This window comes from Amblyomma americanum, chromosome 2 (assembly GCF_052857255.1).
Source record: "Amblyomma americanum isolate KBUSLIRL-KWMA chromosome 2, ASM5285725v1, whole genome shotgun sequence".
Classification (NCBI taxonomy): domain Eukaryota; kingdom Metazoa; phylum Arthropoda; class Arachnida; order Ixodida; family Ixodidae; genus Amblyomma; species Amblyomma americanum.
Window position 1 is genome coordinate 135710673 of NC_135498.1, and position 69748 is coordinate 135780420.

Here is a 69748-nt window from a genome sequence, read left to right on the forward strand (position 1 = left end):
TGCTGCTGCTGCTGCTGCTGCTGCTGCTGCTGCTGCTGCTGCTGCTGCTGCTGCTGCTGCTGCTGCTGCTGCTGCTGCTGCTGCTGCTGCTGCTGCTGCTGCTGCTGCTGCTGCTGCTGCTGCTGCTGCTGCTGCTGCTGCTGCTGCTGCTGCTGCTGCTGCTGCTGCTGCTGCTGCTGCTGCTGCTGCTGCTGCTGCTGCTGCTGCTGCTGCTGCTGCTGCTGCTGCTGCTGCTGCTGCTGCTGCTGCTGCTGCTGCTGCTGCTGCTGCTGCTGCTGCTGCTGCTGCTGCTGCTGCTGCTGCTGCTGCTGCTGCTGCTGCTGCTGCTGCTGCTGCTGCTGCTGCTGCTGCTGCTGCTGCTGCTGCTGCTGCTGCTGCTGCTGCTGCTGCTGCTGCTGCTGCTGCTGCTGCTGCTGCTGCTGCTGCTGCTGCTGCTGCTGCTGCTGCTGCTGCTGCTGCTGCTGCTGCTGCTGCTGCTGCTGCTGCTGCTGCTGCTGCTGCTGCTGCTGCTGCTGCTGCTGCTGCTGCTGCTGCTGCTGCTGCTGCTGCTGCTGCTGCTGCTGCTGCTGCTGCTGCTGCTGCTGCTGCTGCTGCTGCTGCTGCTGCTGCTGCTGCTGCTGCTGCTGCTGCTGCTGCTGCTGCTGCTGCTGCTGCTGCTGCTGCTGCTGCTGCTGCTGCTGCTGCTGCTGCTGCTGCTGCTGCTGCTGCTGCTGCTGCTGCTGCTGCTGCTGCTGCTGCTGCTGCTGCTGCTGCTGCTGCTGCTGCTGCTGCTGCTGCTGCTGCTGCTGCTGCTGCTGCTGCTGCTGCTGCTGCTGCTGCTGCTGCTGCTGCTGCTGCTGCTGCTGCTGCTGCTGCTGCTGCTGCTGCTGCTGCTGCTGCTGCTGCTGCTGCTGCTGCTGCTGCTGCTGCTGCTGCTGCTGCTGCTGCTGCTGCTGCTGCTGCTGCTGCTGCTGCTGCTGCTGCTGCTGCTGCTGCTGCTGCTGCTGCTGCTGCTGCTGCTGCTGCTGCTGCTGCTGCTGCTGCTGCTGCTGCTGCTGCTGCTGCTGCTGCTGCTGCTGCTGCTGCTGCTGCTGCTGCTGCTGCTGCTGCTGCTGCTGCTGCTGCTGCTGCTGCTGCTGCTGCTGCTGCTGCTGCTGCTGCTGCTGCTGCTGCTGCTGCTGCTGCTGCTGCTGCTGCTGCTGCTGCTGCTGCTGCTGCTGCTGCTGCTGCTGCTGCTGCTGCTGCTGCTGCTGCTGCTGCTGCTGCTGCTGCTGCTGCTGCTGCTGCTGCTGCTGCTGCTGCTGCTGCTGCTGCTGCTGCTGCTGCTGCTGCTGCTGCTGCTGCTGCTGCTGCTGCTGCTGCTGCTGCTGCTGCTGCTGCTGCTGCTGCTGCTGCTGCTGCTGCTGCTGCTGCTGCTGCTGCTGCTGCTGCTGCTGCTGCTGCTGCTGCTGCTGCTGCTGCTGCTGCTGCTGCTGCTGCTGCTGCTGCTGCTGCTGCTGCTGCTGCTGCTGCTGCTGCTGCTGCTGCTGCTGCTGCTGCTGCTGCTGCTGCTGCTGCTGCTGCTGCTGCTGCTGCTGCTGCTGCTGCTGCTGCTGCTGCTGCTGCTGCTGCTGCTGCTGCTGCTGCTGCTGCTGCTGCTGCTGCTGCTGCTGCTGCTGCTGCTGCTGCTGCTGCTGCTGCTGCTGCTGCTGCTGCTGCTGCTGCTGCTGCTGCTGCTGCTGCTGCTGCTGCTGCTGCTGCTGCTGCTGCTGCTGCTGCTGCTGCTGCTGCTGCTGCTGCTGCTGCTGCTGCTGCTGCTGCTGCTGCTGCTGCTGCTGCTGCTGCTGCTGCTGCTGCTGCTGCTGCTGCTGCTGCTGCTGCTGCTGCTGCTGCTGCTGCTGCTGCTGCTGCTGCTGCTGCTGCTGCTGCTGCTGCTGCTGCTGCTGCTGCTGCTGCTGCTGCTGCTGCTGCTGCTGCTGCTGCTGCTGCTGCTGCTGCTGCTGCTGCTGCTGCTGCTGCTGCTGCTGCTGCTGCTGCTGCTGCTGCTGCTGCTGCTGCTGCTGCTGCTGCTGCTGCTGCTGCTGCTGCTGCTGCTGCTGCTGCTGCTGCTGCTGCTGCTGCTGCTGCTGCTGCTGCTGCTGCTGCTGCTGCTGCTGCTGCTGCTGCTGCTGCTGCTGCTGCTGCTGCTGCTGCTGCTGCTGCTGCTGCTGCTGCTGCTGCTGCTGCTGCTGCTGCTGCTGCTGCTGCTGCTGCTGCTGCTGCTGCTGCTGCTGCTGCTGCTGCTGCTGCTGCTGCTGCTGCTGCTGCTGCTGCTGCTGCTGCTGCTGCTGCTGCTGCTGCTGCTGCTGCTGCTGCTGCTGCTGCTGCTGCTGCTGCTGCTGCTGCTGCTGCTGCTGCTGCTGCTGCTGCTGCTGCTGCTGCTGCTGCTGCTGCTGCTGCTGCTGCTGCTGCTGCTGCTGCTGCTGCTGCTGCTGCTGCTGCTGCTGCTGCTGCTGCTGCTGCTGCTGCTGCTGCTGCTGCTGCTGCTGCTGCTGCTGCTGCTGCTGCTGCTGCTGCTGCTGCTGCTGCTGCTGCTGCTGCTGCTGCTGCTGCTGCTGCTGCTGCTGCTGCTGCTGCTGCTGCTGCTGCTGCTGCTGCTGCTGCTGCTGCTGCTGCTGCTGCTGCTGCTGCTGCTGCTGCTGCTGCTGCTGCTGCTGCTGCTGCTGCTGCTGCTGCTGCTGCTGCTGCTGCTGCTGCTGCTGCTGCTGCTGCTGCTGCTGCTGCTGCTGCTGCTGCTGCTGCTGCTGCTGCTGCTGCTGCTGCTGCTGCTGCTGCTGCTGCTGCTGCTGCTGCTGCTGCTGCTGCTGCTGCTGCTGCTGCTGCTGCTGCTGCTGCTGCTGCTGCTGCTGCTGCTGCTGCTGCTGCTGCTGCTGCTGCTGCTGCTGCTGCTGCTGCTGCTGCTGCTGCTGCTGCTGCTGCTGCTGCTGCTGCTGCTGCTGCTGCTGCTGCTGCTGCTGCTGCTGCTGCTGCTGCTGCTGCTGCTGCTGCTGCTGCTGCTGCTGCTGCTGCTGCTGCTGCTGCTGCTGCTGCTGCTGCTGCTGCTGCTGCTGCTGCTGCTGCTGCTGCTGCTGCTGCTGCTGCTGCTGCTGCTGCTGCTGCTGCTGCTGCTGCTGCTGCTGCTGCTGCTGCTGCTGCTGCTGCTGCTGCTGCTGCTGCTGCTGCTGCTGCTGCTGCTGCTGCTGCTGCTGCTGCTGCTGCTGCTGCTGCTGCTGCTGCTGCTGCTGCTGCTGCTGCTGCTGCTGCTGCTGCTGCTGCTGCTGCTGCTGCTGCTGCTGCTGCTGCTGCTGCTGCTGCTGCTGCTGCTGCTGCTGCTGCTGCTGCTGCTGCTGCTGCTGCTGCTGCTGCTGCTGCTGCTGCTGCTGCTGCTGCTGCTGCTGCTGCTGCTGCTGCTGCTGCTGCTGCTGCTGCTGCTGCTGCTGCTGCTGCTGCTGCTGCTGCTGCTGCTGCTGCTGCTGCTGCTGCTGCTGCTGCTGCTGCTGCTGCTGCTGCTGCTGCTGCTGCTGCTGCTGCTGCTGCTGCTGCTGCTGCTGCTGCTGCTGCTGCTGCTGCTGCTGCTGCTGCTGCTGCTGCTGCTGCTGCTGCTGCTGCTGCTGCTGCTGCTGCTGCTGCTGCTGCTGCTGCTGCTGCTGCTGCTGCTGCTGCTGCTGCTGCTGCTGCTGCTGCTGCTGCTGCTGCTGCTGCTGCTGCTGCTGCTGCTGCTGCTGCTGCTGCTGCTGCTGCTGCTGCTGCTGCTGCTGCTGCTGCTGCTGCTGCTGCTGCTGCTGCTGCTGCTGCTGCTGCTGCTGCTGCTGCTGCTGCTGCTGCTGCTGCTGCTGCTGCTGCTGCTGCTGCTGCTGCTGCTGCTGCTGCTGCTGCTGCTGCTGCTGCTGCTGCTGCTGCTGCTGCTGCTGCTGCTGCTGCTGCTGCTGCTGCTGCTGCTGCTGCTGCTGCTGCTGCTGCTGCTGCTGCTGCTGCTGCTGCTGCTGCTGCTGCTGCTGCTGCTGCTGCTGCTGCTGCTGCTGCTGCTGCTGCTGCTGCTGCTGCTGCTGCTGCTGCTGCTGCTGCTGCTGCTGCTGCTGCTGCTGCTGCTGCTGCTGCTGCTGCTGCTGCTGCTGCTGCTGCTGCTGCTGCTGCTGCTGCTGCTGCTGCTGCTGCTGCTGCTGCTGCTGCTGCTGCTGCTGCTGCTGCTGCTGCTGCTGCTGCTGCTGCTGCTGCTGCTGCTGCTGCTGCTGCTGCTGCTGCTGCTGCTGCTGCTGCTGCTGCTGCTGCTGCTGCTGCTGCTGCTGCTGCTGCTGCTGCTGCTGCTGCTGCTGCTGCTGCTGCTGCTGCTGCTGCTGCTGCTGCTGCTGCTGCTGCTGCTGCTGCTGCTGCTGCTGCTGCTGCTGCTGCTGCTGCTGCTGCTGCTGCTGCTGCTGCTGCTGCTGCTGCTGCTGCTGCTGCTGCTGCTGCTGCTGCTGCTGCTGCTGCTGCTGCTGCTGCTGCTGCTGCTGCTGCTGCTGCTGCTGCTGCTGCTGCTGCTGCTGCTGCTGCTGCTGCTGCTGCTGCTGCTGCTGCTGCTGCTGCTGCTGCTGCTGCTGCTGCTGCTGCTGCTGCTGCTGCTGCTGCTGCTGCTGCTGCTGCTGCTGCTGCTGCTGCTGCTGCTGCTGCTGCTGCTGCTGCTGCTGCTGCTGCTGCTGCTGCTGCTGCTGCTGCTGCTGCTGCTGCTGCTGCTGCTGCTGCTGCTGCTGCTGCTGCTGCTGCTGCTGCTGCTGCTGCTGCTGCTGCTGCTGCTGCTGCTGCTGCTGCTGCTGCTGCTGCTGCTGCTGCTGCTGCTGCTGCTGCTGCTGCTGCTGCTGCTGCTGCTGCTGCTGCTGCTGCTGCTGCTGCTGCTGCTGCTGCTGCTGCTGCTGCTGCTGCTGCTGCTGCTGCTGCTGCTGCTGCTGCTGCTGCTGCTGCTGCTGCTGCTGCTGCTGCTGCTGCTGCTGCTGCTGCTGCTGCTGCTGCTGCTGCTGCTGCTGCTGCTGCTGCTGCTGCTGCTGCTGCTGCTGCTGCTGCTGCTGCTGCTGCTGCTGCTGCTGCTGCTGCTGCTGCTGCTGCTGCTGCTGCTGCTGCTGCTGCTGCTGCTGCTGCTGCTGCTGCTGCTGCTGCTGCTGCTGCTGCTGCTGCTGCTGCTGCTGCTGCTGCTGCTGCTGCTGCTGCTGCTGCTGCTGCTGCTGCTGCTGCTGCTGCTGCTGCTGCTGCTGCTGCTGCTGCTGCTGCTGCTGCTGCTGCTGCTGCTGCTGCTGCTGCTGCTGCTGCTGCTGCTGCTGCTGCTGCTGCTGCTGCTGCTGCTGCTGCTGCTGCTGCTGCTGCTGCTGCTGCTGCTGCTGCTGCTGCTGCTGCTGCTGCTGCTGCTGCTGCTGCTGCTGCTGCTGCTGCTGCTGCTGCTGCTGCTGCTGCTGCTGCTGCTGCTGCTGCTGCTGCTGCTGCTGCTGCTGCTGCTGCTGCTGCTGCTGCTGCTGCTGCTGCTGCTGCTGCTGCTGCTGCTGCTGCTGCTGCTGCTGCTGCTGCTGCTGCTGCTGCTGCTGCTGCTGCTGCTGCTGCTGCTGCTGCTGCTGCTGCTGCTGCTGCTGCTGCTGCTGCTGCTGCTGCTGCTGCTGCTGCTGCTGCTGCTGCTGCTGCTGCTGCTGCTGCTGCTGCTGCTGCTGCTGCTGCTGCTGCTGCTGCTGCTGCTGCTGCTGCTGCTGCTGCTGCTGCTGCTGCTGCTGCTGCTGCTGCTGCTGCTGCTGCTGCTGCTGCTGCTGCTGCTGCTGCTGCTGCTGCTGCTGCTGCTGCTGCTGCTGCTGCTGCTGCTGCTGCTGCTGCTGCTGCTGCTGCTGCTGCTGCTGCTGCTGCTGCTGCTGCTGCTGCTGCTGCTGCTGCTGCTGCTGCTGCTGCTGCTGCTGCTGCTGCTGCTGCTGCTGCTGCTGCTGCTGCTGCTGCTGCTGCTGCTGCTGCTGCTGCTGCTGCTGCTGCTGCTGCTGCTGCTGCTGCTGCTGCTGCTGCTGCTGCTGCTGCTGCTGCTGCTGCTGCTGCTGCTGCTGCTGCTGCTGCTGCTGCTGCTGCTGCTGCTGCTGCTGCTGCTGCTGCTGCTGCTGCTGCTGCTGCTGCTGCTGCTGCTGCTGCTGCTGCTGCTGCTGCTGCTGCTGCTGCTGCTGCTGCTGCTGCTGCTGCTGCTGCTGCTGCTGCTGCTGCTGCTGCTGCTGCTGCTGCTGCTGCTGCTGCTGCTGCTGCTGCTGCTGCTGCTGCTGCTGCTGCTGCTGCTGCTGCTGCTGCTGCTGCTGCTGCTGCTGCTGCTGCTGCTGCTGCTGCTGCTGCTGCTGCTGCTGCTGCTGCTGCTGCTGCTGCTGCTGCTGCTGCTGCTGCTGCTGCTGCTGCTGCTGCTGCTGCTGCTGCTGCTGCTGCTGCTGCTGCTGCTGCTGCTGCTGCTGCTGCTGCTGCTGCTGCTGCTGCTGCTGCTGCTGCTGCTGCTGCTGCTGCTGCTGCTGCTGCTGCTGCTGCTGCTGCTGCTGCTGCTGCTGCTGCTGCTGCTGCTGCTGCTGCTGCTGCTGCTGCTGCTGCTGCTGCTGCTGCTGCTGCTGCTGCTGCTGCTGCTGCTGCTGCTGCTGCTGCTGCTGCTGCTGCTGCTGCTGCTGCTGCTGCTGCTGCTGCTGCTGCTGCTGCTGCTGCTGCTGCTGCTGCTGCTGCTGCTGCTGCTGCTGCTGCTGCTGCTGCTGCTGCTGCTGCTGCTGCTGCTGCTGCTGCTGCTGCTGCTGCTGCTGCTGCTGCTGCTGCTGCTGCTGCTGCTGCTGCTGCTGCTGCTGCTGCTGCTGCTGCTGCTGCTGCTGCTGCTGCTGCTGCTGCTGCTGCTGCTGCTGCTGCTGCTGCTGCTGCTGCTGCTGCTGCTGCTGCTGCTGCTGCTGCTGCTGCTGCTGCTGCTGCTGCTGCTGCTGCTGCTGCTGCTGCTGCTGCTGCTGCTGCTGCTGCTGCTGCTGCTGCTGCTGCTGCTGCTGCTGCTGCTGCTGCTGCTGCTGCTGCTGCTGCTGCTGCTGCTGCTGCTGCTGCTGCTGCTGCTGCTGCTGCTGCTGCTGCTGCTGCTGCTGCTGCTGCTGCTGCTGCTGCTGCTGCTGCTGCTGCTGCTGCTGCTGCTGCTGCTGCTGCTGCTGCTGCTGCTGCTGCTGCTGCTGCTGCTGCTGCTGCTGCTGCTGCTGCTGCTGCTGCTGCTGCTGCTGCTGCTGCTGCTGCTGCTGCTGCTGCTGCTGCTGCTGCTGCTGCTGCTGCTGCTGCTGCTGCTGCTGCTGCTGCTGCTGCTGCTGCTGCTGCTGCTGCTGCTGCTGCTGCTGCTGCTGCTGCTGCTGCTGCTGCTGCTGCTGCTGCTGCTGCTGCTGCTGCTGCTGCTGCTGCTGCTGCTGCTGCTGCTGCTGCTGCTGCTGCTGCTGCTGCTGCTGCTGCTGCTGCTGCTGCTGCTGCTGCTGCTGCTGCTGCTGCTGCTGCTGCTGCTGCTGCTGCTGCTGCTGCTGCTGCTGCTGCTGCTGCTGCTGCTGCTGCTGCTGCTGCTGCTGCTGCTGCTGCTGCTGCTGCTGCTGCTGCTGCTGCTGCTGCTGCTGCTGCTGCTGCTGCTGGCTGCTGCTGCTGCTGCTGCTGCTGCTGCTGCTGCTGCTGCTGCTGCTGCTGCTGCTGCTGCTGCTGCTGCTGCTGCTGCTGCTGCTGCTGCTGCTGCTGCTGCTGCTGCTGCTGCTGCTGCTGCTGGTGGTGGTGGTGGTGGTGGTGGTGGTGGTGGTGGTGGTGGTGGTGGTGGTGGTGGTGGTGGTGGTGGTGGTGGTGGTGGTGGTGGTGGTGGTGGTGGGCTGCTGGTGGTGGTGGTGGTGGTGGTGGTGGTGGTGGTGGGGTGTTCCCCTGACGGCCTGCGCATAAGAAAGCGCGCGCAGCGTCTGATGATGTTGCTGGGCTGGGGCCGCTGTTTCAGCCTGGACGACGGCTCGGACAACCTGCCTGGACATCGGTGTCATGGATGTGGCCATTAAAGTGGCCACGTGACGCTCTCGCTGCCAGTGCGGGCACGCTGGGTCAATGGCTGCGTGCCGCCCCCCGCAGTTAATGCAGGGGGGCTTGCTCGCACAGGTACCAGGCTCGTGCGGCCCGCCGCAGTGCGTGCATCGGGCAAGAACACGACACACCTCAGTGGCATGCTCCAGACTGGCGCACTTCGCACACTGGAGCGGCCGGGGACGGCAGGGGCGGACCGCGTGCCTGCGCTTGAATGTGGTGATGAACGCCGGTGGTGTCAGCGCCGAAAAAAGGAAAGGGAGTGTGCTGCGCGACAGAGACGCCGATATCATCTCCACCGTTGACTCCACCATCGCTAGCAGCTCCTCCGCCGTCCTGCATGCGCTCGTCCACACCGAAGACCAGGCCGGAGCTTTGGTTCCGAGGAGGAGGCTGCTCGGCGCAGACCGGCACGCCGAGGATGACGGCTGTGGCTAGCAGGGCCTGGAGAGCATCGCTGCTCCCCGCGTCCACTGCCACCACATTCCGCCGCATGTTAACCCGGACGGCGAGGACGCCCGGACGGGATCTGATCTCCTCGGCCAAATCCCAGCCCTGTTCCCTGGTGAAGGCGGTGCCTCGGTTCGCCAGCCGGAACAGCACTGTCCCCACCAGGCTGGACGAGACTTCCACGGGAGCCGCGGGCTCGCTCCAGGGAAGCTCTCCGACGCCGCTGCGCCTTGGTAGTGATGGTGCGCCACGCGATCAGGCAGGCCCCCAGCATCAGCGTCGCCGCTGTCTGCGGCGCATTCCTGCGGCGCGCCGCGGAGTTGGGAGCACTCGCTGCCAGCAGACGAAGCCCCAGTCGCAACCTGGTCTCGTGCGGCGGGATTTGACGAGGTCACATCCGGCTTTCTTACGGACGCCATCGCCCGAGCAGTAACAGCAGCCGCATCAGCAGCAGGCTGGAGGTGGGCTCCATGGGGCTCGGGCTGGGCAGGGCATCACAGCCGGTTCCCCAGGAGTAGCAATGGCGGCAGAAAGCACAGGAGTGGCCAGGAATGGCGGGGAGGGAGCCGCCATGTAGTCCTGCGTCTGGTGAGCAAGCGCCATGGCGTCTCTCAAGGCTAGAATGCTTGGGTCTGCCGGTGACACGTCGAAGGTCCCGATGATGGACTCGAGGTTCTCCGAGGTGGTGATGAGCGCTGCCTTCAGGCACCTCACTGTGTCCCGCAGATCAGCGATCTCGGCCTGCATTCGCCGAATGGTGCTGGACGACCTTGCTGTGGATGGCGTTCATCTCCATGATCGTGAGCGTGAGCGGCCTGCCCTGCGTTGCTCATCGTCACCGCCGAACACATGCCGTCGCTCGTTCACGGTGTCTGTGGCCTCCATGTGGAGACCCCGCAGCGCCGCGAAGCCTTAGGCACAGCGTCCGAAGGAGCGGAGAGCTAAAAAACACGTTCGCTCGCTTCGAGCGCCCGCGGAAGAATCCAAGGGTAGATAGAGGCAGGACACAACGCAAAGCCCAGAGTTAACAAAGTGGGCCAAAGCTCTGGAGCGTTTATTGAATTCTCTTAGTCTTCTTCTTTTGTTTTTTCTTTTCGTAAATTTGAGAATGCGTAGTTAGCTCGATTCCCTGAACTTAAACTTCGGCAAATATATTTGATCTCTAAACTGTAGACGAGAATAAATATGCTGAACGTGCATACTAAAATGACGAGTAGGTGGTTGATTAAAAATTGCACTAGTTAAATTTGAAAGCAGAGTTCTGACTTCAACTTCAAATTGTAGATGTTCAGTCGCGTTGGGGAAGGCTAATTTCACCTGGCTGTACCTGGACTTGGCGGGTGCATTAGATTACTTGTGGTTGTGGCGATTATTAAGAGATCTTACATTTATCAATGGTTTTCAGGCTATCCTTCGTACTTAGTTGTTCGTTTCATCTATGGAGCCTATTGTTTCATGCGCTGTCACCTTGATTTCTGCCATGTGGCGAATCTTGACATGTTTGTTTATGTTATGTGTATCAATTTATTTTTGCATAGGATTTGACCCATTGGAACCCTTTGTGCCTACTGTGTCTAAGCCACGGAGCTTGCTTCGGAGGAAAAAGCTCTGTTCGCAGGTCCCGGCAAGGAAGAAGCGATAAGAATTAAGGATGCGTAGACCTTTATTGGGCGACAGCTCGGGTGCTTTCTGGCTGCGCTCATGCAGGCGCTCGCTCTGTCTAGAGCCACTGCTGACGTCACTTGGCGCGTCACTTATCACGGCGGTAACACTGCGGCGGCACGCATCACTTCCTACACCGCAATTTGGAGAGCCACGATGGCTGGTATCGGTCAGGCGGATTCCTGACGCGTTGAGGGTATCGCCTCGTAGGGATGTTGCATTTGAACACGAGTGCAGGGCTGGTTGCGGAGACAGTGGTTGATGGTGGCAGACATTCTCAAAGTTCTGGATAACAGATGTCGGTCTCCCCCCTCCTCCCCCGCCCACCGCAAATGGGGACGCCGTCGTCGCAGCCGAGGCTCGCAGCAAATGGTCATTGTGTCGCCTCCACGTGCAGGATCCGTTGGGTGCCTGCACCCTGACCTCGTACGACACTGGCTCGGTGCGCTGCAAGATAGTTGCGTAGAGCGATCTTGGTCCGCTCCTGAAATTGCGCGCCAAAACCTGTTCATCCACTTGAGACACAGTATAATCAGCACTTCGCAACGCCGTTTGCTGGAACTGGCTTGCGCTGACAGTACGCGACAGGGCGGGCTTTAAAGCGTTATAACGAGTGCGCAGCTACCGACAAAGGAAAAGATAAGACGGTGTCTCAAGTGCCATCGCATGCGGGCGTGTTCCGATATGCCATCAAGAATTTGGATATTGTTTCTTCAAGGCTTTCAGTTGGGCCCTTGCTTAAGGCGCTCTTTACCGTCTGCACAAACCTTTCAGCCAGTCCATTGCTGCTCGTGTGATATGCAGAAGTGAAAACTTGCCGAACGGCGTGCTCTGTTATGAACGCTTTGAGCTCTGACGATGTCAGCTGTGCGCCGTTATCACTTACAACTGTCTCCGGCGCACCGTATCGAGCGAACAAATCGCGTAATATTGCTGTGGTCGCTCGCGCGGACGCACATGTCATGAGGCACACCTCTGGCCATTTCGAATGCGCGTCTACAGCCACTAGCAGCATACGATTACGGAATGGTCCCGCAAAGTCTGGACACGTGACCATGGACGCGTAGGCCACGACCACGGGTGCAATGGCGCCTTTTGTGGCATGTTGCGCTGCTGCAGGCATGGCATGCAGTATCTCACTTGATTTTCGAGGTCTTTGTCTATGGATGGCCACCATATGTAGCTTCGGGCGAGTTCCTTGCTTCGTACGATACCTGGATGTCCGTAGTGTAGCTCCTTCAAATTTTGATGTTGTAGGTTTGACAGCACGCCCACTCGCATTCCATGCATTAGATATCCTTCGTGGACAGTCAGTTCAGTGCCTTTATCAAAGTACGGTTACAGCACTTTATTGAATATATGAAGGCCACCCTTTCTTGGTGAAGTTCAAGGCTAGGCTCAGAACAGGATCACGAGCTGTGTGGCGCGCGATCTCTTTGCTTGTCTCAGGACCAGACGCCAAGCGAAGCGCATAAAATGACTCAATTGTGTTGTCCTCACCACCCGTTGTTCCTATTGGAAATCGCGAAAAACAATCCGCGTCCACGTTGTCGGCTGACTTTAGGTAGACAAAGTTATTCTTGTAAGCTGAAAGCATTATTTCCCACCATTGTAGTCTTGCGGCAGCTATAGCTGGGCTGCCGCTCTTCGGGCCAATAATTGTTTGTACCGGCTTATGGTCAGTGATTAACCTAAACTGCCGACCATAAATATAGAAATAAAATTTCTTGACGCCAAAATTAGGCCAAACGCCTCTTTTTCAATATGGCTATAATTCTCTTCTACCTTTCTTGGAGTCCGGGAAGCGTGAGCAATTGGTCTCTCCATGTTGTCTTTCATAATGTGCGATAACATGGTGCTGAGACCGTACGCAAACGCATCGCACGACAGCTGCAATGATAGTGCCGGGTCGTAATGCGCAAGCACTTCGGCTGACGACAACACTGCTTTGATGGCTTGAAATGAGTATTCATGTTTTCGGTCCCAGGACAAGGAGACGTCCTTCTGTAACAATCTGTAGAAGGGTTTTGCAAACGTTGCCAGCTGCGGCGTAAACTTGCCATAGTAATTAATGAGACCAAGTAGGGAGCGCAGCTGTGCCACGTTAGTAGGCTACGGGGCTTTCAGGAAAGCTTCAACTTTTTCGTTTGTTGGTTTTACGCCAGTCTTACTGATAGCATGTCCAAGATACAGAAGGCTTTCCTTAAAAAACTCGCAGTTTTGTCTCTTGAATTGGACACCTTTTCACGCTAGTGTTTTTGCCACAGCTTCAAGATTTCTTAGGTGCTCTTCGGTAGTAGCTCCTGTCACAAGAACGTCGTCTAGATAACATATTACTCCTGGCAGTCCCTTCGATATGTTATCCATATTACGCTGAAACAACTGCAGCTAGTATCTCATCAAGCCTAGGGAGAGGGTACTGCTCTGTGTCTAGAACAGCGTTCAGATTCGTCTTGTAATCTCCGCGCACACATATTGTCCCGCCCTTTTTAACAACCGGCACGATAGGTGTGGCAAACTCGCTAGTAGAAACTTGCGTAATGACGCCCATCTCTTCTAGCTTTCGCGCTCTTCCTCCACTGCTGAACGTAGTGCAAAAGGCGCGTTTCTAGCTTTGAGAAACTTTGGACGATTCGCATTAAGAAATAAGGAAGCTTACCTTATATTTTGCCAAGGGTGTCGTCAAAAATAGGGATATATTTGTCTAGGAATGCTTTCAGTCGCGTGCCGTACTTCTCTTGGTTTGCCTCAAGGTGCGAATCGTTGCACTGCATGTGCAAACTGCAGATTTCGTCCCAGTCCAAGCGCAAAGTTTCGAGCCCCTCGCGTCCTAGAAGAGCTGGTCCGCTGTAGTCTACGACGTACAACGGAAGGTCATCGACTTGATCCTTGTACCTTACGGCTGCTTTGAAGACACCGAAGGGCTGGGCAGCTTCTCCTGTGTATGTTTTCAGTCGTAGTTCCGTCGGATGGAGTTTTAAAGGCGATCTAAGTGTCTTGAACTGTTGCCTTGATATTACAGACACCGTAGCGCCTGTGTCTATCTCCATACGCAAGGGTACTCCTTGAATTTTGACGTCGACGGTAAAAGGACGCCGGGTTTTCCGAGACAGTATCTGGATGTTTCCCGTGTCGTCACTTTCAAGAGTGCGTATCCACTACCTTGAGCTCGTTGGCTCTTGCTTGGAACTACGGCAGGCACGTTGAACGTAGACTTTCCTGCCGCAGTTCGTGCACTTATCTGCGTCATGAGGACAGCCGCGGGAAAATGCTTGTCAGAGCCGGAGCGATGACACTCGAAAGAATGCTTTCTTTCGGCTGAGCCTTCAGCGCTAATTTTCTGAAAGTCGTCGACAGCCTCTCTAGCGTGCGCTTCCTGAACACTTTTCTTAGCTTCTTACAAAGAAAGTGCGCGCTCAACGGCTTTTGTCAGCGTTTTGTCTTCTGCAAATAAGTATCCCTAACTGTCGGCGCGGAATAAACCGTGCACGAACCTGTCACGAAGCGATTCGTCCAAAAAGGTGCCGAATTCAAAGGTCTGAGCGAGTTTTCTGAGCTCGACTACATACTGTGCGATACTTTCATGTTGCAGCTGACATCATCGGTGAAATTTTGCTCGCTTTCCGATCACAGACACTCTCGGGGTAACGTGATTGAGAGCACTTCACTTAGTTCCCTGAACGTCTTTTCCGACGGCTTATTTGGTGCAGTCGAAGATTTCAAGAGGCTGTACCACTTCGGCCAAACGACGCTTAGCAAAGCATGCATCTTGAGTTCTTCCTGAACTTTGTTCACCGCGAAAAAGGAAATTAGGCGTTCTTCGTAAGATAGCCAGTCACTCACAGTTTCAGCGAATGCTTCTACGTGACTATTCTCACTGGTGGCTGCCATCTCTGGCGTCCTGTAGCCGTTTGTCGTAGCTGCGGCTGAATCCAGCCTTGCTCTTCAGACTGTTGCCTCGGTACACCTTTTGTCCAGCTTCAGCGCTTCTTTCTAGCGTCTTCCGTCGCTTCCGCCACCCTCGTCGCCATTTGTGGTGTTCGCTGGTCCCGGCAAGAAAGAAGGGATAAGGAGGCGGCGTAGAACTTTATTGGGCGACAGCTCGGATGATTTCTGGCTGCGCTCATGAGATGCTCGCTCTTTGTAGAGCCATTGCTGACATCACTTGGCGCTTCACTCATCATGCCGGTAACACTGCGGCGGCGCATCAAAAGCATGCGCTATAAAAGTTTACGCGGCGGTGGTTACTGGTAATATTTCGTCGAGTGAAATTCAAAATTGTAGCTTTCTTTCCTTCTATTCTTTGAGCCTCTTCATGTACACATTGCAGTAGAGAGAATTGGGTGGTTGGACTCTTCTGCCTGGAATCCGTAGTTCACGCACACGATACATTTCGGATGATTTTTCGGCTGCCTTTCTTATGGCCTCGCCTTGAGCAATTACCACGTCTTACTGCTAGTTTGTAAGTGAGAGTGTTGTGGTTACAGGTCGTGCGGAATTCGTGTTTCAAAAAACTCTTAAGCGCTTACATGCTGGACATTTTAAGCATGCAATAACGAGGTTTGTCTTGGTGTGGATTTTTTTGTATGATTTGTTAGTTACCGCCAGAATTGCCGTCCCCACATTACAGCCGTTTCAAACGGTTCTCAGGTAAGTGTCTTCGACTCAGCATTTGAAGTTATGTCGTTTCGTTTTTATCTTGTCCTTTTATTTAGCCTTGGAGTGCACCTGAATAAAAAGCACTTTGTTTCAGGTGCAGCTCCCTACGAGGCATCATTTTAGAAGGTGGTTTGCAACTGTTGCCTCTAGTGTGAGAAACTTTAGCTTGCTGTCGTGTTTGATTATACTGTTGAGCTGTTCAACTTTCATGTCCGCTCCTGCTAGACCTGATATCCTGACAACAGAAATCAAGATAGCCGTGTTGAACTGGGTCATCTTGTGGAAGATGTTTCTTGACTCTTCTTTCGTCTTGTTTTCAGCACTCCTCGTCCTTTCGTGCAGATTTCACTTTCCTTCTTTCTTGGGTGTTCATCTGCGAGGAGTCGTCTTCACTACTTCAGTTTTCTCCAGCCGATAGTGCTTTTTATGTAGCTTTTTTGTTACATTACTTTTCGTTTTGGTATATTATTGCTACAAATCTTTGTAGTGTTTGTTCATTCTTCAAAGTTGCCTCCACTCCGCTTTATCAAGTTGTTTGTGGATACAAGATGTGGCCAGATTAATCTCGATTGATCGCATCCAAGCGGAGCCAATCCTACCTTGTTCCCGAATGCTCTAGTAATTTTGCACGCTTTATCTCGAAAGTTCGCTATCAGCTCTAAATTGAGAACTGCTGAGAGCAGCGGGCACTCGGTTCGACGACCGCCGAGCACGCTTGTTGCTTTCGCCGCCGTCCAGTGGTTCTGTCCATTCTGGGCACCGGCCAGCCCAATAAACAGTTTTCTTTAATTAAGAACTTCTTGCTTTCTTTCCCGCTGCTTCGACTGCGGCCACCACTACGTTACAATATTAAATTCTTCCCCCTTAATTCTCTTCAGTATAGGTGTTTCCCTTTGTCTCTTTTGGGGCTTGTTCTAGAGGCGGTAAGTATTTTGTAGGCGTGCTTCATCTTTACTCCTCCAGCGTCTACAGTACTTCCGAAATCTTTTCGTCAGGTTTGCTCTGAGTTGTGTTGTCTATTATTTGTTAATTGCTTTTTGCTGCTTCCGTAAGTTTTAATTTCACTAGGCGTTGTCAGCCTTAAAAAGTCTTTTTCTCCGCCTTTCATTCTCTGAGCCGTCCGTAGAACTGTCATCTTCGTGAGCAGTTCTCTTTTTTTGTTGGCTCCTTGTAGCCAGCGCATATCTTGTGTTGATGATTTTTTCGTATTTTTTTTTAATTTTAATTATACTTTCATCTATAATGGAAGGTCGAGAAGTATAATATTTAAGCTATACTCTAAAACTATTCACCGGGCAGGAGCTGATCACAGTTTACTGTGAATTAAATTCGCATAGCACCAACAGTACAAGTAGCGCCTTTGTTTATTACCTGCTTTTATGTTAGTAATTGAATGTGTACGCTTGAAAAAGTTTCTCGGTAAATTTGCTTAGGAAGCATGCTAACATTCTTTGATTGCATGGTTTTATTCTATCTGCATCAAGCCTAAGCATTTTTTTTTTGCGTCTAAATGTGCTTGTACCGCAGGAGCGCTACGATGACACTTCGTGTTTTAAGGCAGTCACAGATGTCACGCGGTTGCCGTCGTACCGATCACAAATCTTCCCAGCGCAGCAGGCGAAAAAGAGGAACAGATTTTTTTAAAATCATTACTACAATCCCAATTTCCCAGAATGATACTGTATGCAACCACTTCCTATACTGAATAGATTATGGCTCCTTAAGATGAAGACAATGTTCTCTGATCCATTCGTTTATTACTAATGGTCACCCTGTTGTTCCTACACCGGTATTTACGAACATTGTTATCTCCTTCGATTACCACGGCAGTGGCGTCATGATTCCAGTGCCCCGAAAAGAAGCGTTGCATGTGTATGAAGTGATTCACCTGGAGAACTCGCGGCTGCTTTTAACATTCAAAGCATGAACACTAGAAATGTCAATGCAACTCAATAAATGGCATATGTACACTCTCGCAAGCTACTGCTTATGGATTCAGGCGCGGCGCACACGAAAGAATTTGTAGAAGTCCATATATGCTTTTAGTAGGCTACCCTCACCGACGATGCATCAGTTATAAACTACGCGCGGCGTATAACCCAAGGTGACACATATATGGCTTGTCAGTGCTACTATGTAAGGTCACTCCTTGTCATGACATCGTTTGGTTTTTCGGTTATAGATTATATTGTTCTAAAATATATCTCGAATTTCTCAGACTTGATGACTGCACTAGTCTGGTAACTTTTTGAAAAAGAATATTTTGACGTTTTGATGCACTTTATTCTTCCCTTTAAAGAGTAGGAGATGAACGCATATTATTTAAAGAAGTATTACAAATTTTTCGATACATGAAACGGTGATATGGATCCTCAGATATTGGAAGAGGTGGTGAGAAAACATGTTATTTCAAATTTTCTCTAGCACGGAAAATACAGAGCAAACATAATACGAGAAAAGTAACGAACTTGAAATTTTTGTTCGGAAAACTTCAAAGAAAACAGCCAAATTTTTTTATAGCCTTACTGCACATGCAACAAAAACGTATTAAAATTAATGGCTGCAAAAATTATCAACATCACAACGAAGAAAAAATGACAGTGTTTCATTACCAAAGTGCCACACTGAACACCAAAAATTTCTATTGCTGGTTCATGCAGAATTATATCGGTCATTCCAGGAAACTCAACGACCTGGTATCCCGAGTATCCTTTGAGGCCAACGACGAATGCCTTGAATCCTTCGACTTCGTGTCCCTTTTCACAAAAATCCCCGTGAAGCTTGCGGGGACCGCTACTAAAGACGCCCTACAACGCGACAACACACTCGGTGCACGAATCCCGCTGAGTGTAAATGATGTTCGCCGCCTCCTGGAACTGTGCCTAACAAACACAAAATTCTCGTCATATGGAGAATTTTATGGACAAGTGAAAGGAACGCCAACGAGAGCCTCCATCTCTGTCGTCATGGCTAATCTAACCATGGAACACATCGCAAAACGAGCGCTCAACTCATTCCACCCACAACCCAAACATCTTCCTCAGGTATGTCAACGATTGCTTCCCAGTCGTCAAGAGATCTGAGAACCGGTTTCGAATTTCATTTCAACCCCGTACAACCAGATATTCAATCCATGCTAGAAGTGGAAGAAGAAAACTCCCTGCCATTTTCGCCGTCCTCGCATCCCGAAAACACGGCGCCCTTCAATTCTCCGTAAACCGCAGGACAGCTCAGTCAGGCTGACATCTGCACTTCGCTTCGAACCACCCGACAGTCCATAAATTATCAGTGGTGTAGACATTGTTCGGAATAGTTGAGACGCACTGCTGGACAGAACTTTACGGAAGAAAAGAACAACGCACGATATTCAAAGAAGCACGCACCACTGCGCAACTTGCAAGGATTGCGCACCGATGTTTTCGGGAGTGAGGATTCTGAGCACAAGCAAATTAAAAACAACACGTGAAACGGTAGAGGCGTACTATATTCAAAGAGCGGGGTCAGAATGTGTTACCGATACTTCAGTAATTTTGTATTATGCAGAACAGGCGTTCCATTCAAAGTGTTTGGGATAAAAACGTGATTCGATTTTTTTTTACTTTTTTTCCTTTCACGGTGTGCGCTTGCGCTGGTCTGAATGTATTTAAACTGTGTGTGCATCTCTGAATAAGCAGTTGTCAGTCAGTGCTGCGCTCGTCCTTCTTCTCTTTGTCTTCTTTTCTTTGGCTGAGTGCCATGGCGCTGAAAAACTAGGAGCTTGATTGAAGAATACGAACTAGCCTAAGAACTAACTCTACTGATATTCATAGAACATGAACTGCTACCAAAAAAAACTTCATTCGAAAAACCATTCACCTTCGAAAAAGAAAGCATACGCCAAGAAATCAACGCACAACAACCAACGCCACTAAAATACGTCACACTGACTTATGTCCGAGGTGCCAGCGATACCATCGCCCGAATCACAAAAAAGGGGGGTCGCCAGGCTGCGCACAAGCCTACAAAAACTGTTGTGCTTTGCTTACTTGTTCCGCCAAAACTGGCCACGGAGTGAAAGAGCCCAAAACATTAGCTCCAAAATTGGTTGCGCCGACTGCGACGCGAGCTTCATCGTCGAAACCAAGAACCTAAAAGAAAGAACTCGCCAACATAAAAAACGACATCCGTAACTTCGCAGGAGCGCGCACTTCTGTAGCCGAACATCATGAAGACTCAGACGACAGAATCAACTTCGAAAAAAACCAGTATCCTCGGAACCAAAACAAATACCAAAAGCGGCTCTTAATAGAATCCTGGCACATTAAAACTACCCCGAAGAACATCGTACGCTCAAAGGCAAACCTCCTCGCTGTATATGCTCAGGGACTTCGCCCTGCAGCTCAAGGAAGAAAAGTCTCTATTGACCACCTCCCCACAGTCCGACAACGTCTTTCAAAACCCTAATCCCCCCATCTTTCCCCTCCCACTTTGTATCATAGCTTTTGTTCTTCTGATCTCCTGCTCCCCTACAAGCATACATAAAGATGCTAACCACTGCCCCCAGACACCCCCTGAAGAAGCAGCCGAGCCAGTTCGTTAGCGTTGGGTTTCAAAATAAAGGTTTTGATTGGAGATGTGTTATAGTTTATTATAAGAAGTAAGCAACAAATGTCTGCACAGATCTTTTCAGAGTAAAAATAATGCCAACGGTGTAGCTTCTTTTTCACCGTTGAAGGTGAAACTAAGTGTGCTCACTGTAGCAATTCGATGCATGTCCCGCAATTTCAGAATAAACTTACAGGTATTTATGAAGACTGCCATGCTCATAACATCTCATCAGTTTTCCTTTAGGCATGCACTCACACTTGTTCGCCACGCTCAAAATATTTTATAGTGGAAGCTTTCCATAGCACCGTAGGTAGTGAAATAAATTTGATGTCGAGACCAAAATTTGTCACCACCGAGATAAAAGGTTGGGCTGAGCTAAGAATATGTAAATCGAGCCACCCTGACGTGTTTTAACCCGGAAGGGCCAGCCTCACAGTGATAAAGTTGAAATATAAAACGCATGTATCCTGCGCACATCCTTTCATGTTAGAGAGTCCCAGGTGTTTGAAGGTTTCCTCGGACTACTGCACGCCGCTCTCATAAACCGCGCTCATGTTCAGGACGGCAAGTCATGATATACTATGCAATTCCACAAAACGCCTACCGTGCCATATCATATCATATCATGGAGGCACATCGGCCTGTGATTTGCAGATCGCCCAAGTTGGATTCGCAATGCAGCGGTCTCTGCCACACTTAAAACCAGGGCGAAAGGATGAAATAAGTACGGTTTTTCAAGTCTTTTCGTTTTTGGGCTTGAGCATTATACTGATGGTTTGGTTTATGGGGTTTAACGTCCCAAAGCGACTCAGGCTATGAGAGACGCCGTAGTGAAGGGCTCCGGAAATTTCGACCACCTGGGGTTCTTTAACGTGCACTGACATCGCACAGTACACAGGCCTCTAGAATTTCGCTTCCATCTAAATTCGACCACCGCGGCCGGGATCGAACCCGCGTCTTTTGGGTCAGCAGCCGAGCGCCATAACCACTCTGCCACCTCGGCGGATGAAGCGATATACTGAAACAATGTGCAATAACACCAGCCGAATCGTCATCGTTGAAATCCTGGCTACACCCGCTGCAGGACCAAAGGCGTCTGCCATTTCTCTCTAATCAACCCTGTCCTGTGCCAGCTGCGGCCCCCCTATCCCTGCAAACTTCTAAATCTGATCCTCCCGCCTAATCGACTGCCGGCCCCTGCTATGATTGCCTTTTCTTGGAATCCAGTGCGTTAATCTTAACGACCAACGGTTATCTTTCCTTCATATAACATGTCCTGTCCAAGCCCATTTCTTCTTGTCCTTAACTAACCCGCGTTTGTGCCCTGACCTATTCTTCTCTCTTTCTGTCTCTTAACGTTACAGCCATCCTTTTCGATTGCATAGCTCGCTGCCTTGTCCTAAGTTTAAAGGGGCTTGAAAGGAACTCTAATAAGGGGCTTGAAAGGGACTCTAATAAAGGTTCCGTATGCCCGGGATGTGAAAGCACGCTGCTTTTTGAATATTGTCCTGGAAGAATGTTTCAATGCGCTTTGTAGATAGAGTTATCTCTAGTCAAAATTTGAATTTCAGCGTCTTCGCGCTTTCCCTATCCTCTCGTCACTTTTCGCAGACTAGAAGGTCGACGCTCCTCCGCCGGCCCCACCTCCGGGGGAGAGCTTGCTGACCCGCCGGAGCTACGCGGCTTATTGGCCGCGGCCACGGTAGCTGCCTGACGTCTGAAAGAATCTAACCAGTAGCCATCGCTCAAAATGTATATGTAGATGCGAGCCACCGAGGAGGGCTCGAGCATGAAAATGTCGCCGGGAAGGGCTCTCCAACTTTCGCTCGTGATTGTGGGTCCTCTGCTTCTTATAGAAGTGTATTATTTGAATCAGACGTTCATGACAACACAACACAGTGATTGAGCAAGTTGATGCCGTCTCCTAGGAAGGTGTTTCAGACCCCCTTTAAGCTAAACAATTTTTTTTTAGCCCCACGCTTCAGCCACATAAGTGAGCCAAAAAGCTTACATTCAGGTTAATCAAAGGCTCCACTTGCGCCCCATCGTGATCCCTGAAGGCACAGGTTGTTGCTCCTTTCATTCATTACATTTTTATTGCTCGACATTAGTCTAAGAGGTGATTTATTTGTATGCACAAAACCAACAGGTTGCTGATATCGCAATAGTTCAAAACATTTTTGGAACGCATACTTACCTTACCTTACTATCTTCCATAACAAGCTTCTCCTTCCGATGCGCCTCGAATTGTTTGAAAAATAAAAAACTCATGCAGTAAGGATCAACACTTTCCTGGGTAGCACAGTGCTGCAGTCTCGAGCAGCGGCGTGAGCGTTACACCCTGTATATCTTCTAGTCGTACAGCATATGCTGAGGGAAATGAAGCCCTCTCATCATTGCATGCAGTAAGCAATAGAAAGCAAACTAAAAAATTGCGCATATTTCTTGCTGAAACTGTCTTGAGTGATTCCCACCGCCACGCTTACACTCCGAGCGCTACACGAGGAGCAAGTCTAAACGCTCAGATCAGAATACACAGCGTATCTTCCTTTTTTCGACGGTATCACATTTTATGTGCTCTTGTTTGCGGCAAGCTTTGCATTTACCACTCGCCGTCTTATTCACGCAACCTTAACCCGCCGAGGCGTCAAGTCCTTCTCACTGGCCGCACCTTATTTTTTTACTTTTTGCCGTATTTGCATAAGTGGGGTCCATCGACGCATCCCAGTTCCGTAGGCTGCCAAATATACTCGCCGCCGTCATGCTCGCGGATGTGAACGAGCGTTTCTGCCTTTTTGCAGCTGTGCCAGCATGAGGGATTCACGTGCTTTTTTTTTATTTTGATTCTCTGCGTGCGTGCTCATTTATTGCCCCAATAAACACAGCAACTTGAACTTCGCTAGCTAAGAAAAGCTCACTGTCGGAGGCGTTGGTATCGAGTGAGTATCGTTCTTTTTCTCTCTCGTCAAGAAGGGAAACATTAGCACAGAAAGAAGAGACCATATGACACTGGCAGTCCATTCTTTCTTCTGCGCTGTTTATTTTCAATTATGTTTCAACTTAAGTTGCCATCGGGATTTTCTCTTCGCTGTACCCAAAAAGGAAAATAAATCTACTAAGGGATAAGAAATTATATCATTCACCTCATTGCCGACGTACCCAGCCATTTACCTTCATGTCAAAGTTATTCAGCCTTGCTCAGTATATGACATACCTTACCAGTGAAGAACGTCATCTTAATAACAATATTGGCTAATTTTATTTCAACATTCATGTAAAAGTGTCACTCTGCGCCGCTTAAGCAAAATAGTGCTTGAGAGCGGCACAGGCAGCCAACACCAATCATAGCACTACGACATCATATATATGAAAACTGCTTTATTAATAATATTATCAAATACAAAGACTTTGGGAAACATAAAATATAAGAACATTTCTCCTCTGTTAAATACAAAGAAGTGAGTTGTAGCCTATATACTGAATGAAAGAAGAGAACAGCGAAATAAAAGAGTGAATTTTAATGATATATACCGAAGCCAAAATGTTATACTTTTCCCAAAGCATTTCAGTTATTCCTTGTTTTGGGTTTTAGAGTGAGTTTTCTCGCAGCCTAACTTGGGTTATTTGAATGAATGAAAAAGGAACATTGTATCTGCCTCTTTTCTCCCCTCAGTATGTGTAAATTTCTGGTACAATAAAATTAATAAATGGAACTTACATTTACTTTTGGTGGTTTTCAAGCCTGATTAAAAGTAACGAATAATAGATGATGCGCATTCTTATATTTATTCTATATTCACCATATTCATCATTTTATATGATCTTTTTTTAACGGTGGAATGTGGAATACGCATTGACTCCTGTTTTCCGCGCAATTCAATATTACTTTGCAAATTATGTCTTTCTTTAGGCTGCCGGAATAACTCTAAGTTCTTAATGTTGGGTCTGATGCTACTTTATAGACCTTTCCTTTCTCTGTAAAATCAATCTGTCATGCTTTTTTCTGGAACAAGATTGTTGGAACAAGTTAAAAAACACAGACATGTGACGTGATTTGTAACCATCAGACATCATAAAATTATCCACGTATTCTTCACTGCATATATGCAGATTATGAAACGATGTAACCACCAAGCGATTTTCGGTACTGCTCACCAAGCTTACGCTAGCTTGAAAAAGTGAGACGAAAAGTTTAGGGTAGGCGGAGCTGTTAGGAGCATGTTGTATGTGGCTTTGCCGTTTGCTCAGGAAAGAGAGACAAAAGGTCGTTCAGAAAGCGGTAATTTTACGGAAGATATAGAAAGTAGTTCTATCACTGCGACTGCTTCGCAATTTTAGTGCCCCATATTTATAAGCGGAGTCTGGCGTGAATCAGGAATTAATTTTGTGCGAAGTGGAAGCGATGGGAGGAGAGCTCACACACTGATCACGCACAAGTGAACGAGTTCACGCTGAAGTGGCGTTGAAACGGCTTTGTGAAACCATCGTCGTTCACCTAGATTCTGTTCATGTGAAATAATTTTGAACGGACGCTTCTCTGTCAAGAAGTCGTTAACTCACGTTCTCTTATGCGCAAGTAAGAAGAGCACATACTTCAGCGAATTCCTCAAACTTCCCTGTAGTATGTCGCAACCGATAACTCGTGAGTTTGCCGCTTCTCGCCAGTTTCAGCCATTCTTCAAATGAAAGATAGTTTGCGCACTTAAGACCGTGCCCTCTGTTCTCACCTGATAGTGAATTCGCTGCTCGGCAAGCCTTGAAGTGGGAACACTTGCAGTGTTGAAGAGCGCGTCGCACAAGAAGAAAGTTGCCAAGAATCATGAGAGGAAATTAATCACGCTGCCTCATGCGTGTTTAAACCTAAAAAGATTCGAATAAATTTAGTCTCCTGTGTTCCTAGAGAAGGCCCAAGGAAACAAGCCGCAAAATACAGCCTGGTGAGCCCCTAGAATTCTATACCGTAAAGCAGCTGGCAGTTAAAAAAGGATTATGACGTGGAAATGACCGCAGATCTATGTGTGAAGCGTGTAAACTGTAAATGACGAATAGGTAAATTACGACAGAGAAACTCGAAGCAGAAAACTGTATAATGGAAAAAAAGGTTAAAAAAAAACTGGACCGCACATACCGCATGAGTCACGGCGAGAAAATACTAAAAGGGGCAGGTGGTTTCGTGACATCGATATTTTCAGAAAATTTGCCCGTTTAAAAGACTGGGTTACGTTATCGCTATGTTATGCGCGCCATGCATTGTGAGTAGGTCGAGACGGGGAGGTACCATAGTTCAGAGTGTCTGGTAAACTGCATACGTACAGTAGGACAAAGTTATGCCATATCGAAATTTTGTTGACAATTTCTTGTTCTTCTTGTACCTTTCAGCCAGTCTAACACTTTAAGTTCAGATACGTTAGTGTTGTATTAACGGAATAGATCGCATGTGTTTACAACCAGACCGACACTTATCTGTCGACGTATGGGCTTCTTTATCTGTACTTTATTTTTATTTGAAGCTTCAGTTGGTCTCTGTATTCAGTGTGCTGTATTTCGTGTGCGACATAATGAGGGAGTTATAGTGTTGAGGCTCAGCATCGCGTGAAAGTAAATGACGATGCCAGATAATGACACCAGTCACACGATCAAATAACCTTGCCGACAACACTATTAACCTGACTTTCCGAGTGCATTGCGCTGGTAATAAGTACCCTTAATATCTTTAACCTTTCTGCTTTGCGGCTTTGTAACTTGAGAAAAATGTCCGTTGTACTTAATTCCTCAAGTATCTGGATGAAGACAATGTTTTGTGAAGGACGGCTGCGTGAAGAACGACAGGGATGACCACACGGCTGACACAGGGCAGCGGGCAGTACCCATCTTTGGACAGCCTGGTACCTCTTAATCGTTACGCTGTGTGTGCTTATGAGGAGGAAAGATAAAGCCATACCTGCGTCCTCTGACCACATTCGAGGATGTGAGTGTTCAAACGTAAAGTGGAAGCTATTAGAGTTCTTAGCCTTCGTCTGTTATGTCCTATTTGACCGTTTGATTCATTCACCTGCTCGCGGCTATATTGTGATACGCTAGCTAGACCAGCTCTCACATTCATGAGATGTTTCTTAGGTGAGGGTGCCTCAAATGATTCCCTGCGTTCGGAGGTTTCCAACCTTTGCCTAAATTTTCAACACGGGCGATTTAGTTTTCGCGCGCTTCCAAATGCAGGCGCACCGTCTTGGGTGTTGATCCCAGCACCGGCAGCTTTGAGACCAGTAACCATATTGGCACACGGATAATTTTTTGTAAGCTTTGTATTTCTTTTTGCTTCTTTAACATTACAGCAATGCTCCATCAGCAAATTCAAAATTGCTAACTTGTCCCCAGGAAACTGTTCCATCACTTTTTCTTTCGGTCAAATATCAGGGAAAGTAAATGCGGACTAGTAAGAGACTTGTCTATAGAACATAGGTCTGAAAACTTGCCAGCTGAGACTCGCTTCCTGTGGTGTTAAACAATAGGAGATTTTATAAACTCTGTGTGAGGGCTAAATGGATCTGATATCGCCAGTATAGGTGCAATGTTGCGAAGGATGCTGTGGCCAGAACTTAGTAATCCAGAGAAGTAGTGCGGCACGTGGACATTGCCGTCATGGGAGTTCTTTCACAGTCGACCTTCTTTTTTGCTTAAGATCGCGTAATCTTCAGTACCATGCGAACTTATAATGTAAATTCAGTCTGTTTAGGTATTAGGGTCTGCTTTTGGTTTGTTTTGCCTCATTGTCAGAACAGTAGAAAATACGAATATCGTTTGACTGCCTTCAAATTTATTGTCGCTGATTTTACCGTACCGTGCAAGCTCGCCATTCCAAGCATATTTCTTCGGATGGCAATACGTATAGAGCGCGAAAAATCTGCAAACCCCTTGTTACAAAACAGGAAAAAAAATTAAAATAAACATGTTTTCTCCTTCCTGCATGGGGGTATATTTTCTGTTATGTGAAAAAGCTAACAGGAATGGAGTTAACCTCTCGGCAAAGCAGCATTACTTTTTTGTTGTGTCTCAGCTTTTGATTTGTTCTTGCAACCCAAAAAGCGATCATATCGAAATAAAAAATCTGCGTCCAATTTCACCGCAGCAGAATTCAGTACGGCGTACCATAATTTGAATTTTGTTGTAAATGCGGATGCCGTCGGAAGTGACAGTGCAAGTGCTATAGGAATCCTCTGGTGGTTATGCAAGAAGCAAGAACGGCCGGAGTTGTTTGGTTCCGGTGAACTTTCAAAAATACATTTAGTAAATTTTGTGGTTTCCGCTTGAGCGCATGAAATGCATGAGCCTTGTGTTGAAGAGACTGCTCTCCTCTGAATCCTACGAGAAGCTGTTTGATGCCCAGATTGCAACACTGTACCGGATTTAGGGAACATAACTTTGGGCGTAGCACATTATCATGGCACATAATTAGGGCACTTCTCCCATTGTTGACATAACAAAATTGAAATATGTTTTCTGCACATTTTGCGTACTCATTATCGTTTATTTTTTCACTGGGCGAAACTTTTTTAGATTTGGTGAGGCTGAGTAGTGCACCTTGCGAAAAACATTCTGCATTGAATGCGACTTGCAAGGATAATGTAAGCATAACTACTGGGCGAAAGAAAGAATAAATTTTTTTATCTACAACACCAAGTCAAGAAAGCTGCTAAAGAAACATTCCAGACTTCTGTCCCCTCCACTACCCTTCTCCTCATGGAGTAATGAGACACTCGTGGCTCCAACGCTCTCAAGCACCTCTGCTTCCCCCTTGTCCTATTCGCGGACCTAATGAACTCCCACCTCTCCTGTATTCATTAAACTATCTACTCCTCCTCCTTATAATGAACTATTCACATTCCTCATTACTCAGACTATGGACAACATTGTTGTTGATGAGCACGGGGAACGGGGAGAGGGAGGGTTGGTTACGAAATACTACGGCGAATGAGACGGTTTGCCGAAGAACATCCCTCATGCAACTATCAATCAAACAGGTAAACCTTGGAACATTTGCGTCCGATAAAGCTGTTACCAAGATCTAGGAAATGTAGCGTGTGTTCGTCGGGATTACAATAAAAGTGAATACCGCCATAAAAAATAATCATAGTACTCATCATCCTGATGAGACTAAGTACGTCCGCTACAGGACAAAGACCTCTCCCATATCCCACAACTAATGCTGTCGTGTGCTAACTGCGACAACCTCATCACTGAAGACTTCCTAACTTCATCGGCCCAACTTACTTCCCGCCGCAAGCTTCTGTACTAAACTGCTTCGCCGCAGAACCTGTTCCCTGAACACAAGGAATCATGATCTTTTGTTGTCCGTACGTGCCCCTCCATGCCCATTTATTCTCCTTCAGTTCACCTAGAAACCCATTACCTCGTGTGTTTAGTGCACTAGCAAAAGATGCGTGACTAGCGAAAAAGCCGTTGTGTGCGGCCGAAGCGGCCACCTGTCGACATTGGCAGGTGATCTTTAAGGGGATTCCCCTCTCTCACCTGCCATCTGCCAAGGTAGATAGACAGAAATCCTCCTCCCCAATAGCACGGGAAAATGGCTGACGTTTAATGGCACAACAAAAATGGAAATTTTCAGAATGGCTCAGCAAAGAAATGCTTTTGAAGCAGGCGGGTGAAACCGCCGCAGAGAAGCAACGACGTGCCGTAGTAGACGCTGATGTAAATGCTATCAGATTGCCTCCGCATCAGTGCAACTGGTCAACCATAAGCAATTCCGAACATACCAATGCATCTAAATGGCATTTAGCGTGACCACATAATTCGGAGACAATCTTTTTGCTCACCCATTTAGGCTCTCTTCCTATCTCCTAACGCTAGCCCGTTATACTTAGTGGCACGGGCAGGGACACTTCATTTTTTATTCTTTTTTATATCCCCCCAATAATTCTTGCCTCATAACGCTGCAAATATCGTTTTCCGTTCCATGGCCCGGTGTACTGTCCTCACAATAACTTTGAGTCTCTTCATTTGCCTCCATTTGCCGCCCTCCAGGTGAGTGATGACAAGATAGAGTTGTTTACTTTTTCTTGAGGTAAACTGGCAAGCGGCTATTAATTACACAGGAATGTCTGCTAAATGCGCTCCAGTCTGTCAGTTTTAAGTTAGTTAGTTATATTGGTTTTAATGGCGCAAAAGCAACTATGGCTATGATGCGCCAAACACAAGGTTAGGTTTTTGTTAAATGTTACACTTTTTATACCTAGAGTTTGTTTAAAACATTGGCTTCATTAAGAAACTTAAAATACTTGAAAGATCAACCAGTGCTTGATCACCTAAAAGCAACTTGGGGTGCAATGGGATGTATTCATTGTAGAGTATTGTAAAATATTTTTTTCTCAGTTGTTCCAGTTTTGTACATGAAATTAAAATGTGGTTTACAGTGAGTACATCGCCGCACATTTCGCAGAGAGGTTTGTCTTGTTTCGTCAGTAAGAAGTTGTGTGTAAGGTGTGTGTGCCCAATGCGTAGCCGACATAAAATAACTTCAGTGAAACGTTCTTGATGTCTACATGATTTCCATTCTCCTAAAACGGGTTTTATAGAATGCAGTTTGTTGTTTGCCTGCTCTTCCCATACAGCCTGCCACTTAATTCTGAGTTTACTGTGCACTAATTTCAAAACATCCCTGTGTGGTATGTTATCTTGTATTATTTGATCAATTCGAGCTTGTGCTGCGCATGCATCTGCTCTCTCATTACCGACAATTCCAACATGGCTGGGCACCCAGCAGAATATAATGTTATGTTTTTTTTTAAATTTTAATTATGTTATGTATGATGTTTCCTATAATGGGTTCAGCAGCGTTTCTACAGTGCAGCGCTTTGAGCATACTCAGTGAATCGGTGTAAATGACGCTATTTTTAATGTTTTCTTTTACTATTTGGTCTACGGCTACAAAGACTGCGCAACTCTCGGCAGTAAAAACCGATGCATACTGTGGCAGTCGTATCATTTTTTCATTTTTTTCTTGAATTACTGCACTTCCAACATGACTTTCTGTTTTTGACCCATCAGTGTAAAATTCAGTGAAGGTGTCATATTTTTCTTGCAGTTCAAAGAATTCTTGTAGTATGAGCTGATGTGGCATTTCCTTTTTATGTAAGTGTGTCAGTGTGAAGTCGCACACTGAAGGCAGGCTGTACCATGGTGGTAAATTTTCATATTTTTGTGCAATATTCGGCAGGGCATCCAGTACTGCTAACTCTTCACATTTATCTTCAAAGCGCATTATTAGTGGCCGGATGGATTGTGGTTTATTGTTAAATAATCTTTTGGATGGGCACTTGGTAACAATGGGATGGCAGAGATGTTTAGGAAGAGAACGGGTTTTTAGGACGTATGCGCATGTCAGTGTGACTCTTCTATTTTCTAGTGCAGGCTCATTAGCTTCAATGTAAAGAGTGTTTACCGGGGATGTTCTATATGCTCCAGTTGATAGTCGCAGACCAAGATTATGAACAGGGTCCAGTCTTTTCAAGTAGGATGCTCTTGCTGAACCGTATACTATGCACCTATAGTCCAGCTTGGAGCGTACCAGACAGCAATAGATGTGTAATAGGCATGTTCTATCGGACCCCCACCGTTATCGCGAGAGCACCTTTAATACATTGAGGGCTTGGGATGCTTTCTTTTTAAGGTTGTTAATGTGTGGTAGAAATGTGAGTTTCTTGTCAAAAGTGAGTCCTAAAAATTAATGTTCTGGTTTAATTGGTATTGTGGCTTGATTCAAGTATAGGTTGGGATTGAATTGTAGGCCTCGTCGCAATGAGAACAGAACAGCTACTGTTTTTTGAGGAGAGAACTTGAACCCATTTATCTCTGCCCAAGCAGTCAGTTTATTTAGTGTGATTTGTATTTTTCTCTCGCAGGACGATATGCTGGAGGAAGTGCATGCTATCTGTAGGTCATCTACATAAACCGAATACATTATGAACATGGGTAATACTTTGCCTAACGAATTCATTTTTACTACGAAGAGTGTCGTGCTTAGAATGCAACCTTGGGGTGCGCCATTCTCTTGGGTGAAAGTCATGGAGAGAGTTGTTCCTAGGCGGACCCTAAATGTGCGGTTAGCCAGGAAGTCGTTCAAGCAGTTCAGCATCCTGCCTCGGACACCTAGCTCTGCTAGGTCGCGGAGGATGCCGAACTTCCACGTGGTATCGTATGCCTTCTCCATGTCGAAGAAGACCCCGATACACTGCTGCTTGTGGATGAACGCCTCCCGCATGGTGTTCTCTAGGCGGACAAGGGGATCGGTGGTTGAGCATGCTTTTCTGAATCCACATTGATGTACATCTAATAGTTGCCGAGATTCGAGTACAAAGGTGAGTCTAATATTTATTACACTTTCAAAAGATTTAGCAATGCAGCTGGTGAGGGCTATTGGTCTGTAACTGTCAGGACTTGTTGGTGGTTTTCTGGGTTTCAGAAAAGGTACTATTACTGCTTTCTTCCACTCCTCAGGTATTCTGCCAGTCATCCATATTTTATTGAAGAATTTTAACAGTGCCTGTACGGCTGTATCAGAGAGATGGGCAAGCATATTGTAATGCACATTGTCTGGGCCTGGTGCTGTCTATTTACCGGAAGATAATACCCTATTTAATTCCTGGAGCGTAATGGGCTGGTTGTAGTCTTCCTGCATGCCTGCTCCGAATGGAAGTTTTTGTTTTTCAGCTATAGCTTTGTGTTTCTGGAATGGGTTTGTGTAGTGGGATGACCTTGAGACTTCAGCAAAGTGCTCGCCCAATAAATTGGCCTGTTCTTCAAACGATGTTTGTGTACCGGGTGTTGTCAAAAGCGAAAGTGTGAAGGAAGTATGGTCACCAGTGAATTTACGAACTTTGTCCCACATTTTCTTTGGTGGTATTGAACTATTTATAGAGGACACATATTTCTGCCAGGAGGTTTTCTCAGCATTCCTGCGCACGTACCGCGCTCTCGCCTTGGCCCTCTTAAAAGTGAGTAAGTTCTCTGCAGTGGGGTACCGACGCAGGGTGCCCCATGCTTTATTTTGCTGTTTTTTTGCAAATGTACATTCTTCTGTCCACCATACTTTGTGTTTCTTCTGTACGAGTCCTGTTGTTTGTGGTATAGCGAGTGTTGCAGCAGATATTATGCATGTAGTAAATCTTTCAATAATTTCATCTATGCTGAGGTCTTCAGAAAATTCTTTATCTAGAGTGGTACTTTCTGTAAAAAGTGACCAGTCGGCGAGGTGAAATTTCCAGCGCCGTGGTCTTGTGGGGATGACTGGAGTGGAAGACGAGAGCCTGATGACAGTGGGTAGGTGATCACTTCCCAGAGGATCATTTAAAACATCTCATTTAAAATCGTTAAAAAGTGACGGTGATGTGAAAGCTAAATCAAGGAAGCTCATTTTTGCTGAGCTTGGGCAACAATATGTGGCCTTTCCTGTGTTTAAAAGACAGATATTATTCGTGAGGAGAAAATCTTTGATTATTTTGCCCCTAGAGTCACAGCGTTCGCTTCCACAAAACGGGGAGTGAGCGTTAAAAACGCCAACTACCAGATACGGCTCCGGCAATTCATTGATCAGGCCTTCTAAATCTTGTATTGTTAATGTGATGTGTGGGGGGAGATATAAAGAGCAAATTGCTATTGTTTTGTAGGTAACGACGCTAACTGCAACTGCCTCAAGTTTTGTGTAAAGTTTGATTTCTTGAGCAGGTACGCCGCTTTGAAGGACAATCGTGACGCCTCCCGAGAGTCGGTTTGCCTGCTCGCGATTGCGTCTAAAAATGTTATAATATTTAAAAATATGCACATGTTGTGGACCAAGATTGGTCTCCTGAAGACATAAAACTGTGGGTAACATTGACCCTAAAATATGTGTTACGTCGCTGTAGTTCCGCATAATTCCTATACTATTCCACTGAATTAAGAAAGCCATGTTTGTTTTTGGGGTGAGAACGCTAAGGCGTTTACTTATGCTCAGGGCCCGTTATGAGGGGTCTGTCTTTTTTTCGCTCAAGAGAGCTGTTCCGCCGCTGCAAAGCGGGAGGACTGGGAGTTGTATCCATCACCTCGCCAGAGATGCTGGAGGACCGCGCAGCCGCGGTTGTGTTAGTTTCAGGCCTCCCCTGGCGGGGGGAAGTCCTGCGGGATGCCGACCCATGGACCGGCGCTCCCTGCTGTGACAATGGCAGGGCAGCTTTCGCTGACCCTGCCTGGGGCGTGGATGGCCCTGCCATAGGCTCGGTGGAAGTGGCCTCGGCAGGTGCCGGAGTGCTGTGTGGTGCTACGCCCCTGCGCACCACATCAGCGAAGTTTGGTTTCGCTGTGAACGAGAATGTGTTGGTTAGTGCAAAACGCCTCCTGGCCTCTTTAAATGAAATGTTTTCTTTGGTCTTTATGGTGATAATTTCTTTCTCCTTTTTCCAGGACGGACACGCCCTGGAGTACGCAGCGTGGTCTCCATCGCAATTTGCGCAGCGCAGTGCTGCCTCACATTCCTCTGAATTGTGGTCCTTAGAAGCGCATTTCGCACAGGTTTTGCGGCTGCGGCAACTCTGAGAGCCGTGCCCGAATCTCTGACAGTTGAAGCATCTGCGTGGGTTAGGAATGTAGTGCCTGACATTAACTTTAAGGTATCTGACTTCGATAGTTTCAGGTAATGTGCTTGTGCTGAATGTGAGTACCAGGTGTTTATTATCTATTTCTTTGTTGTCTTTGCGGATTTTAATTTCATAGACATCTGTGACATTTTGGTCGCTGAGACCTTCTAGCATTTCTTTTTCTGTTAGATGAATGAAGTAATTTTCTGAGATGACACCACGGACGGTATTGAGGGATCTGTGGGCTGTTATGGAGACTGGAATGTCTCCAACAGAGAGAATGTCTGAGATCTTGGAGTTTTGGGTATGGTCACGGATTTCTAGTAATAAGTCGCCACTGGCCATTTTCGATAGCTTATATCCGGGGCCAAGTGCATCTGTTAGGCACTTTGACACAAGTAAGGGGGATTGTAGTCTTGCCTGCTGTCCTTCTACTGTACTATGTATGACATGGAACTTTGGGAAGGTTGTTTTCTTTTTCGGGAAAAAGTCTGTTGCTTCGTTCCGCCCTCTTTTCAGAGAGCGATCAGGTTTTGAAAGGGGGGGGGGGGAGCATAAAGAAAATTTAGTTATTCGGTCATGGTGCCAGCACCCACCACGGAGTCCAACAAGGGGACGGGACAGGAACTTGATAGCAAGTCCTGCCCACGCCAGCTGTACACCTCAACTATAACCAAATATGACGCAACTCAGGGTAGTTGGTCACACAGGGTTAACCCTCGCCGCCAGGAAAAAAGGAAAAACCAAGAAGCGAGTAGGATATAGGAGAGTTGTGAGACAGAGATAGGAAAGTTAAAGATGAAGAGGAGGATAGGAAAAGGCGACTGCCGATTCCCCCCGGTCGGGTCAGGCCGGAGGTGCCGTCTGCAGGAAGCTGGGGCCAAAGTGGTGTGTTGCCTCCGCCAAGGGGCCTTAAGGGTCCAAACGCTCGGCATCGGCTCAACCACCAGGATCCCCTTTTCCCCTGACACGGCGATGCCACGAACGGCGAGGCGCGGGTGCTCGGGTCCGTGGTGATGCACAGTTCACCATCATCCCCTTTTGGGGATGTCCCTGCGGATGCTCGGGAACCCGCGGTGTCGTCACTCACCGTCGCGACGCCTGCAAGCTGCAGGCGCCCCCCTGCGGGGTGTCAGTTTTAAGCTCTGGTGATTAGGGAGGGTGGTTACTATCTGGCTTAAGCAGATGCATTAATTTACCGCCTCCAAAGTTTAGCTGCCTATCGTAAACACTTGTTCCCTGCAGAGACAACGTAGAATTATTTGCGATTTCTTCTTAATAACTCTGATACCCACCGTTGTGCTTTGTATTCTGGGCCTACGGTCATGCTTTGCAATTTGTGCCCTGAGTTACTTAGTAAGGGAAAGTCATCTTCATATGGGAGATTACTTGGGTATTCTTCAACAAGATAGCTACCTAATTCTTCCTAATCCAGTTCTGTCAATACGTCGTTCAAACATGCGCTATATTATGCCGGAGAGACCATGTCTCTGTATGAAAAAAAATGCCGGTCACTTAAGCTCCATCTTTAAGGGTTTGGATAGCGTAAATAAGCCCCGTCAGCGACTCCACTTGATTTGATAAGCATATTACCCAATCACGTGTTCTACTAACCTTACTAGATCACATGACACACGACTTTCGCGTGGCGGAAGCATACTGTCGTTGACATAGAATTTCCCCTCATCGACATGCACTTTATTTACTCGCACAGTCATTACGTCTGTAATGCATCTCTAGTCAGTCATATACTTGTGAGCAGAAAATCGTAAGCTACCACATTATGTGAAATACCACGCGACATGATTATAAAACACCGCTTTAATTAAGCCGTACAAACGTGCCTTGGTGGTTTTTCACCATGCACTTATACGTTCTTCTACAAGCTACAAAGGAAGCACTGCCTGTGAAGACATTGTTTCAGAAATGGGCATTTCTGTGTCGTCTCTTAACTGTTGCCTATGTGATGTTCCTGAAACAAGTAAGAATTGCTTCATTAATTGTAAGGACTCAGTTCTGTTTTGGGATGCCTTGCAACGGACCATGAAAAAGCGAATTTATCTGACTTATCGTGCAATACGACACCTTACCGGAGTACAATGTGTTTATGGTCCCATTCATATTATCCTTCTTATTCGGCTGCACAGCTTAAGAAAAACTGGAAAGATGGACCGCCACTGTGGATCGATTGTTTCGACGAAATCTCGTTTCCGTCTCACAGACTATATGCGAAATGCGCAGTGCCATCTCTTGGCACTCCAAGAACTAGGTCCGCCATTTTGGTTCGGTAGAGAACACAAAACCGCTGCTCAGCGTTGGGTTAAAGCGGCTGCTCTTCGTTTGAAATGTGAAATGCCGATGCACTGTTCCGCTACATTGTGCGCTCCGCAAGGACAGTACGATACGTGCGGGAACCAGGTACGTTTCAGCTTCTAACTTTCTAGTTTCTTTAACTCTGTGCAAACGTTTTATAACTGCGAGTACCACGCGAGGTATCATGTGTCAACAGGCTGAGCAGTGCACACCTTTCGTTTTCAGCGGAGATTTTACACAACGTTTTACCATTAAGTTGCGATCAAACTAGGTTACGTATAAGTTTTTATTCTTTCTGATCAAAATTAGGAGTCGATTTTGTGCATTTGCTAACTCTCCGATAGCGCATAGTTGGTCGAACGTGAACATATCGACGCGTACTTCAACAACGTAATAGAAGATGCAAATTTCTTCAGCCGGTTTATGCCTGTGTTGCTCAAGAATGTAGTCCAATAGCGAAGTAGCGCGTTCCTTAATTTGCTTGCAAATCATTGCCATAGGCACTAAGTGCGCTACATGTATTGCAAACCTAGATCGGTCGTGCCGTGGCGAATTACTAAGTGCACTCAAAGACCGATAAGCCGATTACTGTTCAGTTTTATAAGTGTTCGATTGAGTTTTCTCGACTTGAGTTGCATTTAGAAGGGCTAGAAAGCTCTCTTGGCCGTGGAGCTGTTGCAAAGTCCCAAGCGCCGTTTTCCTTTAATGTTGTGCAATCACCCCCGCATCTTATGCGTGTTAAGCCGTCTGTTTGATGTCATACACCATGCATAAAACTGATCTGTGACTATTTTATTTTTTCAGGTTATTCACTTGTTGATATGGACATCTAACTAAGCGATATTCACTCCGTGATGCAGTTTAAACGCGGCGTACGCCTCGTTAAGTCAACGCTAGCAGCGGCTTTGAAAGGGTGGCATTGACTCGGATATGTTTTGCACATTGCAGTAAAGGGAATGGCAGTAGACAGCTGGCCGTCAGCGCGCACGATAGTTCGCAGTGCCAAAGAAGTTGGTCAGCACATTTGCGCACTCGGCGCAAAAACCCGCTCGCGACCTTCGCGGATAAATTTGCCTCAACTTCAAATCAAATCAAATCAAATCAAATCTTTATTCAGCATTCTTTCGCGTGTAACAAAGGAATGCTGGGACAAGAGCAAAAAAGCTGCTACAAGCAGCTTGACAAGGCCCTTGCCCCTGTTTGATTGGCAGCGTGAAGGTTTTTCAGTCATGTTGAATGCAAGTTTTTACATATATATATGTGTTGCATCTCACAGATAAAAGCAATACAAATGTATTCGCGTACAACAGCATCCCACGTGCAGGCCAAAATATTTGGATACATATGCAGCAAAAAGGAAAGGAAAAAAGAGAGAAAAAAAAACAAGTTTCTGGTCTAAGTTAGACCATTTACACTCAGGACGTACAGACAAATAAAAGAATCGTACGAACCTAATACAAAAACAAGCGTGCTCCAAAATATGAGAAAACGTTTACATTACAACATTTTTCTTCTGTACTTTTTTCTTAAATTTGGATACCGTCCTTTGCCATTAAAAATTTTTTCCATTGTTTTCTAGTCATGGTGTTCGGGTCTATATGTAACTTTTCAAGGCTATTTAGCAGGAATGGTACACGATATTGCAACGTGTTAAAACCGTTATTGGTTCGGTAAAATGGCAAATCCCATGTATCTCTTTGCATTACACTGTATGGCAGCTGCAAGGATTTTTTAAGGCGGCTCATTCGAAGAAAATGCTCATTTGTGTGTTTTAAGCTGCTCTTGTATTTTAAGAACAGGTTAAATATGTATGCATGCGTGACAGTCAAGACATTAAATGATTGAAATAAATCCCGCGTATGGGAATCGTATGGGGCATTTGCAATATGGCGGATAGCTTTTTTCTGTATTAAAAGTAATTTGTGGATGTGTGTACCAGATGTTGTCCCCCAAACAAGGTTACAGTAGTTTATATGCGGGAGAAATAAGGCATTATATACAAGAAGCTTGAGTTTCGGTGGAATCACCTGTCGCAATCTACAAATCATTCCGTATGCCCTCGCCAACTTTTTAGCTACAAGGCCAACATGAGCGTCCCAAGTTAAATTTTCGCTAAAAATGACTCCTAGTGTTTTAACCTGTTTCGCGAGCTCTATTTTAGAATTGTCAAAATAGATATCCAAGCTACGATTTATTTGTTTTTGCACCGGCGCAAATAAAATACATTTGGTTTTCGCTGCGTTTATATTTAAGGAATTTACTGTGCTCCATTGAGACAACCTATCGAGGGTGGTATTGGCTAAACTTGCGAGTTCCTTAATCTCCTTGGACTGAAAGAAAATGCTAGTGTCGTCTGCATAGATAACAAAATATGCTTGATCACTAATGCTTATGATATCATTAATATAAAGATTGAATAAGATCGGTCCCAGTATACTGCCCTGCGGAACCCCTGCTTTCACAGTAAGCAAAGATGAATATTCACCGGTAAGAGCGACGCACTGTTTTCTTTGGTCTAGATATGATTTTAGTAATTTTAGAGTTATTCCCCGAAATCCATAACGTGCTAATTTACATAGTAAAGTAGCATGATTAATCCTGTCGAACGCCTTCGAAAAATCTACAAATATACCAAGGGTTACCTTCCTTTCTTCAAATTCATCAAGTATGTACTCCTTTTGCGTCAGTAGAGCCAGTTCGGTTGACACCTGCTTTCGAAAACCATACTGCTGAGGCGTTATAATAGAAAACTTATTACAAAACGTTGTCACTCTATTACAAATAACTTTTTCCAAACCTTTTGATATTACAGGTAATATTGTTACTGGTCGGTAATTGGATAAGTCATTTCTGTCTCCAGACTTGTACAACACCGAAACCTTTGCTAGCTTCATTTTGTCTGGAAAAACACCTGTAAACAAACAAATATTAAACACATGGGTGAAAACTGGTACCAGGAGTTCGAGTACAAACTTGATAGGTCCTATCTGAAGTCCATCTATATCACGTGCTTTACTATTTTTCAGTGACAAAAATACTGAGAATATTTCCTCAGGAGATGCCGGCTCAAAGAAAGCACTGTTTGTAATCTGCTTGTTCAGGAAGCTCGTGGCAGTTTCATCGTGGACGCTATCAACAAGATTTATGAAATATTTATTAAACTTGTTCGCCAAATTTTGTCCTTTAAATGCTTCATTATTAAGTATTATTTCAAGTTCTTCATTTTGACGGCTTCCCCTTTGTAATAGTTTGTTCATTTCGCGCCAGATTTCATTACCACGAGCACCCGGTTTCCCCAAGAAGTTTTCAAAATAGCAGTTTTAGCATTCCGTAAAAACTTTGTCACGAAGTTTCTGTGTTTTTTATAAGCAAGAAGGTCTGCATAGTTTTTTGTTTGCAGAAATACAGAATACAACGCATATTTTTTTCTTATCATGTTGAGACAATTATTCGTAAGCCAGGGCTTACTTATCTTCTTGGATTTCTTTATCATTTTGAATCTAAAGCAGGTTCTGTAGGCTGCAGTAAGGATAGAAATGAGAATGTTGTAGGCTTTGTTAGCGTCTGCTCGCCCCATCGACCTCTCACTGTAAATAGAAATAAAAGTTTTCCTCCTCCTCCTCCTACACATTCTAAGACAGGGTTCCAATTTACTTTTTGAATTTCTTCCCTAAATTTATTTAATGTTCTCGGATTTATCTCTTGAACAATGAATGACTTAGAATGATTCACACTTTTTTTCATAATCTCACCGTGTTTACAAAACATATAAATAGGTAAGTGGTCACTCACGGCTGCTGAGACAACACAAGAATGTACCGTGTCTTCAATGCTGTTAGTTATGAATAAATACAGAAGAAATAAACAGCGATTATAATACGCGACACTAGACCCGGTACTTAAATGCGCGTATCAGAACAACAACGCCACAGAGTTCGATCTTCCAACCCTCTTTTCTAAGCTGGTTCTTGCCATCATCAGCACCAAATTTCAAGCGAAGTTGAGGATGCGGTAGGAGCACGCAGGCGCTGAGTAAAAGGACCTACGTTTGGTAAAAGGTGAGCAGAGCATGCCGCACAGAAACTCAGACTTTTGCTTTTGAAATTTCCCTCATGAGATTCACGACAACTACACCGGTAGCAGAAAGTACGCACAGTAAACGACGCACCAGCTCGACGAGCTCGACCAGACCAAGGTGGAAACCGGAAGCTGCGGGTGCGGTGTTGCCAGACCGTTAAGCAGATTCTTATATCGTCTATTGCTCTGCCGTTTTTTGAAATGTTATTCTTGCCGTTTGTCAAAAGATTCGTAATAAGTTCATGTAAGTAGAACATACTTTCACTGTAATAAATACCACGGTAAATAAAAAGTGTCTTGGTGGTCTAGAGTTATCGTCCCTGGCCCGCAATCCAATGGCGAGGGTTTCAAGTCACCATTAAGTAGCTTAATGTTTTTCAGCTCAGTTAATATACCTTATATTCATACACGTCATAATGACGTTTTATTCATGTTGCAACATTTTAATCACAATTTAGGTAATTTTTAACCACTTTTCATACCTGTCGTTCATCATCTGACGTCAAACATAACAAACATAAACGTAACTTCCTTCTCAAACATAACAAGTTGTCAGTGTGCCCGGATCCCTACGTCAAGCCGTTTTCCGCTCTACGACCAACAAGACATCGCCACTCTGATTCACTAACTCTATTCACCGCCAGAACTAACCTATTTAAATACTCCTTCTTCCCTCGCACCGTAACTGAATGGAATGCTTTACCTTTAACAGCACTACGTGATATAGACTCCATTGAAGAAATAGAAGATTGACGCCATCAAACTTATTTTGCTTTGTGTTTCGAAATTTCTTTCAGTGTTTTATTTTTTATATTCATGTTGCATTGTATTGCCCCTCCTGCTAGGGCCCAGAAGGGCCTGGAGTATTGTGTAAATAAATAAATAAATAAATAAAAACCTTTTCCACCACTCCGGAGTTTCGTACTGAACAAATCCGGGAGCCGATTTGTTTGACGCTGTGGTGTTAAAAGAAATGACGTCAATAAACGGTCTGACAACATAAAACAAATTGAGTAAAGAATAGTATAGCACAATCACAGCTTTGGCTCGGCGAACGCAACACGTTCAGTGTATAGCGATGCCACTGACACTTCTCTCACCTTTCTCGTCATGCTGGATCTAAGTGTTGCTCGTAAGGTAGTGTTGTCGGGTGCCGGCAGCAATAACTAATGCCCGAACCAGCACCTTCGGTTAGGTATGGCTTGCGCGCATTTGGAGACTGGTCGATCTAGCTCACCATTAGGGATAGGAATGGAAGGCTTTCGACCTAAGGGCCATTTGTACCTGTCCCGTATTTTGACAGGACGCGCAAAACAACCACAGTCTGAATAGTATAAATTTTGCGCGGCTGTGGAAAGCAGTAAGACTGCCAGGTTAGCCAACAAGACTATCATAGCGGCTCCTCCTACCATCACTCATTTTACAACATTGTGAAGAACAAATAAAAATTCAACAAAATACCTTTATGGCAATGTTTGGAAGGTTCCACTACTGAATAAAAGTGTATTCAGCATGCACCAACACACTAACTAGTTTCAAGTGACTGGAGAGAAAGGATTTTTTTATACCATTTTGTGTTGTGGTCATTAAAAACTAGCGGTCATGAGTCGACTAGACAGAGCTTCGTATTTCCTTTGTTTTCTCTTTTCCACTAAACTTATGCGACGGCATTATAATCAGTAAGGGAGAGGTGTCCGCCTCTGTTTATGTGAAAAAGCAGTAAAAAAATTCCGCTCAATAATTTCCTGTTGTGATCCTCATAGATTAAAATATTGAAAACTATTTCAAAAATTAACTTTAAAAATATTCAGCGCCGATGCAAAGAGCACCGACCTATGGGGGAGTTGGTGCATTGCAATCATGTGCAAGCGCAAAAAACAAGGACAAAGAAGTACTGGACAACACGAGCGCTTGCTTCCAACTGAAGATTTATTGACATAAAAGCACATTAATTACACTTTGATGCATGACGTCAAACTGACAGCACTGTCGACATCAAGTGGCCGCAAACAAAAAATTGCTGGTCAGTGAGACAGATGGTGCGCTGACGCTGTCGCTCGTGTCGTCTAGTACTTCTTTGTCTTAGTTTTTTGCGCTTGTATATGATCCCGAAGCAAAGAGCTGTTAATAACTTTAATACACTTTGATGAGCAAAAACAAGAAAACGATTTTTGAAACGATTCAGGAAGAAAACTATTGTTTGGAAAAGAAAAAGATCGTAACCACATAGTTCTAATAACTCCGTACGTACGAGAAGCCACAGTAGACGCACAACGCGTCAGCTAATCAGGAAGTTAAAATGTGTAACGGAAGGCGCCCGTGTGCTGTGCGATGTCAATGCACGTTAAGGATTCTCAGGTGATTGAAATTATTCCGAAGTACTCAACTACGTCACCTCTTTCTTCATTTCTTTCTCTCGCTCCTTTAACCCTTCCCTTTAGACGCGGATAGGGTGTCCACCCAGGCACGTGAGACAGTTCCTGCGCTATTTTTTTTCCTGAAAACCAATTTTCAATTTTCTTTAGGTCAGCGCTTAGGCGGTGGCGAAACCATGGTGATGAATGAGTCCCTGGTTAAAATTAAAACTCGGCACACACTCGCTCTGAGCGATTGCAGTGTAGCTCGACTATTACGCTTCTTCCCAGTGAGAAAAGGAGCAGTGCCGGCGCCTCATAGTGCCGACAACGCAACCGAATCGTAGTAAGGCTTGAGTCTGAGTACGCAAAGTCTTGGGACCTCGTCGGCGGAGATCGGAAGACGGTGCTAGAGGCTCAGAAATGTAGTGGACTGACGACGTGCGCTTCAGGACGCGGTGGAGGCCATGGTATTTCGAAAGAAGTTCATTGGAGAGGCCGTGAGCACTGGGGGGATTCATATCCAGAGGAGTGAACCGGGTGGGAGAGTCCTGTCAAGCGGACCTTCGCCATGGCGGGATTTTTGGCGCCCCTAAGTGCCTATCGTAAGCGACCGTGCGATCTGCCGGTAGTCGTCTGCGTTCTGGGCAGCTTAAGAAACAGTTGTACACTCAGGTGAGGCAGGGCGGTAGGAAAGAACTGTGTCAATGGGAGCGGAGGAATGCCGGCCATAAAGCAGAAAAAATGTGGAGAAGCTGGTTGTGGGTGGAGTAGCAGTAATGTAGGCGTACTGAATATAGGGTAGAACGAGGTCGCAATTCTTGTGGTTGGCAGCAACGTACACAGCCAGCATGTCATCCAGAGTGCGGTTAAATCGTTCGGTTAGAGAACTGGTCTGCGGTTTCTCGGCTGTACATGTCCATTGAGTTATATTGCACTCGGCAAGTAGAGCTCTAACGACGTCAGACAAAAAGACGCGTCCTCTCTCATTGAGGAGTTCACGAGGAGCACCGTGGCTAAGAATAAAGAGCTGCAAAATAAGGACGCCCCTCCATGAGCTGTAGCAGACGGGAGTGCGGCAGTTTCGGCATACCGGGCCAGTTGATCAATGGAAACAATGACCCAGCGGTTGCCAGTAGTGGAGTAGGCAGAGGGTCGCATAAATCTATGCCAACACGGTCGAAGGGACGCGGCAGACAATGTTGCGACTGCAACTCGCCAGCAGCGGGATGAGGCAGTGTCTTACAGCGTTGGCAGGCCGGGCAGGAGCGGGCGTACTTGAGGAAGAAGTTATACATGCCGCGCCAGTAGTACCGAAAACGGATGCGAGTGTACGCCTTCAATACTTCCGCGTGGCCGCATTGCGGCTCAGCGTCGAAAGAGGTGCAGAGTTTGGACCGTAGATATCGGGGAATGGCGAGAAAACATTTCCGTCCATCAAAGTTATAGTTACGCCGATAATGCAGATTATCTCCAAGTGCAAAATGTGAAGCTTAGCGATGTAGGGCGCGGAACGCTGGAGCCGGAGATGGGTCGGGCAGAGTGTCGAGAAGGAAAACAATGCATTGATCTTCACGCTGCTGGTGTTGAGCGCAGGTGCAGCGTATTTGACGGCGGAGAGGCTGGCAATCTCGGCCGGTAGCGGGAGCGGGATAAGGAATCGCGTCCTGATGCTCGCTGCGAGACGGGTAGGCGACTGGTGTGTTATATTCTTGCAGGCGGAGAGCCCATCTAGTCAGGTGGCCGGAGGGAACTTTTAACGAAAAGAGCCAACAGAGAACATGGTGCTCCATGACCACGTTAAAAGGACGGCCATAGGGATAAGGGCGAAACTTGCCAAGGGCCCAGACAATGGCAAAGCACTCTTTTTCTCTCACGGCGTAGTTAGATTCGGATTCCATGAGGGTGCAGCTGGCGTAAGCAGTTAGATATTCCTCGATTTCAGGTTTGCTCTGGGCGAGCACATCCCAGAGGTCAATGCCACTGGCGTCCGTGTGCACTTCGGTTGGGGCTTGCGGGTCAAAGTGGCGCATAATGGTTGGTTGCGAGACGAGACTGCGCAACGTGTTGGAGGCGTCGCCGCATTCAGGAGACCAACTCGAAAAATTAACGCTGCTGTCGAGAAGCTCAGTTAAAAGAAAAACATTGCAGGCAAAGTGGCGAATAAAACATCGAATATAGGAGCAGAGGCTAAGGAAGCTGCGCAGTTCCTCAATGCAAGTAGGTTTTGGAACTGCAATCACAGCGCGAGGTTTGGCGGTGCAGAGACGGGCGCCCTCCTTTGACACAGTGGCCTAGAATTCTCAGTTCACGAGCAGCAAGGTGACATTTTTTTAAGTTGAGCTGAGGGCTGGCGGCCGTAAAGCAGGTTAAGACGTGCTTCAGCCCGTACACATGAGACTCAAACTCGGGCGAGAACATCACGACGTCTTCCAGATAAGAGAGTCACGACTTACACTTCAGGCCGCGCAGAATGGTGTCCATCATGCGCTCTAAAGTAGCCGCAGCATTACAGAGGCCGAAAGGCATGAGGTTAAATTCATACAGGCCATCAGGGGTCACAAATGCGGTTTTCGGGAAATCGTAAGGTGCCATGGCGATTTGCCAGCACTCAGAGCGCAAATCGACAGAACAGAAAAGTTCCGCTCCTAGTAGGTACTCCAGAGCATCATCAATGGGGGAGGAGAGTAAACGTCCTTTCGCGTGATATCATTAAGGCGGCGGTAATCAACGCAGAAACGAACATAGCCATCTTTCTTCTTCTCGAGTACCTCGGGTGAGGCCCAGGGACTGTGTAACGTCTGAATCATGCCGCTCTGAAGCATGGTGGCCGCCTGTTTCTAAATAACTTGCCGCTCAGTGGAGACACGAGAAGGACGCTGACACAGAGGGGCATGGACGCCAGCGTCGATGAGGTGAGCGGCAGTCGATGTGCGCGTCAAAGCGGGTTGGTGTGAATACAAGGAAGAACAAAATTAATGAATCAGCGTGAGAAGTTTAGTGCGTTCAAGTGTAGGAAGAGAGGCCTCGATGGAGGAAAGGAAAACGTTTGTAGGTGAAGTGACGAGTACAGGAATCGGCGGGCTGAGGCTGAAGTTCGCCTTGAAAGCGGCCAACGTGGAGAAGTCGACTTCGTCGTTTTGAAACCACTGTTCGGTAATGCTGGCGAAATAAAAGATGACGTTTTTGAACTTGGTGGTATCATCCCACTTTTATAAATGCTCATGATGTGTATGTGAGACAGTGTTCAGCGTTATGGTCGTCAGTCTTGCTGAAGAGGATGAGGTCCCACTTGCGGAGGGAGCCGGAACAGTGGACTGCTGGGCCCAACTGCACGGCTTTGTTGTTGGCGTCTGCGGGCATACAGGGGGTCGGCAGCATGCGGCTGCAGATTTACAGGGTGGTACGTGGATGGGGAACTGAACCTCCACCATGTGTAACGTGGCCGAAGGTCAGCGATTTGGCGGCGGTGAAACCACGTGGGCGAAGCACAGTCCCTGAGCACGCCTTCATAGTCAGCAGGCTTACGCTCTGCGCGATGGCATTGGGGCTAGGCTAATGCCCTCCTTCACAAAAGTGTCAAATCTATTTTGTTTTAGTTGTCTAGTAAAGTTACTGTATTGCTCCACAGCAAAAGAGCGAAGAAATGTAGAAAATCCACAGGCCTTATGGCACGGATTCAAAGGCATCTAAAGAACACTAAAAGATATTTCTAGAAAACTACCTTCGGAAAACATGTAAGTAGAGAGAGAGGGCGCGAAGGGAGGAGCTGGAATAGTAAAGGAGTACGTCTACTTTCGACAGGTTTTGACGGCTGATCCGGATCATGAAAGGGAAATAACTAAAAGAATAAGAATTAGGTGGACTGCATGTGGCAGGTAGTCTCCGATCATGATTCGCAGTCTCCAGCTTTATATTACTGGTACTCACCTACGGGCAGAAATGTGGAGGTGAAGAAAAAGTGTTCAGCTTAAGTTAAGCACAACAAAGCGAGCGATGGAAAGAAAAATATTAGATGTAACGTTGAGACCGCAAGCGGGCAGTGTGGGTGAGGGAACAAACACGGGTTAATGACATTCTATTCGAAATCAAGAGGAATAAATAAGCTTGGGCAGGGCATGTAATGCGAAGGCAAGATAATCGCTGGCTCTTTAGGGTAACGGAGTGAATTTTAAGAAAAAGCAACGTAGGAGGGGGCGCAGAAGGTTTGGTTGGCGGGCGAGATTAAGACGTTCGCAGGCATAGGGTCGGCGCAACTGGCAAATGACACGGTTAATTGGAGAGATATGGGAGAGGCTTTTGCTTTTCAGTGGGTGTAGTCAGGTCGCTGGTAATGATAATGATTGGCACGCAAGGCCCGCTGCCATTAAATCATGCCATCGCGATCTGTCATGCCGGTTTGACTTCAGCGGCTTACGTTCACGCAACGTTTGGTGGATATGCTTGGTGCCACCCTTATCACCATCCTGAAGAAGGACGTGCTCTTCTCTTGGAGCCTTGATCAAACTCGCGCCTTCACAGCACTTCTTGAGGCCCTGCTGCTCCGCCTGTGCTCGTCCATTTCAACCGGTCTGCGGCTACAGAACTTCGCATAGGAACCAGTAGCCAGGCTATTGGCGCACTCCTTGTACAGCGACAGCACGGTCAGCTTAGTGTGAATGCTTACGCGAAGCGGCTCCTGTCTTCCTTCGAACTTAACTATTTCATTACGGGGTGGGAGTGCCTCGCTTTGCTGGGGCGTTGAATAACGCCTTTCTTTGTTTGGAAGGCGCTTCTGTGCAGTCTAGCTGTGGTCTCTTTAAGACTCTACGGGCCATCTGGGTCAGTGGGCATTGCGCTTGCAGAGATACACATTTACGGTCGTCTACAACTGAGACCTACTACACCAAGACGCTGACTGCTTGTCCCGTCACCGCGTCGATCTCACAAATCCGATGACCGTGATGCCAAGGATTGCCTTTTGTCCACATCGTAGACGAACCGATTCAAGCTTCATCTATGCGCCTCTCAATCGACCCCCTCCTCAGCAATCAATCCGATACTTTGGTCGTCAAGTTCATTCTGCATCACGATACTCTATACCGACAAAACATGCACCGAAATGGCGCCAGCCGTTGCTTCTCGGCCCGGCTTATCTTTTCTCCAATGTCCTCGTATAATTTCATGGTGCCTAAACTGCTGGGCGGCTCGGCGTGTCACGCACGTACAGTAGCGGGCGCAGACAGTTTTTTGGCCTGGCGCTTTGTTGTGTATAGCGCCTTTGCGTTGCCGCTTGTGAGCTGTAAGCGACAGGAAGAGCCTCCGCCTTAGCCTAGTGGCTCTCATCTCACCCGTCGTCATGTCCTACTTCACATCGCAAGTTTCCTTTCTTGTAGTTCGTCATCGCGATGATCGCAAGGTGTCCCCGGGTGATGTCACGGACTCCTCACTACTGCCCGGGCAGGAGAGCTGACGCTAGGCTTGTGGCCATGAAATCATGCTATCACCACACATCACGTCATTCTGCCTTAATAGGCTTTTTCTCATCTAATAATACTATTATTACTGATGACGTGCATGAAACAGAAAATCTGTTGAAGCACGGTAGGGAAATTGTCCTAGAAATACAGGCCACCCGCTATTCGCACTGGCTAATGATCTCCATTGTACCTGTATCTTGAAATAAAGCTAATATTGTCTTAATCTGTAAGAAAGCGAGAAGGAGCTCACAGATGAATTATTAAAGACCAGTGCGTTCAGCACAATGTACTGACTGAAATAATCGCTAATAAAACTTAGACAACCTTAAGCTTCAATCAACCAAAGGTCCACCAGGCAATCTTCAGAACAGAGTACTAGAAAATACACCACAATGAAAGTATTTATAAATCATGTGATAGAGAAATGCGCTGAATTGATCCGAAACATATACGTATGTAGCTTTCATTCTTCCGGGAAAGCTCCTGAAATTGCCGAAACCGCAGCAGTTGTTGTGGCATTGTGGAATCATGGTGCAGAACACCCTTGTCTAATATATTAAGATACAGCTGCTGCACAGAAAACATAGTCCTTCATAAATAAAGAAATAAAATCTCAATACGTAAGATTGTCAGGCAGGCAGACACGATCTCTTCGATGCTATTCACCACGCATTTACCGACGGTATTCTGATAATTGGACTGGGAAATGTTCGGTTTAAAGTTCACGGAGAAAATCTTAGTAGTCTTCGATCCGCTGTTGACATTGCGTTTCTAAGTACCTGAGTTGACTATTTGATAACCGCGCTCAATGAGTTATTTAAAGCACCGAGGTGGGTCTAAATAATCATATGCAGGAGCCTAATGTTTGACAGCCTCGGAAAGAAATAGCAATTTACGGTAGACAGAAGGGCCCTGGAAGTGCTAAGGGAATACAAATGCTTAGGGCAGCTAATGAAGGTAAATCTGGACCTTGTTAGTGAAATAATTAGATGAATAGGATTGTGGTGGAGCGCCTTTGGCAGCTTCTCTGAGATCACGAGTGGTAGTTCACCAGTACCCCTTGAAGGAAAAGTAAGTAACAACGGTATATTACCGGGACTGCTCTATTGGTAGAATTTTTGAGGCCAACGTAAAGAGTTCAACCTAAATCGAGGGCAACGCAGCGAACTATGGAACAAAAACTTATTGTTAAGGTTTGACACATGAAGAGAGAAGATTGGCTCTTGGAACAAAAGGGATTTAATTATTTCCTAGCAAAAAAACAACAAAAATGGACATTAGGGCGGCATGCAATAGTAAAGCACTACAAGCCCAGCGCAGATCGTGTGTAGAAACCGAGGTGGTGTCAGCACGAGCCACCAGGAGCATTTTGTGTGGCGCCTGCTAGCAACCCATTGTTTTCTTCGGCAAGTGGTCGGCGCCGCTCGCGCCGGTCGCTACACAGCAAAATGAGCCGAAGAAATCGAGCGCTGTGTCAAGCTGAGTGACCAATGGCGGAGGGGCCTCACCTCCTACGAGGCCCTGACACCGCCTGCGAACAGCCCTAGAATGCTCACCGCTTTCATGCAATGAAATTCATTCTTATAACTACAATCTGCGACGAGATAGGCTGTCAGTTGTTTCAAGAAGGTACACTTCAGTCACCTTGCGATTAAAATTACCGAAATTCGGTTCTCATAACCACCGCTGCAGCCCTGTGAGGGTTTTTTTAGTTCACTTGCAATAAATTTTGATTAGTCTGCATAGGTTTTGTCCCATACGTCGTCTTCTCAGGTGCTCGCCAACGGTGTACCCAAGGAGTCTGCACTTCATCATGTCATGAGCAAGACATGCTGTATATGATTTATTTTCTAAATTTAAGAAAGTCAGTGTTTGAAAATCGAAGTCAAAATGTACTATTCGGCTGCCCGGCAAACGTGCATTTCAGCGTCTATTCAAATAGTAAAACAAACTCGGACGTTGTGCAGCCGATTTTGAAGACTGGTGTGCTGCTTGTGCCCTGTGTGCAGTTTAAGAAGCCTCATTATTCAGTGCAGAGGCTTGCCACGTGATCCTGAAGTAAGATATTTCAGCTGAACCAGACAGTTCATTGAGGAATTTTCTTTTCTTAGTTCCGGTCTGCGTTAACCAAGCTATGATGTGCCCCACTCATCATGCAGAGCAGTCGAACTGAAACTAAAGGAACCAATCAATGAGCGAATGGGTGTTCATAAAAATACCCTCACGTAAAGGTACCCCTGTGTACACGGCAAGCAGCAGATTTCGATACTTGAACCAAAGAAAAAACTCATATTCTGTTCAGGGAAGCAAAAAATAACATTTAAACTCTTTTGGATCTTTTCATATCGACCTCTGGGTGTTTCATACGGTAGGAACGGTTCTGCAAACAATAAATAAAAACAAGCAGCAGTGCATAGTGCCAAGCTTTCCAGCCTCCAAAGTAGTCAAAAAAGCGCACAAAGAAAGATTAACACTTTCGCGCTCAGCTGTCAACAGCCGCTCTCATCTGAGGGACTTCAACCGCAAGACGCCCAGCGGAAGTGCTTCTTTTCTCCAGCGCTTAGAAAGCCAACGTCAGCAGTTCGTGCTCAGCTTGCGTGCGCCGTCCGGGCGCCCTTTATTTGTTTTTCGCTGATGTGTCCACCTCAGCATTTTTAGAGATACGCTTTCGTAAAGGTCCATGAATGAAATATAAGACAACTCCTTAATTCTTAGCTCATAAAAATACAAAGGTAGTGGAAGTTTTTCTCGATGCTGCTGAAATGCTTTCTGGAGTCGATACTGATGTCTTTTATTTATTTTCAATTGTTCGCCTCTGAGAAATGTTGGAGGTTGAGTTAAAACTCGAATTGCTTGAAAACCTCAGCCCAAGTACAATTACAACATGGCAAAGCATACTTATACATACATTTATATCAAGAATTAAAACAGATAAAATAATCAGCTAATAAATACTTGTAGCAAATTGAGTGCATTGGGACACTGTTTTAATTTTCTGCATATGTGAATATATTGTTCAAGTACTTTTGGTTCCCTTCCAAATCATATGCCAAAAATACACGAAGCAATAAATGCAACTGGAGAAGGAAGTGCTAGTTCGGCGTACGATTTTATTTTTCTAGAGTCAGCAAGCGCATGTCAAGTAACATTTACCCTTCTTCAAGATATCAATTGCATAATTTACGAAAACTACTACCCAGCCTGTGACACTCATAGTCACGTCGCAAGTGAAGAATAGTATAGGCTTCGGGAGAACGACTGACATACAATCGAACATTTTCACGAAGATTTGCGATCTCTAATAGCGGCGTGTTACATACTTGGGGTTTATATTTTCGCAGCAGCAACCCTTGTATAATGAGTACCCTTATGTTATATTGCTTAAAGAAGAAGTGATTGCCGTGCCGATTATAGGAAGCGTTGCCTAGAGCCTTATTTTTTTTCTGCGTTAGGAACAGTTTATTTAAGTTTTTACTAGTGGTTATTGCCCAGACAAGATGACAGGAATGAATATGGGGCAGAAACATTGCATTGTATACGAATAATTTTACTGAGATGGGTAGATTATACCTATTGCGGTTTAGAAGGTCGGCGGTATGACAAAGCTTTTGGTGCACAAAACTGAAATGTTCGCCCCAACGTGGTGTGTTTTGAAACATAACTCCGAGAACTGGTTTGGTTTAGTTTGGTTGGTTTATGGGGGTTTAACGTCCCAAAGCGACTCAGGCTATGAGGGTCGCCGTAGTGAAGGGCTCCGGAAATTTCGAACACCTGGGGTTCTTTAACATGCACTGACAACGCACAGTACACGGGAGTTAAGAATTTCGCCTCCATCTAAATTCGACCGGCGCGGCCGGGATCGAACCCGCGTCTTCCGGGCCAGCAGCCGAGCGCCGTAACCACTCAGCCACCCCGGCGGCCACTCCGAGAACTTCTATATTGTTGATGATCTATTTTTGCGGAGTTCAATACTAGGCTATGATAAGCGGGAATACATGTACTTTCTGAAAAAAACAGTATGGTTTTAGACTCCAGCGAATTTACATTTAGGACATTTTTCATTGAACAAATGCTAAGTTTATATAGGACTTCATCTCAGTCACTGATCACGATCAAGTAAGAGTGAAATGAAAGAAATATACTCGTATTATCATCATATAATATTTTCTCATACATTATAAGGTGTTCATTCAAATTTATAGACATGGTACTATTTGTATACAGTACAATAAGCAGCGACGCAAGTTTTCTACTCTGTGGAACGTCGTTTAATATTTTTTTTCTGATTGGATGTTACATCAATAAGCATACAAACTGATGCCTCTTTTCTAGGCCTGACTTGATTAACTGAAATGGTAGTTTTCTAATACCGCAGAATGTTAGCTTCGCTAGCAGAAGCCACTGATTGATAAGATCATATGTGACTGAAATCTGCAAATATACTATAGTAGGGAGCTTTTCTTTAAATTTAAGCAGAATATACTATTTTTATTTTAAAACATAATGTATATAGGAAAGGAATAAAAGTTAGATATCTGTATTCCAAGTGCAGATTTTGGAGGGAAAAACTGATGTACATATCAGAAATTTTATAATTACAGAAGAGTAATAACGTGAGTAACGCTGGGACTTTCAAAATTACATTTTTAGTCGTTACTAGAACCCCATGCTGTGTAAAAGTATCCAAAATAATGCATGTGAAAAAGAGGCAAAACACTTTAAAAATTAAATTTACTACATTTAATTAACGCAATAATAAAAGTGCGGTCTCGGTGACATCTGCGGAAAATCAACTATAAATGCTCGGTTTACGCATCCATCAGGATAATTGATGGCGCATTTAGAGGACGAGATGTCAAGAAGGACATGCCTATTTTTAAGGATTTTCGAATTGCAGTTAAAGAAGAAAAACGAAAACAAATATTTTATCCGCGAGTAACTTACGAGTGACATAAAAACAAATTATTTTACCTAATTTTACCGGAATAACGCATTAATCAGTGGAAGCAGAGAGCCATTAGCGGTGGAGATGTCTAGAGCTGCAGGCCCGTTTTGACGTTTCACAGGCACCTTTCCGGTTGGGCGTCTCTACGCTCATATGTGCACACCTCGCGTTCCTCTGCTTGCGGTCGCGGTTCGACCGCGTTCCCAGCACATTTCAGACTCGAGGGCCCGCTTGTGCGAAACAGATTGTTCAGTTCCCAGTCTAACCTTATTTGCAGTCGAAAGCCTTCCCTGGATTTGAGTAAAGGAAAGGCGCATAACTGGCTCATTTTATCGGTGTACACCTGAACCGCGCCGTGATAAAAATGCAAGTGGAGGTGAGGACGAGGCTAAAAAGCGCGATCCATAACCAGAGACGTATGCCATATTCAGCACGTTGTTCTGCATCATGGACTGGCCCTTTGAATCCTTCTCGGCACAGTCAAGGGCCCGCTTGCTTGAAGCAAATTAGAAATCCTAGTTCCCAGTCCAGCCTAATTGGCAGTTTCTATCACGTTGCTAGTGTTGGTCCAGACTTCGTAGTGCATTTGAGGGCAGGAAGGGCGCATAACTGGTTCTCTCTGCTGTTGGACACCTCAGCCATGCCGTGGAAAACACGAACAATAGCTGGAAACAAGCTTTTAGTCGGCGTTCGTTTTTATCTCACACGGCGTGGTTTTTTGTCCAGCGACGATGTGAGCCAGTTATGCGCAATACTTTACTCATATCCTGGGAATAAGGTCGACTGAAAATCGTGTTTGTGCTGTAAAATATTTCTTAGCTTTAAGGAATTGAGAGAATTCATGGCTAACTTAGTAGGTGGGCACTTGAACCGTGCATTCAGAATGTACAAAAGCGGCCCGCGTAACGTTACGAGTTACAGCTGCTGTGGTACCCCTAAAAGGTTTTTAACTAAAATATTACAGCTTTCGCTGTAGAAGGGGTCGCCCTGTTCTTGGGGCGGAGTTTTGTATTCTTTCATCATCATCGTGTACATTTGATGACGAAAACTTACCAGGAGAAGAAAAGTGCCCGCAGATATCCAAATTGTTAAGACATGATTGAATACACTGAATGTTGACGAAGAAATTGATCCCCAAGTACCACTATTAATAAACACACTAAGAGAAATTGGTCATTTTCACAAAATGAATGCCACACGCAACCACGTCGCTCTCTTCTTAACGACCGCTTTGGCAGGACATTCAAGCCTTGTTGCATTATTTTCTTATAAAAATATATGTTATGGGCACTCTTATGCGAATATTTTTCCACTAGTATAATATAAAAATCTAAAGGCGGTACATTAAAAGGCGGTAAGAGTTGCGTAGTTTATTGTTGCCCGCATTACAGATAGAAAGGCAGCATGAGAAAGGAAGTATTCCCGCTCTAGTAGAACACTTCAGGAGTACGACGGTGCAGTTCTTATCGGTCACTGGGCATATATTTAAAATATGACTGGCCTTGACAAGAAGGCCCTATGTAAATAGTCACTGCTGACACTGCTGAGCATACATGACCAACGGGCGCAAGAGCGAAGACCTTTGTGCATGGCTGGTACTGTAATGTGAGGATTTCAGTCCAATTATATTTCATTTTTATTCTTTTTGCACTGGGTTATTACTCAGTGGCCTCGCTGCAATTTCAATCAGTCAGTAAGACAGGCGGACGCAAGGGGTGAAAAATATCGAACGATGTATGTTTTGTCATAGCGAACTTGTATTGATTACATGCCTTCCGTGCAATGTTGACAGTACAGTGCGGTGATAAAGCAACATCATTGCTCTCTCTTTCCAGTTATACACGCGATTGGAAATCTATTTTTATTTTGAATGTAGAGCGTAGTTATTGAAGTGCATGCGCACGGATAACAGGAGGAAGCTCAATTTTATGTTTTACAGCTCAAGCAAAACTGACTGGAAAACGTTTCTATTTTGTTTTCTGTGAAAGTGGTAAAAAATCGCTTACAATCTATAGATCATCCGTGCCTCTGATGATAACACCAGATAACGGTGTTTTCTGTTTTGACATTCACTTGTTCGCTACAAGAATCCATTTATCCCCGGCGTCACTGATCTTAAATTCTCGTCATGGAACGCGTCGACCGCTGCCTCACGACCACTCCACCATCAGCCAATTTTTTTGGACTCCTGGCCATGAGTCTGTACTTGACAATCGATAAGCTCATACCCCATCCCGAAATTGTGTTGTGCGGGTGTCTCTTATAGCCGGCCATACTAGTGCCTCTACACTGCACTCGATCCCAAATCACTACTATGAAGTCCTCGCTCATCACTGACAACAGAGTTTGCGCCCCAATTTCACACTGCAGCAGGGCTCAATCTGATGCAAAGTCTTGTTCCTACATAGACACTTTGCATTACCACGACGTTTCCGCCCTACTCAGTGTCCAAATGTCCACACTGCGCGCAGTTCCACTTCTCATAGCACGTAGGACAGGCCTAGCGACATTACCCAAACCTTGCACCCATCCTCTCCCCATCCCCGAAGACCTGGGAAGCTGCGCGGCTCATATAGCAAATGGGTGGCAACGTCTCCATTTTGAACGAGCCCAGGAAGCCAGCTTTATCACTGGATCCCTGGACTAAGGGACTCGCACGTCTTCATTTTTTTCTCTCTCTGTCTCAAAAAATATTTTCACCACAACCACATCTACCGCTCCCCTTTGGAACTGGTCGCATTGAAACACCAGGCAGCAATATCTTCTTCTTTGTTGTTTATTTTCTGCACCGTTCAACATGGAAAGCTCGCCTCACACATGGTTGCTACACGCGAAAAACATGCGCTAGACTTTGTTGAATTTTAGGCCTCCTACAGGAGTCCTCCGTAGCGTCGTAAAACTGAACTAATTGAGTCATGTTCTGTAGAGAGAGAGAGAGAGAGATGAACGGAAAGGCAGGGAGGTTAACTAGGCTACGCCCGCTATGCTACCCTACACGTCGGAAGGGGAACGGAGGGAGAGATAGAAAGGAGAGACAGCAAAGGGAGATCACTTTTCTACATGTCCGTTGGCCACTACTTGCTGGATACACAGAGCACATACTGATAGATCACAACATTGTGCTCAGTCCCACGGACTCTAGATCGTGATAATGCCCAATATGCTTGCTTATGGGGTAAAAATAAATGCAGTGCGCACTTTCACGCATGCAGATTATAGCAGTATACTTTTTTTACAACAACTAATTCGTTAAGTTTATATTATATGTTCGTTAACTGCGTACGCATTCTTTATTTCCTTTCTCAATTGCGAATGATGTCGTACATGTCTCGTCTCTTCAACAAGCCCAGAGAATCTTGACGAACGCTTCTTGTTTGCGCAGCTTTCACATCTTGCTGAATGAAGCTGTCGAGTCCTGTTCTCCGACGCTCTGCAACTAACCACACAGTCCATGGTTGTGCTGCTAGGTTCTGCCTCAGTGTCAAACGATATTTCACTCAACTTCAGCCCAACCGTCCTTGTGCCTGCCTCCCGCTGGAGCAGATTGCAGATGATCTGGCCGTAACGTTTGTGGACTGCGCAAAAAGCTTTGCGATCCCAGCATAAATGCAACAATTCAATTATCCGCCGCGCAATGTTGCGCGAAACGTAGTAAAGAAGAGCAAAGAATTTATTTTTCTGCTCACTTTAAAAAACGTTCGCAAAAGAATACCATAACTAGTTCAATATCAGTTCATTTTACTTTACTAGCTGTCAGGTAATGGTCGCTATGCTACGATTGTGCTTCACCGTGAAGACAAAGTTCCGCGAAGACAGACTATAGCCTTAATTGCAAAAAGAAATGCGTCCACTCCGGCGATCCAATTACGGCATCTCAGACCCAGAAGGTCTTCCTTTCGCCGTCAAGCGGTCGTGGTTCCCAAACGCCCCTGTAAACAAAACTGCATTCTATGCGTGCTGGAGAAGGAAAGAGGTGGAATTTTCGCTGACGATTACACTCAAACTTGGTCAGATAATGTTTGTTCGAGTGGACGCTGCAGCTTTGTTTGTTCTGTTTCCAGAGTGCCGAAAATCGCGGTCCCTCGCTGTTTCCGGCACCCTGCGTTTATTCCGCTGAAGACTGCACTGCATATACCGGGCGTTTGACTAAGACTTCTAGCAATTTTTTTTAAAAACAAGGTTTTTCAGTTAGAAGAGCGCTTTTTTTAAGCATAGCATTGTCAGCTGTGTCGTAGATCAGGATACAGCAAAGACCTGCTGACTAGCAGGTCGGTTATCTAATAATAATAATAATAATAATAATAATAATAATAATAATAATAATAATAATAATAATAATAATAATAATAATAATAATAATAATAATAATAATTGGTTTTGGGGGAAAGGAAATGGCGCAGTATCTGTCTCATATATTGTTGAATACCTGAACCGCGCCCTAAGAAAAGGATTAAAAAGTAGGGAGTGAAAGAAGAAAGGAAGAAAGAGATGTCGTACTGGAGGGCTCCGGAATAATTTCGACCACATGGGAATCTTAAATGTGCACTGACATCGCACAGCACACGGGAGCCTAAGCGTTTTACCTCCATAAAAACGCAGCAGCTGCTCTCTGGTTCGAGCCCGGGTACTCCGGAGCAGTAGCCGAGCGCCGTAACCACTGAGCCAGCGCAGCGGGTTTATCTAATTGAATAGCTAACATTTTAATTATTACAATCATTTTAATTTTTATTATTATTCGAATAAAGGTTTTATAAACCTAAATTAATAGCACATAACACAGAGTATAACACAGATGTGTTTAAAGATGGCATATGGTGCTAAATATTTCAAAGTGCTATCACGTAATGTTCAACAGTAAAGGCGAGCATTAGGAATCAACTACTTTTTACATGGTCAGAAAAAAGGAATAACTGCGGAAGTAAAGTACCTGGGAGTTATATTTTCGTCAAATTTAAGCTGGAATAGCCAAGTTGATTACGCAACACCAAAAGCTAGCCGCGTACTGAATTTTATTAAAAGAAAATGCAGGAAAGTCTCGCGTGAAGTCAAAGAGGTGTTATACTTTTCCAATCTGCGCCCTATATTGGAATATGCATCCGCGGTCTAGAACTCAGAATTTGTAACTCTCGCCAATAGGTTGGAACCAATCCTAAATAGTACAGCACGATTTGTAATGAACTCGTATTAGGTAAACACCACCGTAATCACCCTGAAGAACATGCTGACTGGGACACGCTTGCAATCCGTCGCACCATAGCCTGATGTTACCCGTAAAATGAAATTGACCGGAATCGTATCGCCATCAACCGCCACGTTTCCTTAAAACCACCTAGTTTAATATGAAAAATACATGACCGTAACAGAAAAATACGAGAAATCTCCTGCCGAATAAAAGTACACCCGTCGTTTTCCCTCTCAGCATTAATGAACGGAACAAGCTGCCTCAGGCCCTGGCGTCTATAAGGGATGAGCAATTTGTGATGCATTTGTTTGCAACTACTAGACGCGCGATTTCTGAAATGTGCCTGGAATAGTCATGGAAAAATCATGCTTTCTTAAGGCGGAGGAAAGCCTTCAGGCACAGGTTGGAGGGTGGGAACAAGCAGGCTTTACGACTTCGATCATAAGCAAAGTAGTAGAAGCCTTACTGGAAAATTTGAAAAAGGAAAGAAATAAGAAAGTTCTCAAGACGACGTTACCAAACAGAAATGTAGAGCGGTCGTGATTATCTATACCCAAAAGTAGCGTGCGATTTAAAGCATTTTGCAGTGATGTAAAAAGTACCTGTGGTTTTTTTGCGCCCCAAAAAAACTTGCTTCATTGTGCTGTAAAACTTCCCCCAACAAGAAAAACAAAACTGAATATACATAGAAGCAAGAAGTTCCGCTTGTGTCGAGTGTCAGATACATATTACGTGCGGGAAAGAAGATATAGGGCAAACTGTCTGCTGTATTAATTACCGCCTAGCAGACCATAATCGTCTTTAAGGATTAACACGGGTTCTCACCTAAAACATCAATGTAAAGCCAGGGATGAAAAAGACAAGAACATGTGGGACGCAAGGTTGCAGGAAACTATGATATTAAACAGGATTAAGTACAATATAGTCAGTTAGCTGGTCGAGAAATTCCATGTGAAAGGTTTATGGTTTATGGCGGTTTCTCGTCCCAAAGCGACTCAGGCTATGAGGGATGCCGGAGTGAAGGGCTGATGAAATTTTGACGTCCTGGGGTTCTTTAACCTGCACTGACGTCGCACAGTACGGGGCCTCTAGAACTTCGCCTGCAACTAACTTCAACCACGATGGCCGGGATGGAACACACGTCTTTCGAGTCAGCAGCCATGCGCCATAACCACTGAGCCAACGCGGTGGCCATTTAATACCAAAGCAAGCGGTAGCGAATGTATAAGCACACCGTCACTTGCAATTTAAAATAATGGAAGTGCAGTTTTAGTTAGTATTCGGTGAGACACGTATGTGGCTTTCTTATTTGATCTGATGTGCATATTCTCGCTCGTGTACGGTTCCTCATCTGCCTCTCGATACTTCGTCTTACATTCACTCGCATCCGCTAGCGAATGCAAGACGGTAGCAAGTTGCGCTTGTCTCATCTCTCTTAATGTGTGCTGTCTGTTCTGGCACAAAGTCTTTTTACGAAAAACATGCATGGCAGAGCAAAAATGTTTGAAAACAGAAAAACAAAAAGAAACAAAGGAGAAGGATATGGCGCTCGAAAAGCATTAAAACGTGCCTACAGAACCAGGATAGGAAGCTTTTAAAAAGATTGGCTAGAAGAGATAATTAACTAAAGAAGAAGAAATGACTATCCTACAACAGTTTCGTGCGTTTATGACAAGAGCAGGTTAATGAAGTCTGTCCTAAGCACAGAATTATTAGATATTTAGTCTAAAGTTCGGAAAAGATGATTTAAGCTTGCCGACGCACTGGAGATAAATTAGGTTCAAAAGTGGTTGCTTTGGCATGAAGGAATGCGAACCTTAAGACTGTGGTCGATGCGAGCTGAAACGTAAAAGGTGATATTATAAATTATTCTTAACATTGTGGTTGTCATGTTATATCATTTGTCGAATAGGAGAAATACGGAATATTTTTCTGCGTTGAGGGAGCATTGGTTGCTTTCTTAGTGAGGACGCTGTAGGTACGGTGATAATTAGAAAGAATGAAGCAAGTGGCTCGGTTCTGAACAGACTAAAGTTAAATGAATATCTCATCATCATCATCATCATCATCATCATCATCAGTAACATAATAAATAATTTCTGTGACCTAAAAACGCTCCGAGATAAGCCAGAATTAAGTCCCGAAATAAGCCGGCTCGAAATAAAGCCGAAACAACGCGCATATTCCAAAATTACGAAATATAAATCCAATACTTCAACAAGAGACTCGCAAAGACTAAGTCATGAGTGGCTTAGCGAACTATCTAACACAACTGCTTCGTGTGCGGGCTCATTTCTGCTGAAGACGACAGCATCTGTTTCTTGGATACCGTTCCGACTGGCTAAGCAAAACACGCAAATATTGCTACGCGTTTTTCTGCCTGCATGAGGAGAAAAAATTCAAGGCAAAATTTTCTTTTTTCCCCTCGCATTTTCTTTTCTTTTATTACTGAAACACATAGTAGTGGACTGAAGGATTCAAATCCCGCCCATATCTTTGTAAGCTCTTCAAAAGGTCACAGTTCTTCTTTTTATAACTTTTTTAAATTTCTACAGTGTCACTATGCATCTACACGCGATTTATTTGGCATAATAAATTACCACACAGCAGGCCCAGTGGATTACAGATTTTTATTTCTATTTCATTTTTCAGACTGCCATCCGCTGTAGCGGCGGAGCCCCTCCGCAATCGTTGGGCGTCAGCGAGGTAATAGAAGGGGACGCATGGAAGGAAAGAAAAATGACCTTATTTGTGACGTTATCTCTACATAATCCCAGCTACACTCATACGCCGCATGCCGTTGTGTGTCTCAATAACTCTTCAAAACACGGTCGAATTAGTGCTGGGTGCGACGTGGACGCGTGGTTGTTACTTGCCTGTACACGCTGTGTTTTGCCGCTTCATTCCCTTTGATATTTGTTTACGTTTACCTTCCTGAAGCTTCAGTGCGGGAGCTTGAGAAGTATGAAGCGAAGTGAACAAAATAGAGCACTCAATCACAGCAAGCAGGTTTAGAAAAAAAAACTGCCCTTATCCCATAGGTTTCAGTGGAACCCTGCAATAAGTTTTAAAACAGGCTTTTGGGATATAAAGGTGGTTTCTTCGGTATAGTAATGCCAGTGTTAGGGAACATCGGATATTTGGGGAATGATGTCAAATAGCAAGATGTATAAATATCGTCTGGTAGCTATCTTTTTACGCACCACCTAGGCACTTGGCTAAAATTAGATTTGTACCGAGTTATTGCTAATACTCCTATCAATTTTTGCTATTGCGAAACGCGATCACGTTCGGCGCTGTGGTTAAAAACATGTTGGCCAATTCGCGCCAAAAGGCAGGTGGTTTCGAAATTTCTGGAAACGGTTTGGAAACTCACGTGATCTAAACTGCCCTAGACGTCGCAGCCATCGTTCGGCGGTTAAAATCGAAACCTTACCAGTATAACAGAAGAAATTTAGTAAATTATTTGGCGGTCCTGTGCCGACACAACGCATCAAAGGCTACCGGAATAACAAAACATCTACAAGAAACAATGGTTAGGAGGGGTTGGTATGATGGTTCTTGATAATCACAAAGTGAACAAGAGATGAAAAACCTCAGGGTACTTGCCAGTGCTTACGAGGAAACAAAGCAGCTCAGCAAAAACAAACGCGGTGAAAAAGCTTACCAATTAAACATCGGTAGAATTAAACGCGGCCGTCTACACTCTCGCGAACTCAAACGAAAAAAAAAACTTCGAAATTTCACTTTTTTTATAATGCGTAAGCATTGTATGGATATGTGCAGGCGGTTTTGGCGTGGACTAGATAATCTAGGTCCTATAACAGAGGAGCAACTTAGTGTATCGAAAAACGAATGGTACTGTCAAATAGAGCATCGAAAGAGCATGTACAAGTGTGGAAATGGTTAAATTGGGTTATTTAGATAATTAATTAGAGGTAATTAGGTAAAAAACGCTTCTGTGGATACACGAACGGCATGGACGGGAACTTGTCTGCACTGTAAATGTGGAATAGAGCATCAAATACGCAATAAAAGACAAACCAGTACCAAAATGGTCGATGTGTGTTAAACAGATAATTATTAGAGCCAATTATGTCGACAAACGTGGTTACGCATTTCTCTAATGTGGGCGCCGCAATGATCTCTAGCGTTTTATTGCTAGAAACGCTTAGTTTCCACAAGCCTCAAAATTATAGCACGGCATCTTCCCTAGTAGCGACAAAGAACTTCACTACAGACCCGTAAATACTCAACACTAAACACGCATATTTTATGTCATTCTATAGATCTCTTAGCGTGCTTTGGACATAAAGCAAAAAAAAAAACGCCTCGTAAAGAACATTTTTGTAAAGCAAGTACGTAGGCACCAGCCTGGTGAAAATTCACCCTTAGGTGTAGGCAAATGCCCTTCAATAAAAAAATGCTTAGAATGCCCACGTCGTCCCTTTTTAACAGCTGCCTTTAGTATAAACCCACTCGCCCATCCCCCCACTCTCCCTCAAAAAAAATGAAAGTACGGTTGTTACTAGAGTAAATACACCGTGTCAGCGAGAAGCCAGGTCCTTCCTTCCCAGACTCAGGCGAAATCGTCATAGGAAGAACCAGCCTTCAATAAACAGGTGTTATCGGTTAAAAGTTTAAACAGTTGCTATTATCTTGCTTATCTCAGTCTACACGGATGCTCTCAGGGGGCAAGCATGAGAAGAAAACTCAAACAAATGTTCATGGCCGCCAGAAAATGCGGGCATTGTGATAATAATAATAATTGATTTTTGGGGAAAGGAAATGGCGCAGTATCAGTGTGAAGGAATTCGATTCATGTCACATTTCGCCGCGCCCCTTTTCCACCCGACAGCTATGTCATTTAGGCAGAAACATTGGGATTCAAATACTCGCGATCGTTATGCTGTTGCGGAGCACGAAGCGCCAAATCATCAACGACAATGCGAGAAAGGATGCGGAGCGATAATGGCGCTTGCATTGCAACAAGTGCACCATCGCGCATCATTTCATTCTCCCGTTCATTGTCCCAGTCATCCGAAGGTCGGCGAAGCGAAAAAATCGCAGTGATCGTTTTTGTTCGTCACATTTGTTTCCAGTAACTTAAGAAATGTTTTATTGGTATGCACACAGCAGTTGCTTCGCGATTCGTCCTGAAGGTCGTGCATATGATTTTCAAGTACTGCTCAGTAAGCTCTAAATTTCCAGCGCACTATTTATTTTTGAAATTCGGCTTCAGGAAAAAAGTATACTCGATGCTAAAACATGCAATGCACTTTAGGTCATCAACACGAAAAAGTGACACCGACACACACAACCCGCATTTACTGCTGGCAAATGTCTCCGTTGAAGCTATACTTGCTGCAAAATTTACCGAAGTCAATGACCGGCAGATACTAATTGCATATAGGCTAGGAATGGTATGCACTGACAAATAGTGCGTATAGAATATGTCCAGCAATGTTTCGATACAGCTGTGGTTTCGTTCCTATATATATTTTTCCTTGACTGCCCTAAACTGACTGTTTTTCATTTTTGAAGTAGTTGTACAGCTCTCTACAACAAACTCCAGGAAAGGCATGAGATTGATGTTTACATGAGACGATAGGATACTACATCACAGTCGGGAGCATAAAAGAAGCACTCTAGACAATGCAGCGTCAAGCGATATCGTGGAGCTTTTCTTGTTTTTACAAGAAAGACGTTAGTTCGTAGTGGTTTCTTTAAATATGGTTTCGCATTGATGCGAAAACCAATTTGCCCTTGACGCTATCGCTAAATGTCGGCGAAGGAACAAGACATGCGCCCGAATATGTGCGTCTCAAAATTGCGGTGTGAGAAATTTTAGGCCCCAAAACTACGGTCAGCCATTATGGACTGAGTCACTTTTTACAAGATTAGATGGCGCACAATATAGGCTCTCTCTTGGTTCTCAGTGCGCTAGCCAACAGACTGTTTCTCTATTAAATCTGTGATATCTTTCTCAACGCTCTGTGATAAGACCTTGCATTATATTTGTGCAGTAGGAAACAAAATTTTTTTCAAACTCTGCGTGCTTCTTCGCAACGCGAAGTGGGAATGTTTGCAACACTGCTTCGAGAAAAGAATTAATGGGCTATGTTTCAAACAGTGTTGTACACGTTGCAGAAAATAAGCAACTGATCACAACTACAATTGCTTCATATGAAATGTAACTTATTACAGTGGTCAAAACAGCCCAAGAAATGTAGCGAAGCAATTACAAAAAAAAGTAATCGGTTACTATTGCGTCACATGCCTCGAAAAGTTTATTGTCATAGAACAAAAGTTTACCCACACTGCTATGAACTACTGTGGCGTAATTGCTTGATATTTTGCTTCCCGTTAATTTTCAAGAGGTGTTTTTTTTTTCAAGTTGTCTTCGCTAATTTCCCCAATTTTCCCAGTGAAGGAACGACCATGTAGGCGGAACACTGAAGACTGCCGCTACAGACGCTGCACGCTAACCAACGCTGCCGAGATATGCGGCCTGCTAACGTTACTTCGCGCCTGAGTCTACCTGGGTTTAGTTCATTACGGCAGATTGTGGGGGCGTGCTTCACATGCTCTAATGCTGTGGACTGCGGCTAACGTGCTTTCAACTTGTGAAGGAGTTTGCACTGCTTTTTAAATTGTAAAGGGCAGCGCGATTTTGTATTCCTGATTTTCGCTCACAAATCAAACGCTCGTACAGTACTGCGAAAATTATTTTTACGAGTTTCATCTCACTATCGTGCCAAACTGGCAGCTTAGCAGGATATCTTAAAGAAAAAGAGCAATCAAGTTTAACAAACATGAGGCACGAGGCTCGTGCGGGGTTCGCTCACAGTGGCGGAATTTGAAGGCGCAGACTAATTACCCCAAACCGTGCACCCAGGAAAGCCGAGCACAAGCCGGTTGATGGGGCCTGCACACATTTGAGGAACCCACTGGACACGTGGTCACTTGAGGGTCATAACGGTAGCCTAGAGGCCAGAGTAGCCGCCTCGCATTCAGGTGGTGAAGGGTTCGATTTTCAGTGCCCCTGAGTACCCAGTCGATTTCTGATGGATACAAGGTTTCCTAAAGCGCGGTGCTCCGCTTTTCTGGGATGGAGTGCTTGGGAAAAGAGTTTTAGGTCAACCCAGGTTCTTAGGCAAAGTGTATTAATCTTACCTGTGCTTGGAACGGAAGCACGACCGTGAGTACCACGTATTTAACTAGTTTTAACTGGCATTCGCAAATTATCACCATTGGTGCTCGTTCCAGATATCTGTGGGTAATAACGACAAGAAGAGGGGATGCGCCTCGGAAGCATATTAAAATTTTTCTTGCTGCAAATTGACATCGAATAGCAACTTACTCTGTCAGTAGGCATTCTTGCTTGGCGGATGGTCATTTCCGTCCCCCCGATTTCTTGGTTCTGTGGTTAGAAATTTCTACAATAGAACCTTAAAGCCAGTGAGTGTCGATCTTCGATCAGGTATTTGCCCGGCGATGCAAACTGTGCGGTGGTTGGCTTTGAGGAGCGGTAAAAACGGCTTGACGACACGTACTCCCCTCTGAGCAGGTAGTTTTCAATTTCCTGTGGTCGCTGGCCGATGATCGGTCTTGGGGGTCGATGACAATACCGCTCAGGCCGATTAGTCTCTGCAGGCAGTGAGGAAGTATGTGGCCAGCATAGCCACACCGGAAGCACAGTGGGCTGCTGTCGGGAGTCCTCCATTCGTCACATTTCCTGCAGTCGTTGCGCCGCTCGTAAAATGGGTGTCGTTCTTTTAGAGCTGAATTCCGTAGAATAGGGCTCTAGGTGTCTGCTAGGGGCGCGGGATTGCGTAGTGAGGCGGCGTATGTTACGGCCTGCGGTTCTGTGGTCGCCGGAGTCGGGGTGCCGAGTGCCTGGTGTACTTCTTTCCGTACCATATCCATGAGAGAGAGAGGGTTTGTTGACGGGAGAGGCAATGCCTATGAGATTCGCTGCTTGCGGCTGTGGGAAGGATGGCAAGAGTCGCCGTAGCTCTTTGAGGACGATCTCACGAATGATGTCCCGTAGGCTTCATTAGTGGTCGTTGAGATTTCCGCAAGGCCCATTGAGGAGGCTGGTGGTGTCTGGTCGTACTGCCCAGCCCTGATGCCGAGGGTCTTCTCGATCGCAGAAGCTTCATTTGTGAACTCTGCAACTGTCTTGGGCGGGTTTCGGACCAATCCGGTGAAAAATTCTTCTCTGACACCCCACATCAAGAAGCGCACCTTCTTCTCCTCTGTCATGTGACGGTCAGCGCGTCGGAAGAGACGGCGCATCTCTTCAGAGCACACTAGGGTGGTCTCATTTGGCAGCAGGATGCGGGTCTCGAGCAATAATTCAACCTTTTCTTTGCTGCCAATGCATGTAAATGTTTTCACAAGTTCTTTTCTGAAATCCTTCCACGTACGCACGGAAGCCCCATGATTCATGTACAATGTTTTAGTTGGGCCATTCAGGATGAAAAAGATGTACTTTAGTCTTCCTTGGTCGTCCTATCGGTTGAATGTCGCCGGAAGCTCAAGCTGGTCTAACCATTCCTCGGCGTGTTCATGGGGTAGACAAGTGACTGCAGGCGCACCCGGTGGCTGTTGAAGAACGGGTGGTGGTGATGCGGTGTCGCCTTCCACCTTCGGTAGCATTGCAGGTCCACGACACCCAGCACCTCGACCAGATGTCACGTGGTGACGGCAGTCGAAGCAAGGAGGAAGGCAGCCAAAAGTTCTTCTAAAAGAAAACTGTTTATTGCTTTTATTACCTGCGCCCGGAATGGACTGAATGACTCGGCGGCGACGAAAAAAACAAGCCTGCTCGGCGGTGGTCGAACAGAATGTCCACCGCTCTCGGCCGTGCTCGATTTAAAGCTGATAGCGAACTTTCGAGATAAAGCGTGCCCCCTCTGCCTAATGCCAAGGTGGCATAAATAGACTGCGTATTTCACGATTGTGCGATATGCTCTCTTTGGCGCGAGCATTAGAGCTCTGAGAAGAAAAAAACCAGTCCAGGCGCAGCAAGCTAAAAAAGCCTCCCTGAATGAGAGGTTCATCTGCGACATCCAATATAAAGAACTACATTTCTCATGTAGTGACTTCGAAATTAAGCTTTACGAATTTATTTAAAATACGCACCAAGAGGTGCATGAAAACCACCTCCGCATAGAATTATGTTGCCATGGGGACACAAAGTAAGATATTAATTATCATCTTTAGGCACATTAAGGACTAAAGTCGATTAAGGACCTTTTTATTGACTCCAACTTGCTGTCATGTTTACATTGAAAAGTAAGGGGCACTAGTGTTCCTACACAATTCCATTTTGTACAATTGCAGTACGCACCTGTCCAAGACATTTGCGTCCAGACTGTCAGTTATATGTGCGTAATCGCGCACGCATGCGGTGAGGATTGGCACGAAGCTTCTTTAGGCGTGACGCGGTGTTTCGTTTACAATGGCGTAGAGCGATCGGTTAAGCTGCGACTACATGACTTTGCTTTCGACTTTCCAGAGGGAATAAAAAGCGGACGCACCAGCTGCATGACTCCAGCGCGTAGTTTCGCGCCGACTGCCACTTCTTTAAGCATAAAACTACCAGCATTCAGTACAAACACTGGAGGTGAAGATCTCTGAACACGTGTGCTCAGGTGGAATTCTACCAAATTCGGCAGTCTAGAACTGTGACCGCCTGTTCAGATTCGCGCTAACAACAATGGCTAAAACGTTAATATACTTAGTTGATTAGGTTCCTTGCTGTAGCAATTGTCGTCTCTATTTGTATCGCTGAGCGCAAAACTTAACTTCGGAGGAGGTCATGCAAGCACGACTCAGTGCCCAGCTTGAAGAAATATTTCAGGCTAAATTTTCAACACCCATGTATATTTTTTCCGTTATTCCGCGCATTCAGTTTTTCAGACAGCAAAAATTCAAGTACGAGTTCACAATGGTAGATTATGATGGTCTCCTTAGGATATGCACAAGAAAGAAGTGAGCAGTAAGAGCAACTTGAAGCCGCTCTCCCTGTTCGACCTACAATGCGTGGCATTTGCGGCATTGCAGGATGTTCCACATCTGCTACTATGGTCTCTTGTGGCGGTGGTAAACAACCTTAACCAGTATAAACAAGAAACGTAAGGTGTACTGGAAACTAAACTCTTTTAGAGCTTCCGCGTGTCTCAATGATAGAGCACCATTCGCGATATGCGGAGGTCGCAGGTTCAGTGCCCGCCGCGTTATGTGGTTGTCATTTCTCCTACTTCCTGCAAATTGTATCCCGTCTTAATGATGAGACAACGTTCTCTCACTGTCATGGAAACCATTATTAAAAATAAGCATTCCACGGAGCATGGGTTGGTTTCAATGGATGTTGTTTTCCTTCATGTAGGATACGATGTCGCAAGCGCACAGCAGCTTGGGCGATATGGTCACGATGCATAGTGTTGATTGACCACAGCATGAAGAAGACGAGGACGACAATGGATAAACCTAGCTGGCAGGATAAGCGCTTTTCTGTTGCCGCAAACAAAAAAAAAAACCTTTTAACCACTGAAGTATTTTTTGCGACATAACACTAATTTAATTCCTGAGACGTTAAGGAGCTGTTCCTCTTGCACTTTTTCATTTGTAGTCCATAATTTTAGCACAGCAATCAATACACCCGATGCAATCAGGGAACATGCTTCCACCTTACACGCATGCAAAAATATAATAATGAAAACAATGGCTACCAATGGGAATTAAAGAGACTTAGCAGTACAAATAAAATGCCGGAGAGAAATTGGATTCTGAATATTAATGCACGGAGATGAGAGGAAGCCGCCATTCTGAACTGTGGGAAAACATTCCCCGCATAGATCAACCATGAAGCTAACGCTCTCTTCCATCGCTAGCTTATAAAAGGCGACTCCTGCAGAACCTCATAGCACAATCAGGAGCATCCCGCGACATATACAGCTTTGCAAAAGTGAAGAAAAGAAACACACACTGCCATAAATAGGAAAAAATCGGGAAGCGGCTTCCCCTTTGCGGTACCTTCGAGCTGGCTTTTTTTTTTAAAGCATACAGCATCCTTACATGAAACTCATGGTGTGGAGCTGGGCCAAATCTTCAGTTGTTTGAAGAAGAAACATTATGTTGTTTTCTTCAGTACCAGGTACCATGCGTCCCGAGTTCGCCTTCCCGAAGCCAGATTGGTTGACCGAAAAGTACGAAAGAATCAAGACATAACATTCATTTCGTTTTAACTAAAGCGGCACGTCAAGTATATGTCAAGCATTCTGAAACGCATTTCTGCTCAAGATGCTTTTCTGACCCGCTCATACGAACGGAATTTACGGGGACTACAAATTTTCAATTCAGCCTATGACCGCTATGCCGAAATTTCTTTCATACAAATACCGGTAAAAAGTATATTGCCGCCACGGTAGCTTAATGGTTGTGGCACTTGGATTCTGACCCGAAAGACGCGAGTTGGATCCCGGCCGCGGCAATCAAATTTCGATGAAGGCGAGAAATTCTACAGGCCCGTGTACTGTGTGCTGTCAGTGCACGTTAAAGAACACCAGGGGGTCGAAATTTCCGGAGCAATTCTCTACGGCGTCCCTCGTTATCTGAGTCGCTTGGAAATTAAAACCGTATAAAGATTAAAATCTTACAGGGTTAAAAAATACAGAAAAGAGATTTGCGTGTCTCATCATTTATATTAATTGCCAGTGGTGAAATTAAGTGGCACTAATCTAAAGAGATGGAAAGGTCCAAAGACTGTTGTAAGTTCTAGCAGCACTAGTTATGTAGGGGGTGGGCGCCGCTTTGCTCGTAATACTTCCTTTAGAAGAGTAAAGCTTGAGCACAAATGAGGGCACGATGGCAGTTATTGAAGGACAGATCACTATAATTCAACAAATGCCATCTGTTATTGAGTTTTTAATGACCCCAATTAGCGTGCCTTTCCTCAAAAGACAAATTTTTATAACTTTGCAATGAAACAAAATGCATGAAGCTATTCAAGTGCGCAAAAGTAAACGGCAGTAAACCAAACTTGAGTCGACTCTTACATAGCGTCTATATTAAACTTCTCAATTTAGTATCTCCTAAACTCGTCTCGAGCATTGTGCTGAGATATGAGCTGATATAGTTGAAGTATAAATCTGGTCTTGTGTCACCACATGTGTCCGCTGATTCATGGTAACCTCATCTATGAATATGGCAAGCGCTATGTTGGAATTTTCCAAGAAAAGAGGTTTGATGCGTAAGTGCAAGCGGGGGGTATTTCGGCTCACAAGCATTGACAAGATGGGCTAAAGGAGCAACCACATGGCCAGCGTGCCTTGACCAATTTAGTCAGATGTTTTGTGAGAGAATGGCTGTAACCCGAGTCTCTGCAACCCATATTCGCCGAAAAAATCAGAACAAGATGTCCGCAG

The 69748-nt window shown here is 47.2% G+C and overlaps 1 pseudogene; it reads right to left on the bottom strand.

The window, feature by feature from the left end:
* Positions 1 to 12770: 12770 nt before the first annotated feature.
* LOC144120081 (uncharacterized) lies at positions 12771 to 43758 on the bottom strand (annotated as a pseudogene).
* Positions 43759 to 69748: the final 25990 nt, after the last annotated feature.